This window comes from Coffea arabica, chromosome 1e (genome assembly GCF_036785885.1).
Source record: "Coffea arabica cultivar ET-39 chromosome 1e, Coffea Arabica ET-39 HiFi, whole genome shotgun sequence".
NCBI classification, from domain to species: domain Eukaryota; kingdom Viridiplantae; phylum Streptophyta; class Magnoliopsida; order Gentianales; family Rubiaceae; genus Coffea; species Coffea arabica.
Genome location: NC_092311.1, coordinates 6,131,211 through 6,195,359, shown reverse-complemented (window position 1 = coordinate 6,195,359; position 64,149 = coordinate 6,131,211). Strand labels below are relative to the sequence as shown.

At 34.6% G+C, this 64,149-nt stretch overlaps 3 protein-coding genes and 1 pseudogene across 7 annotated transcripts; 3 read left to right on the top strand and 1 right to left on the bottom strand.

The window, feature by feature from the left end:
- The first annotated feature begins 11,462 nt into the window (after positions 1–11,462).
- LOC113699021 (pentatricopeptide repeat-containing protein At1g33350-like) lies at positions 11,463–14,012 on the top strand. The gene is made up of 2 exons (XM_072052711.1): positions 11,463–13,453; positions 13,602–14,012. Exon 1 carries the CDS (start codon positions 11,839–11,841, stop codon positions 13,411–13,413), a length of 1,575 nt encoding a protein of 524 aa, XP_071908812.1. The 5' UTR covers positions 11,463–11,838; the 3' UTR covers positions 13,414–13,453; positions 13,602–14,012.
- Positions 14,013–20,209: 6,197 nt separating this feature from the next.
- Positions 20,210–20,344, bottom strand: LOC113719501 (U1 spliceosomal RNA; annotated as a pseudogene).
- A 17,437-nt stretch (positions 20,345–37,781) lies between these two features.
- On the top strand, positions 37,782–42,503 carry LOC113699001 (uncharacterized). Of its 5 annotated transcripts, none has more exons than XM_027219029.2 (7): positions 37,782–37,977; positions 39,212–39,292; positions 39,416–39,485; positions 40,827–40,936; positions 41,601–41,715; positions 41,843–41,905; positions 42,108–42,503. In XM_027219029.2, the coding sequence occupies exons 2-7, from the start codon at positions 39,229–39,231 to the stop codon at positions 42,295–42,297; spliced, it is 612 nt and encodes a 203-aa protein (XP_027074830.1). In that variant the 5' UTR covers positions 37,782–37,977; positions 39,212–39,228; the 3' UTR covers positions 42,298–42,503. The 5 variants fall into 5 exon arrangements, with proteins under 5 accessions (XP_027074830.1, XP_027074822.1, XP_027074838.1 ...); XM_027219021.2 differs by having other exon boundaries at positions 37,784–38,001; XM_027219037.2 differs by having other exon boundaries at positions 37,786–38,001; positions 42,143–42,503.
- A 9,059-nt stretch (positions 42,504–51,562) lies between these two features.
- LOC113698994 (protein CDI) lies at positions 51,563–52,958 on the top strand. Its single transcript, XM_027219010.2, has 2 exons — positions 51,563–51,720; positions 51,834–52,958. The coding sequence occupies exon 2, from the start codon at positions 51,857–51,859 to the stop codon at positions 52,703–52,705; it is 849 nt and encodes a 282-aa protein (XP_027074811.1). The 5' UTR covers positions 51,563–51,720; positions 51,834–51,856; the 3' UTR covers positions 52,706–52,958.
- Positions 52,959–64,149: the final 11,191 nt, after the last annotated feature.

The window sequence follows — 64,149 nt, the reverse complement described above, 5'->3', positions numbered from 1 at the left end:
AGATGTCAATTTTGGCCAGCACCAAATCTTCTGTCTAACTTTGCCTCTCTAACCCTCTGTCTAATGTCAAACGGTGCCTTGTGTAGTCCAAGAATTGACGACGTACCTTCTTTCAATACTTGCCCTACATAGGCAGAATCATACCTTCCTCAGCACTATTGTTGCCTTCTACGCCAACCCAGTTTTTGCTATCCAATACTCCAACCAATCCCACTCGACGATTTCCTGCAATTATGCGTTAGATCCTTGATTTAATGTTGGACTTATATATGAATAATTATGTGTTGTAATTTGTCAAATAACGTTAAGTCCAATTAAAGTGATCAATTATTGTTTGGACTTTAATGTGTCTAATAGAATGTAATCTTTAATGTGTAGGGGTTTAAAGATAATTCCTGTATCTATAATAGATTGAAATAGGAATTTAAAAGATAATAGGAAAGATATTTATAAATAGGGTTATGATTTCCAAATCACACATATTCTTATTGTCTATTTTCAGTACCATTCATTCATCATGAATCCAGGTACACGTTTATATTACGGTTGTAATTAAATATCTGATATTGGGACCCTGAAAATTACTGCATTACGTCCTTTCATTCTTCAACTTCATTGACCAAAACTACCAAATAAATTCATCAGTACTGTCAATGGCGGATAATTTGGTCTCCCACTCGACGATTTCCTGCAATTATGTCCTTTCATTCTTCAACTTCGCTGACCAAAACTACCAAATAAATTTAGTACTGTCAATGGTGGATGATTTGGTCTAGTTAATTCTCTTCTATATCCAGCTTTTTCATCTATTCCTTCTTTCTCCTCTATCATTCTTCATCTCCTTCACTTGGAGGACTCACAGACTATATGCAAATAATCGACCAAATATTTTAACTCCTTGACCACCTACAAGCTTCTTGGTGTACTTTACTGCTCCAAACCAAATTGATAATAGTTGCTTTGGAAAACCAATTATATCATATCATTGATTTTATTTTATTTTCTTAGATTCGAAATTGTAATTCAAATTAATACGTATGTTCAAAATCTAGACTTTTTGTGAGGAAAAATTAAATAAATAAACAATGGGCTTCTATAGGATAATATAGGATAAGGAAGGTGAAGGATGAAGTATTAGGCCTCGTGGGTTGCGGTTGAAATGGGGAACCAAGGGCAAGAAATTAAGAAGGGTTGATGGTTGGCACTTGGCACAGTAAAGGGAGGTGCATTGCACAATGTGAAAAAGAACTAAAAACCAGTGCATCATTGAATTTTGGACCCAAACAACATCGTTTGGACTTTGACAGAGAAACTAGACAGACACGTTAGATGGCGGATCCAATGCCTTTTTCGGCCGCTCACGTACTGTAAGAATTTCCCCAAGGGCGAAAATTGGACGCCGCACTTGATTGTTCTCATCTACAACGATAAAATTGCTCGAGATGCTGCAGGTTGGCCAAGGGAAACAATCAAGATCGTTTGAAAAGCCACATATAAACAATCCTTAGTCCTAGAGGCTGATTGGGCAGAAACGGAACAAATCATCTGTATGAAAAATCTGGCAATCCATGATGGATAAGATATTCAGTGATGCAAATGTTTCTAATCCTCCCTGTACAATAGGAAAAATTAGATTATACAAATGTTATCGTTGTCGAAAAAGAAAAGAATGTTTTTAATCCTCTTGGTAAAGCAAATAACTTGTGGGAATGACCAATTTGCTATGACTTCAAATCCTCTGTCCTCAAACTCCTCTTGTCCCTCTGGCCCTTGTCCCACTTCCTGCCATGTGTTTATCACAATAAATGATGTTTTACGGATTCTTCTATCTTTCTCACAGAGTAATAGAAATGAGTAAATCATCATCATCTTCGCAAATTAGGATGGCTTTGTACTGACAGCTGGCCGAATTTCCCCGTCTTTGTTCTTAAAAACATAATTAGATTCGATGTGTACTGTGTACATCATCAATGGATAAGTATACTCAATCAATCGTTTAGACATTTTCTATATTACCATACATATAACTGGGAAATCAAAATTAACACCATATCAGATTTTTTTACGTTTCACATTAAAATTTCTACAGACAAATGCTACGTTTTGTACAAAAACAAAATTCCCATTAGCTCTAAGTTCATTTGAAAATCTAACATAAAAAGACCAAAGAAAAATTCAGAAGAATACTTGCTTGTTGATGGCTATTGATGCTCTCTCCTTAACAAATCTTCTCGCTTCTCCATGCTAGCAAAAGCACATAAGTTTAGACCTACCAACAAAGAGGCTAATATGGAGAAGAATGTACTGGTGGCTGTTTAGAAAATGCAGAAATTAAACCAAGTAATTAAAGGGGGTTTTGCAGTTTAGCATGACAAAAAATGATTTTTGACTCTACAAATTTGGCTCACTTGCTTTCGAAAAGGAAGAATCCACATGGCAGCCAATGGTAACAAGGGGACAGAGGGACAGGAGTAGTTTTGGGGACAGAGGATGGCAAGCCATTTGCTATCCATGTAGACATGTTAGGGCATGTATATCTGGAATCGTGACTAGATTCTGGCAATCGGATATATACAATTCCCGAAGGGACACAGCCATTCACGACAAACTTGTTGGTAATTTGAAAAACTTTGACAAGTTTCATTTGATTTTCCTTGAAAAACTTTTTTTACTATACACCCGGCATTTCTTTCCAAATCCAGCCTTTTCTTTCCTTTTTGGTCATGAAAAAAACTCTCAAATGACTGAAAATTCATCTTTGTATGATTCTCATTTCTTTTCTTTCAAATCTCTATTCAAAACTAGTTATAGACTACATATATTGCTATGCACATAGATCATAACATAGATCATAAATTTTTAAGAACAAGGCTAATGTAATAAACTATGGTGTAGAACTTGTAGAACATAATTATTCTCTGAGAACATTAGTATTTTTCCGTGGCATCACAGGTAATCACAAATATGGGCTCTTTCATCCATTAACATGGCCAATATTGCAGTTGCCACCTATATTAGGAAATGCATTAAATTCAGTCCCTAAATAAGGTTTATTATATCCCAATAAGTGTTTATAGATTTTCATTGGACATATAAACCCTGAATGTTGAGTGCTACCATTGAAATTGGCATTGATTATTTCTTAAGAATAAGAAATTATATTTCTATAGTATAATATTTATTTTGTATGTATAACTATATGTTTATTAACATCTCAAGAGCAAAAAGAATTAAAAATTACAATCAACAAGCAAATATTAAACCTGAAAAGCATGAATACAGAGTACAAAACACAAGAGTAAATTGTCGTGTACAATATTCAATGCTCTTCATTACAGGTAAAACTTAATACACCACGTTTGTGCTGACAATTTCACTTATTTAGTCCAGGAATGCACCTTCTTATAATCACTAGGGTTGGGATTGTAACGTTTGGCAGCATGGAACCCATCTTCCTTTACTAACCAATAGCAGTATAAATTTTTTTCTTAGTGGTCTGTATTCTTCACAGTGACTATGCGTCAAATCGTCACAAAAAACATCAAAACTTATATCTTGTTTTCCCCACCAAAAGTGACAAAAGAACAGTGTAGTTCTGAAAGGATTGGGTACAAAACGCCAATGCATGTCCTCATTTCTGCGAAGGATATGAAATCCTAAATCATCATCGATCTTTTGATTGACAGAGAATGACTAATTCATCGTTTGGGAGGCCACTAATCACATGAATATTTTAATGTTGCAAAGCTTCAACCATAGATGATGTTTGAACTAGGTGAAATGACAAAAGAAGTAAAGGAAACATATACATGTTTCCAATGGTAACCATTTTTGTTGGTAATGTATGTTATTCTTCAATTTTGTCAAATTACCTCTTCATATAGAGACTAAGTAACAGCGGTTATAGTCGGTGCATTAATGAAACAACAGCACTAGATTTAAAAGGTTTGACCTTTTTTTGCCAATAATACAAGATCTTTTGATTATTTAATCAACCATATTTATTCAATTAATGACATCATAACATTAAAATAGAAAGGTTTGACTTTTGTTTTCAAAAGAAATACAAGTAGTTTTTCATCTTTATATGATGATACAATATAACGTTACTCGAGAAAAATGGGAATGAGTTAAATCTACATCCCTTTTTCCTTAATGTACATATTTGATGCATTGATGACTTGTACTATTACTAGTAAATTTTGTACAAGGTGTTGATTAAGATTGAGAGATGTCAATTGTGTCCCTCGCTTTTGCATACATGTCACATTGGAAGGGAAAGGGAATGATATCTATCCAAACTCCTCATAGATATTAAGATAAACTACTTAATAGTATCCACATTATATTTGACAAATAAGTAGAGTTTGTACTACAAAACTAATTTACAATGTGTGTAGTTGCTCAAAATCTTATTGACTCATGTTTTTGACACCGTTCTCATATTATTTTATCAAATATATATACACATACATACATACATATGTAGATACATATACAAAATTTAAGTACAAGGATTCGTATTTTCAATATATGTGTGTTTGTGTGTATATATATATATATATATCGATATATGTGTGTGGTGTATCTATATAAATATATACATATGTATGTATATGTATAAATTCATATATATATATATATACATATATATACACACACACCACAGGATGTTTTTAAAATGTATTTTTTGTTTAAGAGTATCAAATAAAACTTTGTGAAATAATTGTAAAAAGTTATTTCCAAGTAAAATATCAGTACTGGTGTCATAGAAATAAAATGGTAGACATTTTATTAAAAATCCTCCAAATAATATTTGTGGTGAAGAGATTCCCTCCATTGATATATATCTAATTCTATTATTAGATATATCTAATTCAATAATATCATTTAACTTTCCTATATATTGTTCAGGGAAACAAGTTCTTCTACCGAGACAAGACTCTGATCTACTATTTATATCCATTTTTCTTTATACCCTATCTGATCACGCTGGGCTGTGCGAGGTAGAAGCATGGTTGTCAAAATCGCGATCCGGATCGTAAGATCGTACGATTCTATGATCCGGATTAGCAAAATCGATTCGGATCGTGTATAAAATCGAGAATTACCTTAATATTCATAGAATCGTGTGGGATCATAGAATCGTATGTAGGATCGTATGATCCTACGATCCCATTGTGATCCTACGAATTTTTGAAAATTTTATAAATATGAGGCTAAATTTTGAAACTAAATGAAAACATTTTGAGCCGATTTGTCAATAATTTTTGTCTGAAAGACAAAAGGTACAACAAAAAAGGATTTGGGAACAAATGAATGAAACAAGCAGAGACAAAGTCACAATGGACAAAGAGAGAGAAAGCTTCTTTGATTCTTTCCAATTTCCATTCCAAACTTTTTCCCTATCTAGATTCCAATAAAATTTCACAAAATTTTGCAAATCTCCCATCTCTAATTCTCTATTGTCTTTGTATTCTTGTCCAAGCTCAAGGAATGTCTGGCAAAAGAAGTCGCCCAATGAAAATAACCGCGAGTACCCGTAACCCCTAATTTGATTGTTTCTTTTAATTATGTCTATCAGCTGTATGTGTGTACTAAATGGTTTTACTATCAAGTGTTAAGATGAGTTGTATTCTTATTTCTAATTAGACAAGATGCCCGGACCTTTTCTTTTCATTTTGGGGTTCCGTTGCTTTATTTCTTGTCAAACTATGGGAAAAAATACTATATGTTTATAAATAATTTACTTATTTGATATTTTTTAAATTGTATAAACTGTATATGAATTTCAAATTAATTAATTTAGTTAATTTGAGAGTTTTTGGTAGAATCTTACGATCCTACGATCCGATCCTGTGAAACTAAAATCGATCATACGTAGGATTCCGATTTTGTAAACCTTGGGTAGAAGTATAATAGATGTTTTGTATGGACTTTTATCAGGCATTTCAACCCCAACCTTCTTCCTGTTCATGAATCTAAACAGGTGACAAGGTAACTTCCCTTACATTCCTTCAGCTGCTACAGTATAACCTCGTTTCGTTTTATATCTCGCGGTGTAGTCTAATGATCTTAGTAGGAATGAGAAAGGATTGTTATATTATTAAGAAAAAGAATTTAAAAATGAACAAGGATTTTTCTTCTTTAAACGTAAAATTTTATTTCATGGTACGGAGTACAAAGATAAAGAGTTTATATAGTACAAAAACCACTAGGAAGTTTACATAGTATTTGTGGTGAAGAAATTCCTTCCGTTAATCTAATTTTATTATTAGATATATCTAATCCAATAATATCCTTTATCTTTTTCTAATTGTTCAGGGAAACAAGATACCATTATTATCTAAAAAAAGATTTAATTAATAAATTAAACCAAATAGATAAGAAAAATAGAGATAAAATAGGATGGATCCATATCAAGTCAATCCAAATGGTAATAAGATCTACTTTTCAAGAAAGAGTAGATAGTCCAATAAGTCTAGCTGTATAAGATAATAGAATAAAAAATAGAGAAGAAGCCTGTTTAGATATCCTGAGAGGAAATCTAAAATATCAAAATTAATATTCAACATTTATCCTAAGATAGCATATAATTTAATACTGATATACGCACACATGTATATACATGCATACATATATATATGTATAGATACATACATATATGTGTATATGTGTGTGTGTATATCCAATTTGGTAGATAACTAAGTTGGCTACTCTAACTTTTTGCCAAGTGGATTATCTATCTTTTCATCTCTAAATGTGTTTAATGTTTATGTGTTTTGGTGTTTTGTTTATGCTTTCTCTAATTTGTTGGTATCAATTAATCCTCTTCCCTTTTTCACTTCCTTATTTTTAACAACCTTTAATTAAATTATTGGTTTGCACTTTATATTAATTTATTGGTTTCCACTTTATATATGTTTCTATTAATTACACTTTATAGACATTTGTATTTTTTGCTGTTGAGTTCCCGTTTTGTTAGTTGCTCACTTCACTATTCCAATCTTTAGGCCAATTCCAAGTGGATTATATATCTTTTCGCAACGTTGACATATTTAACATTTGTGTTTTCTTTATTTTTTAATTCTTTTTCTATTCTATTGTAACAATTAACCGATTTAATTTCTTTACTTTTTGACTTCTTTATAAACTTTCAATCAATTTGTTATTTTCCACCTTTTATACATTTGTAGTAATTATGCCTTTCTAAATCTTTTTATTAATCAGCTTATAGTTTTTTTTTATATTTCTCGGCAATCATGTTTTGTATTCTTCGTATTTTGTTTGATTATATATTGTAAGTTACTATTAGTCAAATTTGGACAATTTCTATTTTTTCCTATAATTCAGTACTTCCTTACTTATTACTCCTTCCATCCCATTTTGATAGTTTGTTTTCCTTTTTTATCCGTCCTAAATTATAATCTACCTTCCAATTTAAGAATATAGTTAGCTTTTAACTTATTTCAAATACCCTTATTTAATATACTTCATTTGTGAATATAGCCTACCTTATTTAATACAGCCAACTTTTTCTCCGATAATTGCTTTGATGGAGTATATGTTTTGAATGGTGCAATATACCATCGTTATTGTTGTTATAATTAATGTCAAGGTATAGTGATTAGTGATACTGTTAATATTAATGTACGGGTATTTTAGGAAAACATTAGGCTACATTTATTTTTCCAACAAAGTTAACTAATTTTTCTTAAACTGTGCGAGGAAAAAATCAAAATTATCAAAGTGGGAAGGAGGGAGCACAAATTTCAATCAATGTATTAATTTCTTATTTTATATTCTTTTTCTTTACTTTTGGTAACAATTAATTTCTTATTTTATATTCTTTGTTTTTTCTCTTTTTTAGCAATTAATTCCAATCATCTTTCACTTCATTATTTCTAGCAACTTTTCAATCAATTTATTAGTTTCTACCTTATAAACGTTTATATTAATTATACCTTTCTAAATAGTTTTATCAAGCAACTTATAGTTTTCCTTTTTTTAATATTTCTCTCAAATCATGTTTTATATTCTTATTATTTTGCTTGATTATATATTATAAATTACTATTACTAAAATTTGGATAATTTTTATTTTTCTTATAATTCATTACTTCCTTATTTATAACAAATATCAATCAACATGTTAATGTCATACTTTTTAATTCTTTTTCTTTATTTCTAGTAACAACTAATTCCCTTCATTTTCTGCTTCGCCATTGGGATGTATTTAATGTTTATTTTTTTTGGGTTTTTTATTCTTTTTCTATTTTTTTGGTAACAACTAACACGCTTCCTTATTTATAGCAACTTTCAACCAATTTATTAGTTTTTGCCTTATATATGTTTGTGCTAATTATGCCTTACTAAATCCTTTTATCAATCAACTCATAATTTTCCTTTTTAAATATATTTCTCTCCAATCATGTTTCGTATTCATATTATTTAGCTTGGTATATATTATAAGTTACTATTACTAAAATTTGAACATTTTTTAATTTTTCAATCATTCATTATGTGAAAACCCACATCTATTAGTCAAAAATCAATGTTACAAATTGAAAATTTTCTTTGCAAATGCCTCATATCTCACAAAACTAATTTCTACTGCAAAACTAATTTACAATGCTTGTAGTAAAATCTTATTGACTCGTGTCTTTAACTCCCTCCTCCTCTTGTGTTCCACCCTACTCAGGATTATTTTATTTTACTTTATTATTATTATTGTTATTGTTATTGTTATTGTTATTGTTATTGTTATTGTTATTGTTATTGTTATTGTTATTGTTATTGTTATTGTTATTGTTATTATTATTATTATTATTATTATTGAGGAAGGTGAAGACACACTTTTCGTTATGTACTTAGTAAGATGCACTGTGCAATATTTCCCGTGTTAACTGTGTTTTATTGTGTGGTTTTATTAGTATACATCTATGTTATTATCTAATTCATGCGGATCATTAGGGAATTATCATTTTTGTTAAAGGTTAACAATTATGAAATACATAGAATGCATGAGGACAATAATATATAGAATGCATGAGGGTACTTATATAGAATGCATAAGGGTGATGTTATTTTGCATTTGGATCAGGATAATTAGAAAATTATAAAGTGAATGATTCCCAAAAAAGTATTAATCATTGTTGACCCAAAAAAGAAGGGACCCCACAAGTCAATTAAGCACTTAAACCATAGAGCTTGACATTGCTAAAAATTAATCACCACTAATTAAGCACGTAACCAAACAAACCCAAATTAAAAGACGTGTCAATCTGATAAAAGCAATTGATCCCAATCTCTAACAATTTATTTTCACATTCAAATGACAACCCAAAAAAAACTCCATTATAAAAGAAGCGAAATTAAATTACTCTAAACTGAAAAAAAGTCATTATTAATTAGCTGAAAATTAAGAAAGTGAGCAGGCCTACTCGGCTACTTATATGCATAATAGGAAAAGTAAACTTCATTTTATTTATATACAAATATTCTAGAAATTTAAAATAGAAAATGAGGCAGTATTACTCTAGATGACTGGCTAAAATGGAGATTGGAGGGATAAGACGTGCAAGAGTGACAAAGAATAAGAAAGCACGAAGACAGGGGAGCACAGTTTATAGGACAAAATTGAACAAAAATAGGGATTAAAAATTTAGATATATCTTCGAACAAATACATTTGGAAAAAAAATTATTCGTAATTAAACATAAGTTCCATGATTCTAAACATACTGTGTTCAAGCATTAAACAGAACCTAAGCCTCATAACACTTGCTAAAATCTATTCAAAAACGTTGAATGCAAATCCTACATAGCCATTTTTTTGTGGAGAATTGGTGAGTTTTATATAAACAAAATATAAGAATTTACACTGCAACAGTCAACTTTTCCCTCCTATCGTCCTCTACAATTCTAAGAAGATCCCGAAAAGAAGGAGATGACAGGATGAGATAAACAAAAGGGGGATGACTTTCTACTTTATCTATCTTGTTGAGATAAACAAAAGGAGTAGCTCAGATAACAAACAAGATGAGGAAAGAAAGAATTTTGTTTATACTGCAAACAGTCAACTTTTCCCTCCCATCCTTCTCTACAATTCTAAGAAGATCCCAAAAAGGGGGAGAGGACGAGAGTTTGACTCAAAAATAACTTTATCTATCTTGTTGAGATAAATAAAAGGAGTTGCCCAAAAGACAAACAAGATGAGGAAAGAGAGAAGAGAGAAATCGTAATAAATTCATAGTAGAAAACTTGTGGCTGGTTGGTTACACGAAAGAGTTCCAAACCACTAAAAATGGAAAGAGTGGAATGACAAAAAGGGGGCAGAAAGTTGGTTATAATTGCATTATAACTGGCCATTTAGATAATTGTTAAAGCACATAATACCCTAAAATTACAATAAAACCATCAGAAGAGGGTAGAAAAGACAACAGGAGGATAAAAATTGAAGACAACAGGAGGATAAAAATTGAAGGAAACACATCTATCCACAAAGAAGAAGCAGCAGTTGGAACCAAATGAAGCAGCCCAATTGACAAAAAAGGGCCAACCATTTAGCAAGAATTACGGGATAAACAAAAGGGCAACTATTCAAAGGGCAACTCTCTCTTTTATGTTGTTATCCTGTTGAGATAAACAAAAGGAGTAGCTCAGATGACAAACAAGATGAGGAAAGAGTGAAGTCGTAATAAATTCAGAGCAAAAAACTTGTGGCTGGCTAGCTACACGAAAGAGTTCCAAACCACTACAAATGGAAAGAGTGAAATGACAAAAGAGGGCAAAAAGTTGGATATAATTGCATTATAACCGGCCGTTTGGATAATTGTTAAGGCACATAATACCCTAAAATTACAGTAAAACTAGTAGGAGAGGGCAAAAAGGACAACAAGAGGATAAAAATTGAAGAAATCACATCTATCCACAGAAAAGAAGCAGCAGTTGGAACCAAATGAAGCAGCCCAATTGACAAAAAAAGGGCCAACCATTTAGCAAGAATTACGGGATAACCACTTGTCAAAAAGCACTATTCATAGGGCAACTCTCCCTTTTATATTGTTATTCTGTTGAGATAAACAAAAGGAGTAGCCCAGATGACAACCAAGATAAGGAAAGAGAGAAGAGAGAAGTCATAATAAATTCATAGCAGAAAGCTTGTGGGTGGGTGGCTACACGAAGAAGTTTCAAACCACTAAAAATGGAAAAAGTGGAATGACAAAAAGATGGCAGAAAGTTGGTTATAATTGCATTATAACCGACCATTTGGATAATTGTTAAGGCACATAATACCCTCAAATTACAGTAAAACTAGTAGGAGAGGGCAAAAGGACAACAAGAGGATAAAAATTGAAGGAAACATGTCTATCCACGAGAAGAAGTAGCAGTTGGAACCAAATGGAGCAGCCCAATTGATAAAAAGGGCCAACCATTTAGCAAGAATTACCCGATAATCGCTTAACAAAAAAGCACTATTCATAGGGCAACTTTTCTTTTTATATTGTTAGATATTTTAGTGAGTGGAGGTAGCGGGGACACTTTAAACGGTTATCACGCCTTTGCGGGTGTTGGATTGGAAAAGGCAAGCCCCTTGGTTAAGTATCACGCCTTTGTGGGTGTTGGGAGCCTGCGCTGGTACATAGAAATTATGATAGCCCCTATACAATGTTAGAAGCGTAATTGTTTTGCAGCTTATAAACCACGCCCATGGAAGGATGCCTGCTGCATTGCTTAATTAAGGCGTGAAGTAACTATGCAGAATATTCCACGCCTTTAAAGCAGGGTCATTGTTATATGCCCCCCTTGCCAGTTGATTTAGCTTCCGTTAACAGACGATGCTGTCCAACCTTAACAACCATGTCTTAGCAATCTTAGACAAATGCAAACACCTCAACCACCTTAAACAACTTCAAGCTTTTCTCATAACCTTAGGCCACTCCAAAACTCAATTCTTCGTCTTCAAGCTGGTCCGTTTCTGCACTGTGAAGCTCTCAAACATCACTTACGCACGCTTGATTTTTGATCACCTTGATTCACCCAATTCACATCTCTATACAGCCATGATCACAGCTTATACTTCCCTACAAGACCACCATACTTCCCTGTTTTTGTACCGTGAAATGGTCCGAAATAGCCAGGAAAGGCCTAACCATTTTATATTTCCTATAGTTTTGAAGTCGAGCCCAGTAGTTGTTAGGCCTTATGGGACAGAAATGGTGCATTCCCAGATAGAAAGTTCTGGTTTCGGGAAATACCCAGTTGTGGAAACTGCTCTTTTGGACGCATACTCAAGGTTTTCAGCGGATATTCAGATTGCCCGGAAGCTGTTTGATGGAATGTCTGAAAGAACTGTTGTCACGTGGACTGCTATGATCTCGGGCTATACTAGAGTTGGACAGATTGGGAATGCGATTTTGTTGTTTGAAGAAATGTCTGAGTGTGAAAGAGATCCGCCATTTTGGAATTCTATTATTGCAGGGTGCACGCAGAATGGGTTGTTTTCAGAGGCTATTTCATTCTTTAGGAGGATGGTTCTGGAGGAAAACATGAGTAGAAGGAATAGGCCTGATCAGGTTACAGTTTTGTGTGCACTTTCGGCATGTGGGCATAGTGGATTGCTACAGCTTGGGAAATCTATTCATGGTTATGTGTATAGGAATAGTCTAAGTTTGAATAAGTTCGTTTCCAATGCCTTGGTTGATGTGTATGGGAAATGTGGGAGCTTGAAAGAGGCAAGGAGAGTTTTTGATCAGACTCAGAATCCAACTTTAACATCTTGGAATTCTATGATAAATTGTTATGCTCTGCATGGTAAAAGTGAGAGTGCTATTAGTGTTTTTGAGGAGATGTTGGAGTGTGCGGATCAAGTAGAACCAGATGGAGTGACTTTTGTTGGGCTATTAAATGCTTGTACTCATGTAGGATTGGTTGAACAAGGGCGTCATTATTATGACATGATGGTTCAAAGGTATGGAATTGAACCTAAAATTGAGCACTATGGTTGTTTAATTGATCTTCTTGGACGAGCTGGTCAATTTGATGAAGCTTTCAAAGTTATATCTGGAATGAAGATTGTGCCTGATGAGGTTGTCTGGGGTTCTTTGCTCAATGGATGTAAGATTCATGGGCGACCTGATTTGGCTGAATTTGCTGTGAAGAAGTTGATTGAGATTGATCCCAATAATGGTGGTTATGTCGCAATGTTGGCAACCTTATATGGGGCAATGGGCAAGTGGGATGAGGCCCGAGAGTTGAGGAAGATGCTTATGGAGCAAAATGCCTATAAGACACCTGGTTGCAGTTGGATTGAGCTTGATAATCAAGTTCACCAATTCTATAGTGTTGATAAATCACATCCTAGAACAGAGGAGATTTATGCAGTTTTGCAATGTCTGGCGGATTCATACTGACAATGAACATTCAGGCCTTCTGCTGATGTAGTTTAGACGGGTAATGTGTGTAATCTTATAGCTGCTGCTCTTGGATTGCCTTTTCGTTATTTTAGATAGCTCATTCAGTTAGAGAGAGCACAGATATCTGAAGTTAGTGTTCTAACATAGATATAATGATAAGTTTAATTACTGCTTCTAATTTTCAGGGGTTGTTTGCTGCTCCTAATTTCCATTCTTTCATCTCTGCACAATAATACACTGCCAGTCAATCTTTCACGATGTAGCAGGCCGCAGGCCTTGCTGCACTTAGCCGTTGCAACTATTTCTTTGACAGTTCTCTGATGTTGGAATTAATCTGTCTGATGTAGCATTTGAATTTGTAACATTTGAATTTGTAACTGATGTAACATTGGAATTAATCTGTCTGGACAATAATACAACCTCAATTTACATGAAATTTGTAACTAGTATGAAGGAAAACATATATCTCTCCCTGCAATGACTATATCACTGTCAAAAAAATATCATCTGAGCATTCGATGATTCGGGTTCTTTTGCCTATGCAATGATTCAGGTTCTTTTGCCTATGCAACAGAGTGAGAATTTGTTGCAATGGACTCCTTTGTATTGTGATTAGATTGTTTATGTGGTAATAGTCCATTGGTTAATTCCAAATTCCTAAAATGTACTGAATCCAAAGGCATATGTTGAATTGGAAAAAAGCTTTGGCAAATCAAGCATATCTATTACAAATGGCTTCATATGAACATTGTTTGCTTCTGAATTGGGCAGTTTGTATGCTTCGAATGCTTTGTTGCACTTACATGCAAAATCTACTTGGACGCTTCCACTGATGTTTTGACAATTTCACGTGAGAATGAAGCGTCATATTTTTTATGTCTCTACCATGACAGAATGCATACAATGACATTCTACTTGATTCTACTGTTGATAATTATGTTGTCTTGTTGCTCTATTATCTTTTTGTCTTAAATCTGTGAGAAGTTCGCAGGATACAACTATGGCTGCAGGACTGTAGGAAGAACTGCTTTTGTTCTTCCTCCAGTTGCTAGCCTTAGGGACAGTTTCATTATTGAGATTGTGCTCTAGTAAAGTGAGAATGGCTGTTTTTACTACTCTTGCTACAGCACATCTCATGTGGTGAGTAACGAATCCTTTTCTGCTGTATTTTGAAGTTCATTGGAAGCCATTTCATAACTTGTTCTGATCAATTTCCTGGTTCTATACCATTAGCCAGTTGGAACAAATTTACATTTATGCTTAACTAGCTGAAGGTAAGGTCGAAGAACATCAGGATGATATTACTGAAAAAGGTAAATATGTTTACAAGTTTATATTGAAGTCAGGTAGGCTTGGCTAGGCATTGCAATATGTTGAAGACATCTAATATTTAAGCCACATGGTTGACTTGATGAAAGATCTTGGAAACAGATGAGGTCCTCTCGTTGGGTTTTTGAAGGACTTTAAGTTGTCTAATTTCATAGGAGATTCACGTGTAACATTTCAAATAAGTAGAGCAACTGTAATAGACTGTGATCTACTTTTCTGAATTCTAAGGAACGGAAAACTGGAGAAGAAAAAATTCATTAATGAGCGAATAAAAATTTATATGCAAGTAATAATATAGTGCTATTCCTTATTTAGTTGGATGCAGTTTACTGATCGTTACTTTATGTCGCCTGTATTAAATATTCTTTTAAGTACGTGTTGCAAGTCTAGCCTTCTTTCATTGGTCAGCACTTGAATCTTTCCCCAGCCTCTTGAAAGGGAAATGGTAATATGGGTTTGAGGTGATGTTGGGGACCAGAACAGTGGTGAGGCATTATTGGCGAAAGGATTGATAGAGAATGGTTCCTTGCACAGGGATGGTGGAGTTTGCCATGATAGTCGCGTTTACCCTACAATTTCTTTTGTTATTTTGGTGGTTGTGGAAAGTTGACTGAGCTGGTACTTTCACAATTTCAGTGTTGGATGGTGTAGAGAATTTTGCATTTTGCATTTTGTCTGGAAGGGCAGTGACGGAGTCAGGATTTTTTTTTCTAGGGGGCCAACATTTTCTTAATATGCTATGTTCTAAATAATTTCCATTCATTTAAATATATGACATCTAAAAAAAATCAAATATTAACTTTAATTATAAATAAATAAAAATATATATATATAAACTCTTATAATAAAAATTAAAATTGTAAAAAATTAGGGGGGGTCAACTTTGTTTTACACATATTTACACACTATAAATTAAAATTTTCAAAATTTAGGGGGCTATGGCCCCCATCAACCCCCCCTTACTCCACCATTGTGGAAGAGCCTCATTGTGAGATATCATGGCAGGCAGGAAGTGATTATCGTCTACTTGTAGCTCTTGCAAAAAAGGTTTTCCAATAAGGCAAATTGTTAATGGTAGGTTCACTGCCAAATTGTTGTTTGATTTTATCCCTTAGTTAGCGCATTCCTATCATGTAATCAGGGTGTGCTCGAGAGATTTTAGTTCAAACTCTTAGGTGCGTAACAAAGTAACTTCTTACATTCAAATGACAGTCACTGGGAATGCCATCCTCTCCTTTGTCAAATATTATGCCATACTGTGTAAGATGACAACCTGTTGAGGATTAGTTCTTTGTTTGAATTAACAGAAGAGATGATACTTGGTGATATCTTTACCTCTTAAAATGGAAGAAATGAGGAGAATTCAAGGGCGGCAGATGTTACCCCTATTTTATGGCAGTGAAATTTATGACTCGTGGTTGAGTTTTTAACCTTACAGCTGAAGTAAGCCTAGCTCCATGTCAAGTTCATATAATATTGTTTTTGCTATGCTCGAGTTCTCCAAAAGTTACCTTAATGCGAAGCCAAGGTCATTTTCAAGATTACGTGTTAGTATTGACAATTAGTAGCATAAACTTGAAATATATACATGATGACTTCCCGCTATTCTTGAAAGGATTTTTCTAACAGGTACTCATTGGACACTCGTTAATACACCTAACATTCATCTAACCTACTATATAGATGCATATACTAACAATTATTACCGTCCCTTGCATTTACATACTTTCCCTATTTAATCTTATCCATCTTTTCTTATATTTATTTACTTTCTCTAATTAATCTTATATTTTAAAAAATATGACACTTGAAATACATTTTAACAAGTGCCCTAAACGGACCCTTCTTAAAATATTGTAAAATTTGGTCTAGGCATCTATTGGAATCCTACAAGATCATGCCTTCCACAATCGAATTGCTTCAAGACTCTTTTCCTATGGGTCAAACGAAGTATTTATATCTAAACAATCATTGCAGCTTCAATGACTGAAACACTTGCCAGCTTTATTCTCATCTAATCCAAATGCAAGAGTGTAATGTTATTTTATGTGGTGATTGAGGCATGCATGGATGCTGCTTTTTGTTCAATTATGCCTAACATGTTTACTATAATTAAGCTTAATTTCTATGTCAGTAATACGGGTACTAGTTAATTACTTGGTATCCGTGGATTTTTTAAGAAAAAAGTAACTCTTGTTGTTTGTAATCCATATACTTTTTTAACCGGGGGACAAAGGTAACTTGACCTTTTGTATAATGGAGGGGCGTTTGTACCATTCTAAGGCAACTAATACTAATTTCTAAGATAATTAATTGTGTTTTAAGGAAGAGATAAAGGAACATTCTTGATTCTAATTTTTTTTTTTTAAGAAATAGCAAAAGTGGTCACTAGATAATGTTTTCAGTTTTGCCAAATGACTGCCAATAAAATATTAAGACAATATGAATTGTAATAAGATTAATACCCAAAAAAAGGAAGAAAAAAAGAAAGATCTCAAAGACTATGTATTAATAGCCAAAAAGAACAGGGATAGAATTCTATAGTTTATATATACAGAGACAAGAAATCATTACTTTGGATGCTCCTTTGACAAGTACACATAAAAGATTATATTACTGAATAATGTTTGTTGCCAATTACCATAACCAATGGATTACATAGGAATTATGGACCAACAAATTCAGGGTTATCTACTTAATCTTCGGCTGAGCTGCTCTTCTCTTTCTGCTTGATCTTACCAAAGAAATAGGAAGCAATGCCCCAAAGAGAGAGGGCAAGAGTTAAAATCTTTTCTGCCTTGAAACTTTCGTGGTAGAAAAGAATAGCCAAGACTTCTGTCACAGGGAGCATCACAGCAATTCTAATACCGGATAGCACAGACAATCCGCAGAAGGTGGCTGCATGACTCTCAGGTAAAATCATTGCCAACTTATGGCAGTGCAAACTAGCACCACATAGAATTTTAGTTCTCCCGGTTCATAGGATTTTGCTTCCCTTGAAATTGCCTACAAAGAAAAAACACAAGTTTTAATTGAGTTTTAATTTCCGTACAAGTATTTATACCCAAAGGGTTGCTTGTCAAATTGTATTTAAAGTACAAATATTTACTAGGGGAAGGGATGTGTTGGCCGGTACTGAGGGAAGGAGTGTAAATGAGACGTCTCGGATTCAAGACATTCACCTATACTTTAAAAAAAAAACGGTTCAAGTATTTACTTAGTTATCTAATAAAGAATTTTCTTTCTTGTTTTGAAAAGTGGGAGGTCATGAATCCAGGTGAGTGTCAAATCCAACAAAAATAAAATTACCTACTCAAAAAAAATAGAAATTTGTGCACAGCAGTGAGTAGAATTGTATGTACAAAGACTAGTGAATTTATTTTCTTCACAATTTCAAGAATTAAAATAGGGGGTTGAGAGAAATTAAATAACGGAATAAAAATAAAAGACATTACTAATGAAAAATAAATTAAAACTACATCAATGAAAACAAACCTTCTCATCAAAAGAATAATCTCGGCATTTGGTTCAATTAATTGATCATCGGTGCAAAAATAAATTTATATATTCATGAATAAACTTGTTATGGTCAATTAAGATTTTAAAACAAGCTTTTTAATTACTAGTTAAAACAAGCTTTTTAATTACTTCTCTAATCAATAGACAACTCTAAATAAGCTCTTAGGATTTAATCTGTCAATAGTATTAAGATTTAGAAAAGTTATCAATTCTAACCAATAAACACGCAAGTTTGGTTCATTTAAATTAAATCATTTATTTCCTTGACACAAATTCAATTATGCTAGTCGCCATAATTATTAAAATTATCAAACAATTATGAATTTGATACTTTAATTGGCAGTAGATTATTCAGATAATTAAATAATGGCCAGTTATCAAATCAATTCGTTGTTTGGCCGACTTTTTGCTACATTTTGAAATAAATAAGAAACGAATAAGTGGTACCTTAATTTTAAGACTCTAAGGTACAAATTTAAGTTAGGAATTAGGATAATCTCATGCATCACAATTTTGTAAACACAGCTATTTTGCTCATTTAGGATAATTTGCTCATTTGTTTGGTCACTCGCTTCGCTTCTGTTTTATGGAACACAAATTTATTGAATTTTGACAGAAAACATCTCCAAAATGTTCTAATTTTATAATGTAGAGGTTATGAATTCTAATATCCTGCCTCCTCTCCACTTTTTAAATCCCACCCTTGTGCTATTACAAAAAATAATAATAATAATAATAAGAAAAAATCCTCTAGAATATTCTCATCAAACAAACACAAATGAAAATGGTGTTATAATGAACTTTACCTCTTTTTTTTTTTTATTTTTTTGGAAAGCAGACTTTACCTAATTTTCTGATCATCTGAATTTCCCAAATAATACTTCAACTAAAGCACATAGTTACAGAAGACAATCACGAATAGGCACTTGTGGTCTCAGCCCATTGGGCTTGGCATATGGGGAAGAGATTTCAAAATAATGATCTTCTTGACTTGTCTGAGTCTAAGAGCTGCTTGCTCCAAAGTCTATCCACGATCCATGATCATTTGTCATGGTCATGAGTTGCGTATTGTGGCAAAATCAATTTAACTCTGGGACGTGTTGAATTAGTTGGTTATAGGATCCAATGAACAATTTTGTAGTAAAAGGGTTCTTCAAAAAAAAAAAAAAAAAATTGTAGTAAAAGGTACACGTTTTTCTTTCCCCCATAAAAAAGACGTACACGTTTCTATTATTCAGTCTGAAATTATTTCTCACATTTTGGGATTCCAACTCCTCCTAGGAATAGTTGTTTTGCATTTCAACTCTTTTTAAGAATAGTTGCTTAATGATGATGTTAGTGAATTATTTTCAAAATTATCCTAAAAATTTCAAATTTCAAATTTAAATTTAGCATGAAATATAAAGTGCATTTGAATAGTAGATTATTTGAAATAATTTTTTTAAAAAATATTATAAAGCTTTTTTATGTAATATATATGAAATAAAAAAATATTAAAAAATATGTTGATAATGCAAATAAATAAAAATTAATAAACTACAATCCAAACAACCATAAATAAAAGTTAGATAACATTTGAAATAATTTTTTTTAAAAAAATATTATATAATTTTTTTATATAATATATATGAAATAAAAAATTATTAAAAAAATGTTCATAATACAAATAAATAAACTACAATCCAAACAACCATAAATAAAAGTCAGATAACATTAGAGAAAGAGATCAAAAGTTAATAACAAATTTTTGAACATTAAAAGTGATATAACACTAGAGAAAGAGATAAAAAACTTATAACAAATATTTTGAACACATTTTTAATCATGATACTTAGTACAGAAAAAGTATTCTACTTTAATTTTTTATAACCCCTTGTATAGCCTTAACCCAGAGCCTTTAATTGGATGGACACGGGAGGAAAGCCAAGTCTTGGACTAAATTTGGGCAGGGGCCGCGCGAACGCAGGCCCCCGCTGCCACAAATTATGACGTAGGCTCCACCACTTGGGTAGACCTTAGGCGGGCACCCCTCCGAAGTGCAATGTTCTTGATCACCCATTGACCCCGTCCAGGTAAGTATGTATCCAATTCCTCCTCCGACCTTTTTTATGCTTCTCCTCTTGCCTCCTCTGCTGTGTCTCAAGTCGATGTGGGACGCAGAATCAGTGAATGTAGCACAACTGCACCGCCTCATCTTGTTGACCATGCACGTTCCCTTAAATTTTCCTACGGCATTTTTTTTATGATTTTCTTTGCCTACTACTCAAATTGATTACCAACGGTTCAATACTTGCTCTCAATTATTTTATAAGGGTTCTCCACATTATAACCAAGGCTATATACGACCTTTTCAGTTTCTTATTTTTGTTGTGAGTAAGGCCGCAAACAAATAAAATCGAATCGAAATTTGGCCTAATCGATCTGAGTTTCGATTCAATTTTATCAAGTTCAAACTCGAACTCGAATTCAATAAGCTTTCAATGTAAAATTCGAGTTCGAACACTATCTCAAATTGGATCTTAGTCGAGTTCAGAATCGAGTCTACTTGAGTTCTAAAAAAATAAATAAAATAATTATTTTATATTTTTAAAAATGAATAAGATAATCATTTTTCTTTAATAAATATTAAAATTATGAGGGATATATATATAAGTTTACTATTAAAATAATATATATATATTATTCGACTTGCGAGATAACGAGTTGAGTTTCTCTATACTAAACTCAAGTTCGATAGTTCAACTTGGTTAGATCGAGCCGTTCGCGAGCAGTTTGATTTGTTTGCGGCTTTAGTTGTGACTTGCTTATTCTTTCTTTCCATATTCTGAAAAACAAAAGGTGCTTGATAAGGTGCTTGATCTTGCTGACTTCATCCTTGGAAGTAGAAGTAGATATCAGTCTGATCCTCCTTAAACTGATACAGCTTGGCGATGAATAACATGTACTCACTGATATGCATATCCAGTATTTGATTGGAGGTTCTTCATCATATCTCTACAACAAGATTAGAAGAGCTTCTGGGGAGGCAAATTAATGTGCAGATACTCTTGTTCTGCTTCATAAATTGAGAAAGGATTATGCATGCTCATCCTCCAACAAAGAATCAGCATTGAAGAGTTTTTTCTTTCTTTCTTTTTTTTTTTTTTTGGCAGCTTTATTGATATTAGGCCTGTTAAAGGAAATGCAAGAGGTGCGAAAATGTAAACTCATCCTCTACAAGGTGCATTGATGCAGCAACTCAGCATATATAGAATGCAAGCCAGGAAATTAAATTTGCATTGCCCTGTTTCTAATTTCCTGCATTCCTTAACCTAAAAGATACATTTCCACAAATGTTCATAAATTAATCCAAATAATTGAGGTGGAGGAGCTAAAACTAAAAAATATGCTAAATACAGTGTACCAGTGAAATGACAGCTACATTTGCTAAATTATCAAAGTTCAAGTTGATCATAATGCAAAATAGAATAGACTTTATGTTGTTGATCGAATTAGCTATCTATTCTCAACATAAATATAAACCCTTTTTTCTTATGTGTCAATAACAAGAATTATCATCATAATACTTCCAATCCGAGTTTGGCATGTTGATAATCTGTCTTTGTGAATTTGTGACGTGAAATCAAAACAATTCATTTACAGGTACGTTAGTGCCATTTTGGGGGCAAAAAATGAACTATTTTGCAAGGCCATAAATTTTTCAGATCTCAGTCCAACCAAAATCCACCATACAAGGAGAAGGAAGGTTCTTTAAGTCAGTTTCTTGGAAGTCTCTATCAAAATTGGCAGCTCAAAAATCCAACATAATCAGATAAACTGAAACACAACATTCATTGTACAATCCAGACCCATTGAATCACGTCATCCTACTAATGTTTAATTAGCCAGTATTTACATAAGTTAAATTATTTACGATTTCTCACTTACCATTCAAACGCATTTATACCTTTTCACAATTTAGTCTTACATTTTTTTTCTCAAAAAAAAAAAAAATCTAAACGTGTGAGTGACCACCATAAATGAGCGCTCAGTGAACATCTATCGTACAAATTCATCGTTTATTTTTCAGTCGGTATTATTTATTCAAAATTGACGTTTCAATGTTTGAAGGCTAAACCCAAAATTTTCACGAAAAGCTACTGATCATTAGAGGTGATTTTATAACCTAATACTTGCTAATTATATGTAATAAAGATTAGCTAAAGTGTGGATATGTAAGGTACGAGATATGATGCTTGGTGTTGCAATAAATAGAAGTCCCCTCAAAAGAAAAAAAAATTTAAAAGTTGAAAATAGAGAAGAGGTTAATTACATTGAACCTAACTCGTGGCATGTGAAAAGGACAGGCTAATGAGTAAGATTCCTAAATTAAAACGAAAACTACTAGTACTATATTTAGCACTAGTTACTAAACTAAGATTTTAAAATTGCGTTTCAAACATCGTCATGTTAACATCCCAAAACCAACGTCTCCTTAGGCTACAATTAGTCGGATAGACTGTGCCTAAAGAACAAATAATTTACTAACTAAATGCTAACTCGTGTAATTAAAAGCTGATTTTATAGGTTTGATTCTTGAACATCAACAACCTTTTCATAAAAACACATGCCCTCTTTTGGTGTTAAAAATGCCGATTAGATGAATGCATAGATGTTCTCAAAAGAATTTGGTCATTTAATGACTAAATTGCCGTTATATGCTTGTAAGTTGTAGGTTTATACTTCAGGTAATTTAGTAATTATTTCAAAATTTTAATCGTATTTTTCTTTTGCGTGCATGAAGAACAGTCCGCAATCCAAATCCAAAAGCAACATATGATCTAAAAACTAAAATCAGCTCTCTATAATGAGAACCTAATTCCTTCTGGCATCAATAAACTAACCAGAAAAGCTTAATTAGAAGACACAAAAAATTCGTGGGGAACAGAAAATAAAACAACATTCTATGGATTAAACATCCCAATTTCCAATTTTTGGAGTCTAATTTTGTGCTTGTGAATGAGAGAGCAAGAAGTAAGAAATTACCTGGAAATCTTTATTTATGAGCATCCCAACAACGCAGTAGCAGCAGAGAACCACATGACCGAGGGTCTTTTTGGGGTTGTGGTAGCTTATTAAAAAAAACTTTCCTAATAGAATTTTTAATAAAAATACTTATTAACTGTTTTAATGCTTTTAAATATATTGTTTGGAGGCATAATTCAATAAGTACTTATTGTATTGGATAATATGTAATTTGAAAATTTTTAAAAAGTATATATCTCTTTATTTGATTTATAATATAGGATACCATGATTAAATTTGATATTTTATTTTTTAAATCACAAAATCTAATCTAAAAGTACTAAATTTGAACTTTTGTTAAAAATACTTTTAACCCAAAAAATTTTACTTCTAATTTTATGAAATGATATTCATCAAACACTATAAAAACACACTTTTAGCACCTAAAAGTGCTTTTTTAATCAAAAGTACCGTAACCCATACGCAGCCTAAATCTCTAGAACAAGCGTGAAACTAATAGCCTTCTTGGCCATCAATCATATGAGCCAACTCTATCAAGGGCAAAACAAATCCACACAAAGCCGAGGACGCAAGAGTCTTAAAAACCCCCCACATAATAACCACTTTTCGTCACGCCCTTTGGCCGAACACTGCTACTATGAAATGCCAACTGCCGAGACAGCTGCTCCAATCGTCAACAGAGCAAATGCGTTTATCGAATAACGCATAATTTCTGCCTGCTCAGAATAAAAGCAAGTAATGCTGTGAAGGCCAGCTGAGTAGCAATAACAAGAGCAGAAGTAGACACAGGCGCAGCTTTGCATTGCCCTGGGCGTAGAAGAAATCGTCCAGGCCAGTCAGCCGCCATTAATGCAAAGGCAATGAATATTCTCGGCGTAATGTGGAACAGTTTTGCATTGGACCCTTGAGTTTTGCAACGACAAAGGTAATCAATGAGTAGGGAGGGGGACACGGGGTTTCCATCCAGGCCGATAGCCATATTCTTTTGCCTCCATGGAGGAAATAAAGGCACCTGATTAAAGGGCTGCATGTGATTCCATAGGCTAGTAAAAAGCAGTTTAGGATAGGGAGGAATTTGTTCTTGGCCTGATTGCTGCTTGCTGCTTGCTGCTTGTGCTTCTTGCCTGCGGCTCCATAATCAGGAAGAAGAGTAGATTCTTGAAGGACTTTTTTTTTTTTTTTCCTAATCTTCCTTGTTGGTGGGAACCTCGAGGACTTTTGTACTTTTATCTAAATGGCAAATTATCTATTTGACCCTTGAACTTTTAGTTTAGATAAAATTAAGCCCTTTAACTATTTTTAATTAACTTTTAGCCCTCAAACTTGTAAAATTGGGCACCCGTGACCCTTTTGGCCAGTTTATCCGGTTTTGCAACCGGAAAGCCAAATCACACTAATGACAGTATGCTTTGAAGAAGTGCATTTTTGTCCGCATCTTCTAAGTAAAAAGGGAACAACTCCTCTTTCTTCCCTTTTCCTAGCCCAACCGCTAACTTATTCAACAAACGAATTGGAGAGGGAAGATAGAGAAATCTGCAAAGAAATAAGCAAAAATGCGCAAATATTGCAGCCCTCTGCTTCCTATTTGTCCTTGCGGTAAAGTCACGAAGATTATTACTTCTTGGACTGATAGAAATCCAGGGAGAAGGTACATCGTTTGCTCAGAAGAAGTTGGTGGCCATGGGTATTGGAATTGGATTGACGATGAGATGTGCCGTTGTTCTATTGAGTTGATACCAAGCCTTCTAAGGAGGATCAATGCAACAGAAAAACAAAAAGAGGAATTTGAAACTGTAGCATCAAGATTCGAGGCAAAAGCTACCAAGTTGAAGGCAAAATTAAGAGAAACAGAGGAGCAGCTACAGTGGCAGAAATAGTTGAATAAATTCCTTGTAAGGGTTCTTGTGGTAAGTTGGTTGGTTACTGCAATAATGATGCTTACAGAGAAAAAAAAAAGATGGAGTCTCTCCTGGGATGCTGCAAATTGGGGATACATATAATGAGATTATGCAAATTGAAGGTGATACATGAAGGGCAGTGTGTAACTGTGACATATAGCCATCAGTACTACTAGTTTTGAGGAAAATGGATGGAGCAAATAGATGTATGGTGTATGGTGCAGAGGGTTAGGGAGAAGTGTATTGTATTTTTTTGCTTTACAAGTCTTTGTTGTATGTTGGATTAGTGTAAAAGTGTGGTTGAACCTAGTCAGTGATAACTGTAATTTTCGGCAAGTAATGTGATGAGAATTATTTATCCCAATTCCCATGTCATGGGCTTTGTTGGATGTATTTGATTGTATTAGTCGACAAAAACTACTATACCATACCATACAAATATAAGATAGCAACTGCATAACATTAGAATATAATTAGCAAAAGGAAATTACAATGATCTTTATCTGTAAATACATAGAATAATCACTTTCATAGGAAACAGACAAATGCCCAAAAAGCAGTGACCTTTGTCTGTATTGTTAGATACCAAGCACAGGCACATGTTTTGCTTCCCCACAAAAGACTATTCAAAAAAATCCATTTATAGTCTGGACATTCTAGTTACATCCATTTACAGTCAACAAAATCATCACAAAAATATTTGCAGGTCTTTCTTTTTGTCAGGCTTGGTGACAAAAGATGGTGCAATATTTCAAGAACTTGTTCCAAATCCAGCAGATCTTCCCTTTTCTCTTCCCCTTCCCCTTCCTCTTCCTCTTCTTCCACTTCTTCCCTGCCAGTTTCCAACATTGAAAGGTGGATCTTTACACAAGTAAGTATAGTTGAGATTAATAAAACCGTTGTCTGCATCTGTCAATGGCCTTTTTGATGTACTTTTCTTGTGCATATGAACTGGTGGCCTTGCGGTGGATTGCCGGGACTGAGGTTGATGTGTTGGCTGCTGCTGAGTTTTTTGCTGATTTCTTTGTCCCTGATTGTTGCTTACCTACATATTAAAGAAAGCATTTCAGATCACAAAAAAAAAAAAAAAAATTCAAAGAAAAGGAAGTTATAATGAAATCCAAACTCACACGTTGTCTTTTTGTTAGAGCTTCCTGCTGCTGCTGATTACATGGTTGTTCAGTAGGTACTGGTTGTTGAGAAGGTTGCTATACACTAGATGACTTAGGAGGATTCTTGCAAGTCGCAGCATTATGTCCAATCCCTCCACACTTTCTACAATGGATTACAACCCTCCTTCACAACCTTTTGCCATGATCTTTTCCTTCTGTAACATCTCTCTTTCTAGCTTTCTTTGGCCTGCCAGGTTGAGTAACACTTGCTGGTGGGTCCAACTCCAGTATATCTGACTGTGGCCATTGAATGTCTTCATTAATAGGCTGCAACACATTATCATAGATGGTAAAGAATAGCTCCCTGTGATAGCAGTTAGCCAACATCTTGTGTGGATCCTTATTAGCTCTATGTAGAGCAGCAATTGCATGGGAACATGGAATGTCACTCAAGACCCACAAATTGCATGTGCACTCATTTTTCTCAAGGTCAACAGCAAATTGGGCTCCTCGTGGCCCCTTTGCCTGATAACCTGTTTTTGAATTCCATGTTATTTCCCATTGTGCTACACGTTTGACCCTTTCTTCCACAATTTCTCTAATGAGTGGTCCACCATCTAACTTGTATTTTTTCATTGCTATCCTTCTCTTTTGGATCTTTTCCATCAAGTATTCTCTAATGGCCTCTATCATAGAAATAATAGGCTGGTCCCTACTCTCTAAAATACTGCCATTAAATGATTCACACAAGTTATTAACCAGCATATCACACTGTGTATGTTTGGAAAAAAAAGGCCTTACACCAATGTCTAGGGTGTGGCCCTTTCTTCACCCATGCATGTGCTTCTTTGTCATATTCTTCAAACTCATCCATGACTTTGTTGAAATGTTCAACTGTTGTGCAGCTTGCTATACTCCACAATCTATCCTTTAAACCTAAACCTAGATATTTCTTCTTGAAATTTTTTACATGTTTTGAACACAGTATCTGTGCTCAGAATTTGGGAGAACCTTTACAAGTGCTCTATCCAGTCCCCACACAAAATATCAAAACAGGTGTAAGTTAGATATCCAAGAAATTTCATAACATTTTAGAAGTTTGAGGGCTAAAAGTTGACTACAAATAATTAAAGGGCTTAATTTTACCTAAACTAAAAGTTCAAGGGTCAAATAGATAATTTGCCCTTTTAGTAATTTTATACATTTACCTTCTGCTGGTCACACATGAAAGTATAATGTCCCTCATTTTGTATTTCCAAGTCGCCACTCAAGAGGGTTAAGAACCATCTCCATTGCTCCGTAGCCTTCCTTTCAACAGCTGCCCATGCAATTGGTCAATAGCCATTGTTGAGGTCCACTGCAATAGCTATCAATAGTTGGCCTGGATATCTACCTTTAATATGACATCCATCCAAACACAAAATAGGTCTGCATCCATCTTTAAAGCCTTTCTTCAGTGGGCCAAGGCAGCAGTACATCTTCATGAACCTTGGATTACATCCAGGTTCTCTAAATGAAGTGAACATAACCTCCATTGTACTGCCAGGATGAATCCTTTTAATCTCTTCACAATTGAGAATAGGTATTTTGGGAGGAAACTATCTAGTTCCCATATTATAAGTGATTAACTAGTATTTATAGGAGTACAGATCTAACAAACTATTTACAAGAATACCTTTGCTAATTTATTATCTACAAAAATACTTATATTCTCTTAACACTCCCTCTCAAGTTGGAGCATATATATCATAAGCACCTAACTTGTTTCAAATGTATTTCACCCTAAAATTCCCTAAATTCTTGGTAAACAAATCAGCCAATTGATCTACAGACGGTACATGAGATGTCTTGATGACTTCATCAAGCAATTTCTCTCGAATGAAATGACAATCAACTTCAATATGTTTTATTTTTTCATGAAACACTGGATTAGATGCAATATGAACAGTCGTCTGATTATCACACACTAAATTCATAGGCTGTTTATGCTCAAACCCAATTTCAAGTAACACGTTCTTCAACCAAACCAACTCACACACAGTGTGAGCCATAGCGCGGTATTCAGATTCTACACTTGATCTGGAGACAACTGTTTGCTTCTTACTCCTCCACGATACTAAATTACCACCAACAAACACACAATATCCTGTGGTCAATTTTTGATCTGAGGCAAAACCAACCCAATCTGCATCACTATATCCTTCAATATCAGTGTGTTCACGATTTTGATACAGTAGCTCTTTTTCAGGAGCACTCTTAAGATACTTGAGAATCCGTATAACAGCATCCCAATGACTAGTACGAGGGGTATCAAAAAATTGACTCACAACACTCACTGCAAGCGAAATGTCAGGTCTCATTACAGTGAGATAATTTAATTTACCTACAAGTCTTCGATATTGTCTAGAATCATTTAGTAATGCACCTTGATCTGCTACTAATTTCACATTAGGATCCATAGGAGTATCTACAAGTCGGTAACCTAACATCCCAACTTCACTCAGCATATCGAGAACATATTTCCTGTGACATAAATAAATTTCATATTTAGACCGATCTACCTCAATACCCAAAAAATACTGTAGATGATTTAAATTCTTTGTCTGAAAGTTTACCTGCAGATTGGATTTAAGTTTCTGGATCTCCACAATATCAACACCTGTAATCACAATATCATCCACATAAATAACTAATAAAATTTTATCAGCATTAGAATGCCGATAAAATACAGAGTGATATACTCCATATCTTGTCAAACCGAATTCCATGATAACACTACTAAACCGGCCAAACCAAGCCTTCGGAAATTGTTTCAATCCATATAAGAATTTTTTTAAATGACAAACCAACTGCGAAATCTCTCACTGAACAACAAATCCAGAAGGTTGTTCCATATATAGCTCTTCTTTTAAATCTCTATGTAGAAACACATTTTTCACATCCAACTGATGCAATGGCCAATTATAAGTTGCTGCCAAAGAGATATGAAGACGAATAGAGATAATCTTTGCAATAGGAAAAAATATTTTTAAATAGTCGATTCCATACACCTGAGTAAATCGCTTAACTACCAGACGAGCCTTCAATCTATCAATAGAACCATTAGTCTGCACTTTCATAGTGTACACCCATTTACAACCAATAACCTTCTTACCAGAAAGAAGAGGGACAAGATCCCAAGTACCATTTTTCTCCAAAGCAAACATCTCTTATTGCATAGTTAATCTCCAACCAGGATGATTGAGAGCATAAATAATAGACTTAGGGATAGATACAGAATCAATGAAAGCAACAAAAGAAGATTATGACAGAGAGAGACGAAAATAAAAAGCAAAATTAGAAATAGGATGAGAAATACAATGTCTCTTACCTTTGCGTAAAACAATAGAAAAATTTGACTCACAGGAAGGCGTCATACCTGGATTTGAAGATTGAGAGTTAATTGGTGAAGTGCGTGGCATATCAGGAGCTTTCTCAACCACGGAACAACGAGAATAAGTTTAGAAATTAGGATGAGATAATTGAGTTATGAAATCTGGTGGACTAGATAACTCAGATAATAAACATGAAGGGACTGGTGAAACAGGATAAGAAAAAGAAGAACACTGGTCTAACTCATAAGACATACCTTGTTTCATAAAATAAGGAGTGGATTCAAAGAAAGTAACATCAATACAAGTAAAAAAATGATTTAAAATTTAACTGTAACATCTATACTCTGTTTGCGCTCGTGCGTATCCTAAAAAAATACATTTAATAGTACGAGAATCTAATTTATCCACCCCAAGAGCAAGTTGATGAACAAAACACACACACCCAAAAATACGATGAGGTAATTTAAATATAGGTTCATGAGAAAAAAAAATGGAGTGAGGTAATTGGCCTCCAAGAATATTAGATGGCATGCGATTAATTAAATAACATGCAGTTAAAACTGTATCTCTCCAAAATTGTTTGGACACATTCATGTGTAACAAAAGTGTTAGAGTAATTTCGATTAAATGTCCAATTTTTCTTTCAACAACTCCATTATGTTGTAGAGTATGGGGATAAGAGAATTGACGAAAAATACCGGACTTAGTCATAAAGGTATCAAACGAAGTGAAAAAATATTCTTTCGTATTATCACTGCGAATTATACGTATAGGCACACCAAATTGATTATTTATTTCTGTAACAAATGCACAAAAAATGGAATATAGTTCTGAATGATCTTTCATTAAATAAAGCCATATAACTCTGAAAAAATCATTAACAAAGATTACAAAATATTTAAAACTTAACTTTGAAGTGCCTCGACTAGAACCCCAAACATCAGAATGAACTAATAAAAAGGGTTCCGAAACCCGTTTATTGACTCTAGGGGCAAAAGAAACACGATGATACTTTCCTAATTGACAAGACTCGCATTCTAATAAAGACAACTGACTCAAGGTAGGAACCAACTTCTTCAAATTTTATAGAGACGGATGACCCAAATGACAGTGAATTTCAAGAGGAGAAACAGTAGCAGGACACACAATCAGACCATTGGAGTTGAGAAAATAAAGACCATTATGCTCATGCCCTCTACCAATCGTCCTCTTTGTCTTCAAATCCTCTCTACACCATTATGCTCGGATACCAAAATCCTGAATGACAACAAGATCAGGAGAAAAAGTAACTGAACACTGTAGAAATTTAGTAAACTTACTAACGAACATTAGATTAAAAGGCAAATTGGGTACGTAAAGAACAAAAGACAGCGGAAGAGATTGGTTAATTTCTACAGTGCCTAATCCTTTAATTTTAGTGGTAGATCTATCAGCTAAAGTAACATGAGGGAAGGAAGTAGACTCTTGAAAATTAGAAAAATTTCTAGAGGTACCTGACATATGATCAGTAGCTCCAGAATCAATGATCCATGAGTCAAAATTAGAGAATGTGGAGAGACAAACCATAGCATTACCTTTTTATGCTAAAGAAGCAGAGAGAAGAGATATGTAATTTGCAGTTTGATACTGCAGAAATTTAACATAATTTTTCTCGGATATGGTAAAAATCTTCTGGGACCCTTGTGCTGAAGAACTTGATTCAGTTTGGTCAGTGGTAACCACATTAGCAAACTGATGAGGTTTTCCAACTAAATCCCAACAAGTATTATGAATGTGATTCTTCAAACCACAATAAGTGCACTCACGGGTGCCTCAACCTCCACGACCCCCACGACCTCCTCTACTTCTTCCTTCACGAGAGTCACGTGCAAAATTAAGTTTCTCTATCTGATTGTTGTTAACAACTAAAGCATATTTGTCATTAATTAGAGCACCATCACCCTGTACATTGTCCTTAGATGTAAAACGTAAGACCCGAACATACGCCTCTGCAAAGGATGGTAATTGTTAACCTGCTAAAATTTGAGATTTGATTGTTTCAAATTCTGGCTCGAGGCCAGCCAAGAATTTGAGCACAAGCATTTATTCTCTTTGCCTCTGCATAACTATAATATCACTTGAGAGAGCCATTACAACATTTAATTCTTCTGAAACTCGCTTAAGATCAACAAAGTATTCAGTTACTATCTTGTCATTTTGTTGCAACTGAAAATACTCCAAAGAAATATCATACATCCGTGAAAGATTACTCAGTATAATAACCGGATATAATCCCAAATTTCTTTTGTTGTCTCACAATGAGAACATATGTAAGTAATTCGTGGCTCCATAGAATTCCATATTACTCCAAGAATTTGGCATCCTCTTGAATCCACATGAGTCTCTTGTATCCTCCATAGGAGAGTCATCTGTGAGATATCGTTACTTTCCTAAGCCTATCAGATAAATCTTAATGACTTTTAACCACTGTTGATAATTAGTGTCATTCAACTTCCAATTTGTGATTTGAGCCATTACCATTGGCATAATATTAGTGGACGTCACGATACCTTTTGATAAACTTTCAGCCATAGCAAATAGCACTTCAAACCAAAAAAAGTTCAAAACTCGAGATGAACAGTACGCATGAACAGTGTCGCGTGAACAGTGCGCGATGAACAGTATCGCGTAAACAGTGTGCGATAAACAGCGTCGCGTGAACAAGACTTTTACTAGATGTTTAACCATAACTCTAAGACTTTAACTCTGGTACCATGAGAATAGGTATTTTGGGAGGAAACCATCTAACCCCCGTATTATGAGTGACCAACTAGTATTTATAGGAGTACAAACCTAACAAACAATTTACAAGAATATCTTTACTAATTTATTATCTACAAGAATACTTATATTTTCTTAACAATAATATTGCCATATTTTCTTGTATTGTGACTCAGCTGACCCCTTAATCTTCTCAATAGCTAGTGATTTTGCCTTAGCTGCAACATGCTTAGAGATTTTTACCTGGTAGTCTTCGTGGACTATTTGCCTAAATTCTCTCGTTGGTAGATTGTTGTTTGATCTTATCCTCTCTGCATACCTGTTAGACAGCCACTTGGCAGTAATATTCTTATTTTTTCATGTATGGTTGCATGTTTTATGGACATCATGCATAGTCTTTACTATCAAATCCTTTGTACCAAGAGTCTTTTCTATTGAAGCAAATACAAACCATTTACATGGCTCCCTACACTTGGCCTTCACCCTGGTGGGTTCATTTTTACAGGTCCAAATAGGTTTACCCATCTTAATCCCATACTCAGTCACGGTAGTTTTAATTGTGCTCTTGATTCAAATTTCATCCCAATCTCGAATTTGGGATCCTTGAGGAATTTCTCTAGGACAAAGTCCTTGTATCTCCCTTTGAATTCATCATCTGATGAGCCATTATCACTACTTAGGTGATCAGGGATGTAATCTTGTTGGAGTGAATCTGTATCCTTTAGTCCCTGGCTGGATTGGTTTGCTAGTCTAGGTCCTAACATGAGTATCAATGGGCAATTCTCTCAAACCAGTCCCCATGTCTGCAATTGGTTCAAGGTAATAGTACAAAATAGCTGCATTAGGATGACTAACTTTTTCAACCATTTTATTCAACTCATGGATTGACATACGTTCATCATCACACATATCTACGTAGTCCACTTCTCCATTCTCATAGCTGACATAATTTTTTCAATTTATTCTTCCCCCGTGGTGTAACCTTATGCTAAATATTTCAGATTCTGGAGCTGCATACCAATATGAATTTTTCGTTTCAATACAAGTTTGGGCTTACAAGAAGTACATATAAATATACTATTTAAAATTCAACTATAATTAATTAAACTTCAAATTCTGCTTCATATGCTTTTTCAAAAAGTAACCCTAATGTTCAAGGGTCAAATCCAAGTTAAACAATAAAAAAATTCGAACTTTTAATCAAATGCTGATTATTCGTAAACCCCTACACTTTTTGAACAACTAAACAACAAAATTAAGTGCCCACCACCATACCCCCACTTCTAGGACCACTACCACGTCACTTTCAGTAACCCCCACCACCAAAATATTGTTGCCCATCCAACAATTGAATATACTAGCTATTTCACATTTAAAGGTTCCAACAAAGTTACATACCATAAACGAGGACCGGATCAAAGTATTCATTTTCCGGCCTGATTTGCCACTCCATTGTTGCTTCAATGTCGATGATACCCAACTATTGTTGAACCCGATAGTGCTGATTCTCTCTTGCTCTTCTCCCTCCACAAAGATCCTCGAGGGAAGATGAAAAGGGGTAAGGAAAATGCGGTGTGATTCGACTTGTTTGGTTGGGTTAGGAAAAGGGGGGGAAGAAGGAGGAGTTGTTTCCTTTTTGCTTAGAAAATGCGAACAAAAATACCTTTCTACAAAGCATACTGCCATTCGTGTGATTTAGTTTTCCGGTTGCAAAACCGGATAAACTGGCCAAAAGGTCACAAGTGCCCAATTTTACAAGTTTGAGGGCTAAAAGTTGACTAAAAATAGTCAAGAGACTTAATTTTACCTAAACTAAAAGTTCAAGGGTCAAATGGACAATTTACCCTTATCTAAATGTTTGACTTTGGGGTTTGAGGTAAGAAAGCTTGTAACTTGTAACAATGTCCATAACAAAATTAGAGAATATTTAATATGGAATCTAAGAAAGCATTTTCAATCTTTACAACGAAGTAAAAGAATGTTTAATACGGAATGTAACAGAACTTTTCGATCTCTATAACAAACTCAAAATATTGTTCGAACTTTATTCATTAATTTATATACATGTTTAAATCTGAATTCAAGTTGAATTTGTTAAATCTAAAGAGCATGAATAATAGATGCACTGCTACACCATTTCTTAATTTTTTTTATATTAATTGTTGGACTTAACAGACGATTGGCCTACTTATGTTTCGTTTTAATTTCCAAGTTTTTGCTAATTAAGTAAGAGCTCAAAGCCCTTTTTTTTTTTTTTTAACTTGCCCTAAAAGGATTTAAATCCCCAACCAACCTTTCAATCTCTTTACTCTAGTTAACTCAAACGAGATGACACAGTAGATGGTCACACACACAAAGTCGTAGTTCAATCACAATTAGTAGGGTGTAGTGCTATAATCACACTATTTAATTAACGACTAGGATTGAACATATTGAAATGAATGACTCAAATTGAGTTGGCATAATTTGGTTCGACTTCAGCTATTAATTGCATTGTTCAGTTGCAAGAGCAAACGTAAAGCAACCACATCTTGCGGTTGATAGCCATAAGCTGATCACCAGTTTAAAATCCATCTAAAGTATGTTTTCACAGTCAAAGGATAGGTATGGAAAACTGACAAACGGTGTATAGATATTGTAAAGCAAATGTTTTTTTTTTTTTTTGGCAGTGAAGTTAGAAGGACTAAATATAAAAGTATGAAGGTAGGTAACAATATTTGCAAAAAATTTAGGGGACACAATAGACAAACAGATTCAAAATTAGGGGTGGAAATGAAATAACCGAATCAAAGGAGAAGGGAAAAATCATCTACATCCACAAGTAATGAGGCGTTGAGCGACGTTATGCATATGAATCTTTGGCTGCTTACAGGAGCGATTTACATGATAGGTATACATCAATTTATGTGCATAGTAGGTATCATCACGCACGCCTTAGGTTGTTCTTAGGGTAAATCACGGTTTGCCTTCATGAGCTTTGGGAATAGTTACACTTTGCCACCCTCAATCCTAAAAGTATGCACTTTGCCCCATGAAAACTAATTCACTTTAGAAAACTTAACTTCGATCAAGAAAAATGAATTTAATGATATTATTAGCCTTGTCTTGTTGAAATTATCTATAGTTTACTATTATGGCCCTATTATTTCTTAAAAAAATTGTGTTTGATTTAATGTCTATTCTAAGTTAAAAAGTAAGGCATATTTATACTTCCTCACAATTTTATTTAAGAATTTAGTAGTTGACTAATTTGATAAACAAAAAATGATAATGATATTCTTCTAACAATTTATGTGAACTAAAATAGTAAAAAAAAATATATTTAACAAATAACAAGCTTAATATTACTTTATGTTTTCAAAATTCTACTTACTCAATTTATTGTTATTGTTGTGTAATTTATCACTATTTATCCAATTTAAAGTCCAATAAATTAAAAAATATATAAATAAAAACAAAATTAATTCAACATTCATAAAAAAAGATTAGAAGCATCCTTTTCTGGTTTTATCAATTTAATATTTGCATATAGTGCATAGTGTTGAGAAGATATATATATATATATATATATATATATGTGTGTGTGTGTGTACGTACGTATACATGCATGTATGTAAGCAATACTAGTTAACTATAGATGATTTCAACACTAATAAGACAATGATATCATTACACTCACACGTTTTTTCAAAGAGTTAATATTTCTAATGTAAACGGCTTTTAATTGGGGACAAAGTCTATATTTTTAAGTTTCAAGGTGGTGCAGTGTGAGCAATTAACCCCTTTTTCCTTTTGGATGTATAACTTTATCAGAAATTTTTACAATTCACTCCTTACCCCTCTTCCAACTAGCACACGGAAATACTCTAGATGCTTTGTTTGGATTGCCGGTTTCCATCGAAAAATTACGTCGTTTTCCGTGATCACATTTCCCTATTACCTTTTTTCCTCACATACATCAAATCGCTACAGTATTTTTTCCATGAAAAATCACGGAAAATGCAATCCAAACACAACCTTAGCAATGCTACGACCTGTGACTAAGGGCGTAATAGAGTCGAATAGAGTTTAAACTTTGTTCATGATAGTCTATCCTAAGTCGAGTTGAAACTTATTGAATCTTAAATTTTATAGCTCAAGCTTGATTTCAATAGCTATGCTCAAACCCGAGTTTGAGCTCGTCTAGTTTTAAATTTCATAACTCGAGCTCTTCTCAGGACTTACTCGAGGAATTCAAATTGAGTAAGTCACAAATCCAAATTGTTCCCAGTCTAGAAAAACAAAAATACTCCGAAGCCAAAAAGCAATAAATTCCGAAGACAAAAAAAAAAAGCAAGCTAGGAAACCAAAAAAAAAAAAATTAGCTAACATGCCATAATTTGAATCAAATCTCAAAACAAAATCTGAAAAATTAAACACTTTAAAATTGGTGAAACCTGAAAAATTCTCCGCAAGGCAGGTCATGACCAGTTGCCAAAGCTCCAAAGTGATCCAAATTATCTAATGATTAGACGAGTGGAAGACACTTTGGAAACTCAAAAACTTTATCCTCATAAAATTTTTGAAAATAGAAATATTGATTAAGAAAATCTATAATACCCATCGATGGTAGTAAAATGGATTAATGAAATTAACACCAAGGTCTTCTAAAAAATTTTGATATATGCCTTTATATAAAAAAGCTCGCTACCACTACAGTTAGCCTAAGGGTCTGTTTGATAATATAAAAAGTGCTGAATCTGAATTTGTTCAGATATTCAGATGTTTTGAGTGTTTGATAAATGAAAATCTATTTGCTGAACTTGTTAAGCAGTGCTGAACCTATGTGTATTTTTTTCAGCACAAGAATCCTATTCTGATAAGAATCAATAGAATTATTTCAACTACCTTATCCTATCTACCAAATCTACCATTGTTTGTTAATTATGTTCAAAATTCTTATCTAATTAAACAACTTAATATTCTCTATCTAACGAATTTTAGTTTCTCTTTTCTCCTTTTTTAATGACTTTCACATCTTCTCCATACTTCTCATATAATATATTTCATCTTTTATATTAATTTGATTTAAAAATAAATATTGTCATTTTCATACATAACAATTTTAAACTAATTAAATCATAGATTCTATTTCTTTTTTGAATGAAAGGATATAAGGGCAAAATTGTCAAATTAAACTTATTAAACATTCAGTTATAAATATTTATCAAACAGTATAAATAGGTTTAGCATTAAAATTCAGACATTCATATATTTTTTTCGGTACTTAAAATTCAGCAAATTAATGATTTCAGTATTCAAATTTCAGATTTCAGAATTCAGACTTCAGAATTCATATTCAGTTTTATCAAACGGAACCTAAGCCTATAATTTAAAACTCGACTCAATTTTTTCGTAATCGAAACCCATCATTTATCACAACTTCGACAAAAACGAGCCCTTAAACCCTCTTGAATTTTGAGCAGATTTCGAAGGAGAAGAAGAGTTCACTGTTGCCATTACGCCAGAACTACCTTGCACCAAAATCATAACCGACAAAGCATTGTAACAGTTCTCTTCTTTCTCTGGGTTAGTTTCATTTTGATTATATCCGAAAATGTGGGAATTAGTTGTTCGCTTGGATTTTTTGTTTCCTTTTGTTTACTCATGGCCACCTATTTTGAATTCTTGACGGATTTCTCTATGAGTGTTCTTATGTGGTAGGATGAAAGTAGAATGAATGGAATTGGCTGATATCTATCGTTGCTGGAAAATCTTGGACCACTCGTAGTCAAATTTGGATAAAAGAGCATGTTTTGGCTTTTGCCATTTAACCGTTCGATAAAATGACCCACCGATTTTTTTTTTCCCTGGAAGAGTTTTGCTTTAGTTCGATGTCAGTTTAGTTACCATTATGATCAACATTGCATTTAGTGAGAGTTCTTGTGAGTGATTAGCAAAATAGGTTGGTTGGAGGAGATTAGGACAGCTGTTCTTATTAGTGATTATCAAATAGGTTGGTGGGAGGAAATTAGGAAAATTTCATTTTGATGGAGGGTTGAATGTGGATGATTTTTATAACATTTTTGCAAAGGCGAAGTAATGACATGCTAGGTGTGAGGTGGAGCAAAATTGCCTTTCTGGCGTTGGTTGAATGCCCCTGTTATGTAGCAATGTCTAGGGCATAAGGTTGTATACCCAGAGGCAAGATGATAGATGCTAGTGAAGAAGTAGAGTGTGTTGTAGCTGGTAATCATTCTTTACTGCAGAAAAAAGGAAAGGATGGCAGAAGTTTGGCAATTAGGGAGCTAAACTATATACTTTTTGGCTAGTAAATCCTGGAAGATCCAAAATCTCCCAAGTAGACAATTTGGTAATTTACATAGTTACTTTCTTTATGATTCTAATCAATACATGAAAGGAAACAATATTGGATTATATTAAGCAGTTTATATACCTGATCAACATTGCCATTTTTTTATATCAATTATTTCGAAGGGAACTTAGGTTATGTTAAGACTCTATATAACATAGACCTAAACCCAAAACACTAAGCAAACAATACCTGGGGATGACATGTATTAGATTTGAGCCCTAGCACGCCAAAGGGATTTCAGATTTAATCTCCTTGCTAATTGTATAAAAACAATAACATGAAAGACACCAACATTCACATTCTTGTGGACCAAAAGGCCTTTTAAGCGAGGTGATCTTAGTCTTTGGATTTGAAAGTAGTTGAGAACTTTCTTACTAGTCATTGGTGAATACTGGATGTTAATCCAATCTCCCACCATTGCAGCTTCCAGCCAACAATATATGGACTGGGCTTTCGTGCACAGAATCTGGGAAAAATGGGCATCCAACAGTGTTGGTTCTCCAGGCAAGAAAACTGACGATCGTGTTTCTTTGCACTCTCCATCTCTCTACCTACCATTCTATGTCTATTTAATATTCTTTAAGCATATATGCATATTGATTGAGGTTTTACTGATTCAATTATTAGGGCTTCCTCTAAAGGCTGCTCTGTTGATTAATTATGACCCAACTGGACCTTCTCGCCTCCTATCTACAATGTAAGCAAAACTAAGTAACTGTTTGGCACGTCAAATTTTGGTATGACTTGAGTTCTGTTATGTTCTTTTTTCGGCATAGAAAAGGCCTAATGAAAAAGGCTCTGTACAGGATTTCTATAAGAAAAAGATGGCTGTTTCTGCAAGTTTTAATATAGTTTGAATTTAAGATAAATTGTGAATAAGCTGTTTATGGTGGATTTTGATCTTTTGGGTTTCAATCTATATATTTGGTTTGCATAAGATGTCTGATATTTTCTCCTGACAGCATCCCCGTGATATTTGCAACAACATTTTACTGAACATGTGTATGCATGCATCTTTTTGTAAATTATCTACTGTGTATCATGGAGAGAAATGTATTTGAAGAAAAATAGTTACATATTTGGAATGTCTTAACTTTTTATTAGTTAATGCATTTTGGCAAATATGTTATGCTTCTATTGAATATGTATGACTTAATTACTCATACATCAAAAAAGATGGGCATTTAAAGTTTTTCTATATTGATCTCGATTATTGTGATTGAGTTTTACAACATATTTACTCTTATTGATATAAGTCCCATCTTTTGACAGACTTTTTTCCTGCTATTGAAAATATTCAAGTTGATAACACTATCCTAAGCTATTAACTTTGACTAATTGATGACAAACACTGATTTCTGCTTTAAGTGTCCAATTTTGGTTAATCCATGTACAGAGCTGAAGTTCAACAAGTATTTCTCAGCTGGTGATTTGCGAGTCCTTATTTTTCCTATCAGACAAAAGCTACTGAGGAGATTAACAATGCATTCCTATACGCCCATGTGAAGTAGAACTGTTGGCCAATGTTTGTGTGACATGAACTCTTGGTTGCTGTTGACTGATGATTTGCTTCTACACAATTAGGAAATACAAACATTTCTCCACAAAATTTCAGTGTCAGAGTCAGAATTTGATTGCTTTTTTCAGCACTTGGACTGTTGTTGATTTAAATTCCTAGTTGGAAGCACAATAGTTTCTAGGAGGAGAGATATTGATTGAGTTAAGGTTTTCTTAAGACTTTCTGATCAAGAAAATGTAACATCCTGGTCAGGAATATTGGAGTCTTAGTGCTTGCGGTTGTTCTCACAAATTCTTGGGGCTTGTTTGCTTGGTTTACTTTGTATGCAGCTCCTTGGTATTCTGCATATACATTGTTTTTTCTTTTTGTTTAATCTGAGTAAGAAAACAATCAAATGCTGGTATTTGTCTCTGTTGAGGGCAAAACGTTATGGTTTCTATCATGTCTTGACTCTATGCTTGTGCATTATTAGTGGATTATACTAAGGATAGGATTCAAGCTTGGTTGCATTATTTACAGTGTAGAGCAAGAAGCTGTAAAAGCAGATCCAATGGAATTGAGTCAATTTGTTAGTTTCGTCAAAAGAAACAAACTTCAGGCTGAGAGCTTCTTTATCGGACAGAATCAATGTGAGTATTCTGCTTTTACAAATTTATTCCAAGTATAACCATTATCTATTATATTTCTTGTCTGCTGGTTTTAGTTTGGTCTCTTGGATCCTCTGTTAACTTGAACTGTATTGATGTTTTACTCCTCATATCAGCATATGTGGTTTATTGCATTCCTTCTCTAGATTGGCCAAGTTTCTTCCTACTTTGTTGTTATTTTCTGCTCTTCTATCAGAGTGCACTTTATAGTTCATTCCCACGTTTATCTAAATATTGAAGTTGCATATGTATGGTTTGCTTTAAAGGTGCAATTCCTGAATGCATGAAATTCTTCTAAAGTGTGTCCACTTAAAAGGGAAAAACTGAAAGATATGATTCCACCACTGAGAACTGGGTAAAGCCATATTTGTTTTGACTGTGAACTATTTGTAAAATATTACCTTTTATGGAAGAAAGTACTATTTGGAACATATGAGAAACTGTTCTTGTTCCTAGAGCTGTATTATCTACTGCTTCCAAAATTATCTTCGAGGAACTTATCGTTAAAATTGGTAACTTGGGGGATTCATTTGAACGTGGTAACCCTTTGAGGAATTATTACATAACAAGAATAAGTTACGGGGTCTTTATTTAGTTGTTTCTAGATAAGTTTTTGAAATATAGTTGATGAAGTTTTTGGTGATAGATCTTGTCACATCCATTCATGAGAGCTGGTTCAGTGCAAGATGCATGAACACCTCGAAAGCTGCTGGGGAAGGTGCTATTGTGATGCAGACTGCGGCATTTCTCTTGGTTGGACTGTAAGCATATTGGATCATTCTGTGCACATGCTCATCTTGCTTTCTGGGCATTCTTTTGCTGGTTCTGAATAGTCTTATTATCTGTTTCACCAATTGACTTGATATCATTTCTTGGGAGTTTCCATAGATACGACGGTTCCATTGGCTCAGCATCTCGGGCTATGGTGGCTGTTGATCAGTTTGCATTGCAGTTAAGTCGAAGAAACCTTTGAGCTTAATGTGTAATGGTAAGCTTAAATGGAGCACTACATTTGCAGACTGCTTTTGAATACACATACAGACGCGTAAATATAGGGGTTAAATCACACATATATTGGATTAAAATATGCTATCTGCTCTTTTCTTTTGCCGGTGCATGTGCTTTGTATCTGAAGTGCTTAGCTTGCTTGCAGCTGGAACTTATCTGGATTCATTTATTGGTGTTCAGCATTGAAGGTGCTTATCCTTTCGAAGCAGGTCCTGGAGATGCTGGGGTATTGGCAGGTGCTGTGGATGTTGGGTATTAGTTGGTACTGGAAGGTAAGTCATGAAGTTGTACCCACGGTACTGATTCAGATCTGCCAGGAGTCTTCTTTCACCTAGTCAATTACTTGACCACCGACTGGGTGTAATTTTACTTGAATTGTAACTGACTACGCTACTGAGGTTCTGATGCTATCTGTAGCTGGATGCATTAGGTCCTTTTTGGAGGCAAATACTTGTGTTGTCAAGTGATCTCCCAACAGCTCATTTGCACCTTGCTCGAATGCAGGTTTGCATTACCAGATTTGTGGTAGTGTTCAAGTCCATGGATGTTCTGTTATGCCTATAATTTAGATTTGAAATTACTTTTATATTAGATGACATTTTCTACCAATCAATTTGCCACGTTAAATTATGGTTTGGAAGAACTAGAGGTGCTTCTGGGTTGATGAATTGGTTGCACCTAAAATTATCACGGATATTAATGTTCTGTTGACTTGCTTGCACATATGGATATCTTCGTAAGTACTGGGTGTTTGAAAAGAAAAAGAAAACAGTGCAGCAAAGACAGTGAAGAGGACACCGGGAGTTGAGCTACAGTTTTTGTTTTCTGATTTGCCGCTGAAATCAATGTCTGAGAGATTGATGTTTTTGGACTGCTATTTTCTGGAGGAAAATAAATTGCAGTGATTTGATGTATATGAGATAAAACAAATGATTGAAAAAATGTGTTTACAAAAAACATAAAAAAATTTTACAGACTCCAAACAAGGTCAAGTTTGCGTGAAAGTTAATGAATGGTCAATGTTAAAGTTAATCATGCTACCCTTGACTGGTTTATGAAACAAAATGTTATATGAACTGATGCTGATCCGAGTATCGGATAACTGAATTCAGCTATCATTAATATCTCCATGTATTGGATATGGGGTACAAATGGTCATCATATGGACTGTTTAGGAGCGGTCCTCTCACATGCTCCAATAAGAGGCTTAGCAAGTCCTCTCACATGCTCCTTTAGGAGCGGTCCTCTCACATGCTCCAATAAGAGGCTTAGCAAAAGCCATGTCGCAAGGGAATAAGTAGGAGACAAAACGATCTTGTTTAAATTAGTAAGGCTAAAAAAAAAAAAGATGTCTTACTTCAACAGATTCCGACACAAAGCGTCAGAACTCTGTTCCATAGAATCCCGCCCAAATGAACAGGAAGCAATCATTGAAACAAAAAAGTCCCTTGCATTCCCTCCAAAATAATTGCCAATATTCATTCATCCACAACTCTAGAAAATAGGGCAAGACAACATATGGCAAAATAACATTGCAGAATAGGAAAGTGGCAGACCAAGGGCAAAAAAGAAAAATGGTGGAAATGCATTGTCACCTAACAGAAATTACAATGAGGAGAAGGAAGAAATAATGGCAAAGAGAGATAGTCTTGGAAGTGTGAAATCTAAAAAAGCTAAGGAAAGATGAACCCGAATTGTAAAGTGGGAGATGGGGGATTTGGGGCAAAAACTAAGCAGAGACATACCTAGGTAATAATACTGCAAGCTTATCACATAATTTGTATATTTTGACAATGGTGTGGAACAATTTGACTTGTATTTGTTTTAAGCACACAACTTCATTGAAACACTATAAAAAAAAATAAAATAGAAAGTTTGTTCGGGAAAACTATATGAATACTAGGAGTTAAATATGTTGATGGACCATATGAAGGAGGAAAGTGGAAGAAAATTTTGCACAACACGTGTTTGTGAAAAAGTAAAGGACAACTGTCCAACCAATTATTGGTAGGAATTTCTAGTAGAGGATAAACAGGAGTCATGAGTTTCCACAATAATAAGAATGGTGTATTCATAATACGAACTATATGAGAAACTTTCCACAATAAGTGAGGAGGTTTTGGGCAAGTAAAAGAATAGGAAAATTTAAAAGGTTGTATTTTTTTAGGTAAGCAAGCAAACCTTATGGTGTATATACTATTACTAGGTGTTTATGGGTGATCACTTTGAGATAAACTGAGACACATAGGAAGAGAAAAGGTAAGCAAAATGGCTCGTCAAAAGTAGATATATATACGCGAAGATGTTTAGATGAATAGGTCCTAATATCATGTTGAATAGCAAATATTTTTTTAGATGAACTAATGATGGTGGAGAAATAGCGGGATGCAATGTAAATCAATAATTAGAACTAATTGCTTTACAATTGATTAGCATTACTGTTGATTGGGATTTGTATGTGTTATGCTAAATTTACACAGTGTTCAATGTGCCTCACCTACTGTTAAAAATTGGTTACAAGGTTATTACGCGTGCCTATGCATTTTGTCGGTTACGTATTACGTCATGTGACTAATTAGTGTCGTTGGAGCAATACTTTGATGCAATTGAAAATCAATAATCCATTAACATAACAATATTAAAACAAGGTATGGAAGATTGACAACAAGAGGAAAATTTAAAAAGAAAGGGGGAAGGAGATAGGAAAGTGCACACAATATACTAGCATTAACTATTGTTACCTCATGTTCATGAGTCGGTACCTATTCGTATAGTAGCAATCTAGTTGAAATGGATTGCTTCAAAATTGATTGCAATGAGTGTAGATTCTAGGTTATGTGTATTAGTCTAAATATACATATTGTTCAGTATACCTGACATAGTGAAAAAGAATGGTTACAATATATTTTAGTAGCGTGCCTTTATATCATGTTGAATACCTGTTGTTTTATATGAACAAAGAGTGACAATGTAGCAATACTCTCATACAATTGTAAATTAGTAATCCATTAGCATAATTATATTTAAACAAAATGAAGGAGATTGGCAATAGAAGAGAATAAATAAAAGCAAGGAGAGGGAAGGGAAGTGCAACACTATGAATCATTAATAGTTGTTACTTAATATTTGTCACTTGATACCTATTTGTATAGTAGCAACCCAGTATTTGAATTTCATGAAGTTAAATTTGATTGGTATGAGTGTGGGTTATAGTATGTATGTGTATTAGACTGAATATTCTTGATGTTGAGTGGGCTGAATATGCTATATCATACTTAGTAGTGCATTTAGAATGTATTTGACTATATCAACATAAGCAGCAGCATCCCATAGCAACTGAGGGAGATGTGGCTGGTGAAGCACCCCTAACAAAGTCCACCATAGGTGATTTTGATTCACAATTAACCTTAGCAATCTACTCTGATCAAGTAATTACTATTGATAGCAATGTGATAGATATTTTTGTAGCTGAATTAAAGGCTCCAAAAAGCATTTCAGAGATCCGACTACCATTATAACTAGCCTTACATTCTGGTAGTCATGCTTATAGTGGTCAGATGACACAAACACTAGCACGGTTGGCTTTGGGAAGCATAAAAAGGAAAGGTTAGTGTAAGTTGGGAATTTAAATATTCTATGTGATAATTAATTGCAATTACTTTCTGTTTTCCATTTGTAATCAATCTGGCTTAAACTATCGCTCACTAGATTAAGTACTGGCATTTACTGCTATGGTTTGGCTGTCATCTCCTAAACAATTCAATATTTTGTCTGTTTTACTTACCAATATGATAAATAGAACTCTGCACTTGGGTTGGTAATGGCGACAAAGTTTCGAAGGGAAATTGACTTTAGTAGTTTCACCTTCAATGTTGTCAATATTTCTCACCTATCACCCGATAACGTGTAATTTTTTGGTGACTTTAATATTCATGATGAAGTACCAAGATCACTGGAGCAAAAGGTTGGCTGCGCATCATTTAGATTTATTGAAATTGCTCATATCCCATAACCTGCAAAGCTAGTTGTTTATATATTGAATACCTTATGTGGAAAAATGAATGACTAGACTTAAAAAAATTTGTAGGAAAACGATACCGAGTATTGGTTGCTATACACAGCTTAGCTATGTACTTCAGAGCACAATGCTAACTTCAAGGAAATCATAATGACCTTGCAGATTCCAAATAGAACGAGGCTAACTCTTACCAATGCTTGAAGTCGGATGTACACTGAAATGACCACTTGCAAGTTAATAAACAAATGACTATATTCAAATAGTTTTTTGTTTTTGCTAAGGTCAATAGATGGAAAAAGTTCATCCATATTAGAAAAATAATAGTATTTTTTGTAAATTTGTGAATCCAATGAAAATGGATAGTGTTATAGTTGTGAACCTCTTTGTGGCAATTATTAGAGTTATTATCTGTGACGCCCGAAGGAAGAAAAGGGAAATTTTCCTTATTTATTTTATTTTCCGCGTGCATTTCTCTTACTTTATTTTATTATCAAAATTTTCCAGAGATTTTATAAATGAATATAGTTTTCCAACCATTTTTCTAGTATAAGTTAGTTCGGGTCATTTTGAAGCGTATTATGGATGTAGGCCCCGCTAGTGCGTTAAGTGCGATAAATTTTTGCCGATTAATTGAAGTTTTGTATCAAGAAATATTATTTTACAAGGTGCTAGGAAATAATTAGAGGTTACCTAGAGGGATTAACCATTGGAAGACAACAAGATGATGATTAACCCTTGGATGCCATTTGTCCTTGAAACATTGGATCTTGACTTTGACTTGGACTTGTCTTAACCTTTACTAAACAAAATTTTGACCCAATTTCTTTCCATTTTCATTGTCTTGGCCGAAATTTATGGAGAGGAAAGAACAAGAGAGAGTTTCTTCAACTTCAACTTCAATTCTTGCTCAAATCTTGAGTTTCAACCGTTGAATTATCAAATTACTCTATCAAAGTTATTTATTAAGGAGGATTAAATCTTCTAGTGGAGGGATTTGTGAAAGGAAAACCCTAAGTTATCATCTTTCTTGAGGTGTTAAGGTACTTTGCTTACAAACTTTCTCTTTGTTCCTGCTAATGTCAAATTAGTGGCTTTAGTGGCTAAATATGTTGATTTGTGGTAGGTTTTATGGTTGAAAGTGGAGTTTTGATTTATTAGTGATTTTTCTGTTTTTATATCGTAATTATTGTTTAGTCATGGATTGATGGCCTGTTATAGTGTAAAATGGAGATTGGTATATGTTGGATATGATTGGTTGCGAAAAATTTCAGAGTTTATGCGGAATTTCCAGTTTAGGGTTTCATCCTACCCTGTTCTGTCCGAACCTGTTAGGCCATGATTGAGGCCGAATCAGACTTTTCCCAAAGCATGAAAGTTTTTGGTAATTGAGTTAGCTACCTACCTGTAAAATTTCAGCTCAATCGAAGCACTGTATCATGTGAAATGACCGAAATACCCTTGACTGCCCATGAGCCCTGTTTCGCGCCCAGATTTCTGTTTTCGTGGAGTTTTCCATTTTTGACTCTGAAAATGCATGATTTGGCTTTGGAGGTCTTCATAAGAAATGTAGGGTTATGTCTTGGCTTCGAAATTCCATAAGATTCATTTCAATCCGATAAGTGTAACTTCAGTTATGGATATTGTGCCGAAAGGTGTATTTGATAGTCTATGATGTGTATGTGGTTGATTTGAGATGAATTGGTGTTGCTTGTAGGATGGAAAAGTAAGGAAATTAAGGGGATATGCTGTCCGATCTTTGAAAGCATTTGATTGCTTTGAGTTTGAGTTGAAGGGCTTGGACTTGAGTAAGGCAACGACATATGATGGATGGTTCCTGAGCCGTGGTTGGTGAGTGACCCCAAACTGTTTCCAAAGCTACTTATGAACTGTTTCTTGCATTACTTACTCGATTGCATATCATGTGTGTTTGCATGTGAGTTCATGACATGATTTGGCTTAAATGAGTTCTTGAGAAGTCTTGGGCTTAGAACCAACGTCTCCACCACGGTTTACTGCTCATCTGGAGCACCAAAGGGCTCCCTATTACTGTTTCACTGTTACTGGATCTATTTGAGTGTTGGACGTCTGAGTACCATGATCTCCCTGGCTCACAAGAGCAATAAAAGTATATTTGATTACTGAATCATGACATTATTGAAATGAACTATTGAGAAACTGATTTGATTACTGATTTTACTGGTTACTCGCTGAGCTTCTAGCTCACCCCAAAACTATTTTATTCCCCTCCACAGGGCTCGAGGTGAAGGAAGCATTTGTATTAAAGTTCTCCGTATGAATAGTTGGAGGATCTACTGTACCGTTGGAGCTCTAGTTTTAATTTGCGTAATATTTGAGATGGTACTTGTACTTGTACTTATGTGAGAACTGAGGACCTTTGTCTTATTCGGGAAATTAGTATGGCATGTATTTCTTGAGGTTTTAGTTTATAGTGCAATTAAATTTGTGGAATAATTGATGTACATTTGGAATTTATATTGTAATTTATTTGAGAGCTGTAGTGAGTGAGTGAGTCCCGGCGAGAGTTGGGCAGGCGGTCCGTCGAACCCTTTGGTTCGCCTTAGGGGGAGGTGGGGCTGTCACAGTTGGTATCAGAGCTTAGGTTTCAGATCTCTGTAGTGTATCATAGGTTTAAAGTTTAGGATGCCGGAGTTCTAGCAATTTAGGATTCGTAACATAACATGAAAATAAACCGTTTCTAATTGGTGTAACATCTTCTGCAAAAATTGTAACTCCTTATTAATTGCTTGTGCAATCTCACAACATAAGTGTGATAAATTTAGGACGACCTAAGTTCTAGCAATTTAGGATTCTTAATGTAGCATGAAATAATTTGTTCTTGATCAATATAACACTGTTTACACAAGTTTTACCTCCTTAATAATTGCTTGTACAACCTCAAAATACAAGTGTGATAAATTTAGCAGCTGTTCAGGTAGGCTCTAATCATAATAATTGCGTTTCTATTATGAAGTTATACAAATAGTGGAAACTATTTTACAAGCCATTTCAAGAACATTACATCCATTCTTCGCCCTCTGCAAACAATTTGCAAATCTGATTAATATGAATATAAATAATTTCATGTTTTGTAATTTATTTTAAACTCTAAAATTTACACAATTGATTTGTCGGTGCCACAAACAAAGATACATAAAAATTTATTGGTCGATGTTACGATGTTAACATTGTTCTTATTGTTGGCTAGATGCGATTTCCATGTCTCCTGGCTGTGGTGACAGTAATAAACCAGCCTACACATTAAACGGATCACTGTCAATTAAACATGCCAAAGGAAGAGGGTTGTACAAGCACAACAATGGTACTCAAATCTTCTTCAACAAATACAATTATAGGTTACCTAGACTAATAATAGGATTGCATAGCTTGCTTTTTTGTGTAAGTTTGGTGAAATTGTCAAAGAGGTCAAAGCTTTTCACAAAATGCAACAAAAATATTGTGAGTGAAAATGGTTCATTTACAACAACTTATCAGCTATAACAAGTACCTTGAAGAATGCAAAGAATGCTATATAGTACCCTTGACAAAACTATATTTGTTGTAAAATTTAGGGAAAATCGTCCAAAACGTCCCTCACATTTTGTAAAATGACTTTTTTCGTCCCTCACTTTTAAAAGTGTAATTTTATGTCCCTTACATATTCACATCGGTCAAATTTAGTCCCTAACTTGGTTTCCGATCATTTTTTGGCCGGAATCCATCACGTGCAAGGCACGTGATCATTTTTGAAAGGGTAAATTTGTCAAATTATATTTTACATAATCTAATCTATAGTCCTCCATATTTTATAAAACAAATTTTTTCATCCCTCACATTTTATAAAATGATTTTTTCATCCCTCACACTTCACAAAATGAATTTCTCCATCCCTCACATTTCAAAAAATGAATATTTCCATCCCTCACTATTTCCATGAGCTTTCTTGAAGCCAATATTAGTAATGCATAATTGAATCTCTAACTTTTCTTAGTAGTTGAGTAAATTTTTGTATTGGCATAATATTGATTGATTTCTTTTTGATCTACAAACACAAATCATCAAGCATGTTTGGATTCAAATCACAAGATTATAAAAAAAAAGTTTCAACTTTTAAAGATGTATTGGCTTATGATCGTGTGTTTTATTACTATTTTTCATGTATATTGAACGAATTAAATATAAATATTGTTGAAAATTTTTTGGTTTATATACTTTTTAAGAACTATTATTTGTTCATGTTTAGTTTTAATATTATAGTCTTGTAAATGTTAAATTAGTTTTACAACTTAATAGTTATAATAATTATATTTAAAAAATTAAGGAGTAATAAGTGAGGTTGGGCTAAACCCGATTAAGGCTCACAACCTGAATATTATGTGAGTTGAGTATGAGCTTCACATTTATGAATCCGAAACTCATAACCCGAAACCCGAAAATATTCCAAATTAAATGAGTTGAGCTTGAACTTATAAAAGCCCGACTCATTAGGTCCGATTGACAGGCCTAACCACCATGTTATATATCGTTTGCTTCAAATCGCTGTGCACTTTACCGAATTTGCCGGATATAGCTGTATTTGGTCTCTTCCTTATTTCATATCACCCTCATTATGCTTGGTGGTCGGAATATTGTGTAGTACAAAGTTACTCTAGCTTTCTTCTCGATGATTCTATAGCTGAAATCCACCACTAACATAAGAAAGACAAAGTGCACCTTCTTTCTTCAGTTCAAATTACCCCACACATCTCCTTCCAATAGATTCTGCTCTCCTTCCCAAACTTAATGTATGCAAGTTTATCTCTCTAGTGATTTTTTCTTTTCCTAGCTAGACAGAGAATGGTGTTTTGTTCAATATTGTGGTAGGTGATTTTTCCCGGATTTCATTTCAAAGTCACTAACCAAATCACAAATTCATTTCAAATTTTGAAATTTTGAAAAGCCCATTTGGCTCTAACGGAGTCTGTTAGGGTAAGCAATCCATTTTATTTTTTTTTATCGGCCTAACTAACTGAAACGAGGTCGTTGTGGCTTTGCTTATTCCTTGGCGACGTGGCTATTGCTGGACCTCTTGTTTCGTAATGTGAGAGGACTGCTCCTAAACTGTTCTTCTGATGTCCGTTTGTGCCCCATATCCCCATGTATTAGAATATATGCCTATTAATTCAATATTGGACCCTTTAACTCGAGGAAAAAAAAATGGAGCTTTCATTTCTCCTTGAAAAATAGGGATGAAATTGACTTTGCAGTCGATTGATGACAACGTTAGATTTATAATTTCTATCGTACATGATATGATGTATTTAATAACTGAACAGAATTTGGTGATTCGTGTAATGGCATTAATGTTGAGTGAATTATGAGGTAGAAAATGTGATGGCGGACCACACGAATTTACTTATGAATTTAGCTTTCTAAATTATGTCCAATCTTCTCTGTCCACATAGAATCAACTAACAAATTAGCAGTTAAAATTGGCGCCAAACTAAATCCCCCCTGCCGACACCTATTTCACAGCTACAAATACCCTCTCCCCTTCCGTTAGTTCCATCACAGACAAATGTACAATCGATCCAAAATATGAATTTCACCCTGAATTTTAGTCCTTCCTCTTGGACTTCCTAAAGACCCTTTCTCACAACAAATCCAACAACCCTTTTCCCTCCTTTTTCCCTTTTCAAGTCCACCCCAGATCTACAAAAAATTCCCAACTCCTCCAAGAAAGGTATCCCATTTGTTTAATGCTATATTTTCTGTGCATAATTTATGGAATTTAATTTCTGGGTTTTGCTAAAGATTTGAATTTTTTTTTTTTTTGGGCTTTTGTGGGTTTTGCAGGGTTGAATTCTTGGAGGAAAAAAATGTCAACACTGGTGGCAAATTTTAACTTAGGTGGTGAAGAGGTAAAGAAACCTTTGGACTCTAAAGTAGAATCTGATATGGTTTCCAAGAACTTGAGCAATGGCAATCTTGATAGCTCCCAGAATAGTCTGCAATCAAAGCCATTCAGGATCTTCATCGGGTATGATCCCCGTGAGGATATTGCTTATGAAGTTTGTAAGTACTCATTGCTGAAGAGATCTTCAATTCCTATTGAGATCACCCCAATTAAGCAATCTGAAATAAGGGAAAAGGGTCTTTATTGGCGTGAACGAGGAAAATTAGAGAGCACTGAATTTTCATTTTCGCGTTTTTTGACTCCTCTTTTGGCTAATTATGAAGGTTGGGCCATGTTTGTTGATTGCGATTTTCTGTATCTTGGTGATATAAAGGAGTTAACTGATTTGGTTGATGATAAGTATGCAATAATGTGTGTGCAACATGATTACACCCCTAAAGAAACAATAAAAATGGATGGTTCTGTGCAGACGGTTTATCCGAGGAAGAATTGGTCTTCCATGGTTTTGTACAATTGTGGGCATCCTAAAAACAAGGTCTTGACTCCTGAGGTTGTGAATTCTGAGTCAGGGGCGTTTCTGCATAGGTTTCAGTGGTTGGAGGATGATGACATTGGGGAGATTCCCTTTGTGTGGAATTTTCTAGTGGGCCATAACAGGGTTGTTGAGGGTGATCCGAGCACATTCCCTAGGGCAATACACTATACATCAGGAGGACCATGGTTTGAGGCATGGAAGGATTGTGAGTTTGGAGACCTGTGGTTGAAAGAGCTTGAGGAGTACAAAGAAGCGAAAGACAAAAGTTTAGTTTAGCTTATTCTTTGCCAAGGAAGTAGCTTAAATTGTACTGGATGCCATAGTTGATTGAACTGTTTTTTTTTTTGTGGCATTTATTTTATCGATTCTTATATGATTGTTGTTCTGCCTATTGATGGGCACTAGTTACATAGATTACTGGCTTCTGCCAGTTGGATGTACCATATGTATCGCCCTGCTTGTAGCAGTGTTCTAAAGCAGTGTAATGTAACTTTTCTCATAATGATTAGATGTGGTGGAATATGCACAAGTTTGATGTCTTTGCAATTGGTTCTGCTTAGGTAGAGTTATCATGAACCTGTGGCTTAATTGTCTCGGGAATGTGGTTTAAACAACGTTCCAAGATCTTGTAGGTGGCGTGTAAATGAAATTGGCTACTAAGGATGGGTTGGTTTGAGGGGAGCTCTGATTAATGGTGTCTGTTCTGGTTTGTAGAAAAATCAAATACCACCCTGCTTCTTCGACGTTGTTTCCTTGGCATCTATGGTAACACAATTGTAATCCTTTGTATGATACATGGAAGTGTATATCCTTTGACAAGCAGGGACGGAGCCAGAAATTTATTTTTGGGGGGGCTAAAGTGTATTAAAAAATTTTTTTTTGACGAAATAAATATATTTAATAAGTAAAATTTAGAATCAATAATTATAAAAATAATAAAAACATATAATTATACATACCCAAAAATTTGTTCTGAATTTTTGGGTATGTAACTTACCCAAATCTACAAATCTACAAAAGAAACAACGAAAACAGAAGGCCTATCAAGATATGTATAGTACTCGGAGGCATAAACCGCTCAAAAAAATAGTTTAAGAATTGCCCATCGCATACTAAAATAGTTTAAAAATTGCCCCTTTCATATGAATTTGATAAGTTCTTGGAAATCTCAAAATGCTCCAAAAAAATACTCTAAACTATCAATAATCTATCACTCACCCTGCTTATTGATTTCATGATCAGAATTCGAAATAAAATAAAAAACTAAGGCGGTCAAAAAGCGAAATAGCAGGAAAACTTTGATAGTAATTGCAAATTTAATTCTTCTTGAAGTGCAAGGGATGTCATAAGCGTTAAATCAAGAACTTTTCTAAATTCCAGGAAATACATTTACAGCATTCTTTGTTCCAGAACATACATTTATAACAGCACCAACAACTATTGTTGGCAAGCTTCTTGATCAACAAAAGAAAGCCCACTCCACCATATAGTTCATGACAGCGATGCACAAAAAATACTTTGCCAACAACCAAACATCTGAAATAAAAAAAAAAGGCTATGTTTCCCAGGCTCTATGTTTCCGAGTCTCACAGGCTCTAACAAAGTCCAGAATATATGATGAATAACTACAGAGTTCAGACCTGCTCAAAACATTTTAGGAAAATCCAAGTTATTACATCACCAGCAGGTGAAAACATAAATAACTATTGAAAATTTCAGACAATAATACCAGTATCCTAAGAGACACATAGGAAGAGAAAGGTAGTACCTACCTACCTACCTAGTTACCTACTGCATTTTAGAAGCAAACATTTGGAATCCCCTATATATAGGGGGTTTTCCGGAGGCTTGGGGGGGGCTTAAGCCCCCACCAGCCCCCCCTTAAATCCGTGCCTGTTGACAAGTCAATTGAAGCTGTCATGGCAGCTTCAGCACCCTACAGTTGGGGATTTGGTCAGGAAACTGTCACTTCTGTGTAACCATCAAGCAATAACTCTGAGAAATTGGTGAAAGGTGTCTTAGATGATTCCTTTTCAGATGGAGAAACGTAATGATACGATTTGGATTTGTGAGTTGAGTATTCAATTAACGTGTGATCAATAGATTGTTTGCAAAACTAGTATAGATCTAGTTTAAAGGGAATGCCCTGTTTACCTGGTTGTATATGTGCAACTCAAAATGCTTGTATATATTATATAGTTATGCGTAAAGAGTGAAAGATAGATTAAATTCTATACCAAATTTTTTTTTTACCAACATTGACCAGCAAGAGTAAAGTGAAAAATGGGATTCAAATATGTATGTGAATTACAGATCTTTACTTTTATTGATATCTGCTACTCCGACGCTCTCTGTAAAAGGATGACTATGGATTGCTTCTGTTGTATCTTGACTTGTACATTGCCATTTGTGGCATATTTGTCTAATGCTTTTATTAAAATGTCTATTTTAATTAAGTTCCCAGTCGAATAACTTGTGCTAAGGATGCGAACGAGTTGAACTTAATTGAGGAGTTCGCGAGTTTGCTTAGTCAAAACTTGAATTTGAACTTGCATTGACCGTGGTCAAACTTAAATTTAAGTCGCTTGAACTATTTGATGAGTCAAGTTCAAACTTAATATGTGAAACTCAAAAACTCATCGTACTTTACATATACATGTTTTTTAATTTTTTATTTATTAGAATAAAATGTTTGTTTTGTTCCTTGTTTAAAATTACATATATATATAAATTTATATTTCCTAAGTTCGATTAATCTTGATTGAGCTCGAGTTGACCTCCATAGGGCTCGATGAGTAAAAGATCGAGTCTGAGTTTTTAATTTGCGTCGAGGTGCTTGACTCAACTCGGTCACATTCCTTTTGCAATGAGATATTTGTGATTCCTAAAACGTATATTACTGTGTAGTTTCTTGAGGACAATATTTTGGAAGAAAGGATGAGTGAAGTTACTTCCTGGTATATACGGTGCCGTCTGATCTTCACCTGATTTCATTATCTGTTTTATCCAAAAGAAAAAAAGGCCGGAGTGTATAAATGGATTTGATTTTCTTTAGTTTTCAATCTGATGAGTATCACTACCAGGGGACCAATTTTGCTTTTGATTTTGATGCTGACCAAGCACCAACCTTTTCTTGTTTTATCTAGGCACAAGTTAGCATTGTTTGCCATCGCGGGTTGTGGTTGTTTCGCGGTTTCGCATCCATTGCGGCATATCGGTTAACGCACATTATAACACATAAAAATTTTCAAAAAAATTTGAAAAAATTACTAAAGTTAGAAAATATTCAAAAAGGTATAATCTGAAAAAATATCCTAGACAGCTCCGATTGACTAGGATATATCGAGTGATACCATACATCACGAATTCGAATCGGTCAATCTCGGCTGAATCAAAGCGAGTTACCACGGATATGGTAATATCTGTGATTCATGGATCGATATCACTTCGGTCCCTTCCGTTTCAGTTACAACTCGGCCGATTCATATTGAAATCGGTTGATATTGCTAACCATGCAAGTTTGTATGATCTCAGTTAAACCCTGTTCCTTATTTTTTATCATTATTAATTTTTTGGTGTTCTAATCTGGCAACTTTGTCTACTGGGTGGGAGCAGTTGATTCAAATATTTTGGGGTACCTAAGAAATGAGAGAAGATGAAACCCAACTCCTTTAGCTCCACTGAGGGCCTGAGAAAATAATTAATATGCGAGGAAATACAATTGTGGGAGCTAAAGTGAAATTCTTTCCTTCAATTGCTTGAAGGAATTATTATCTTTTAGAAGTTTTACCATCTTCTCAGATATTCCACATGATCTCTTGGGCATGTGCTTTTCTTCCATGCTGTAGTTTCATCCACATGGCAGCAAGCTGACCCTCAATCTCTAGGTGATGGGGCATTTACCCTGGGTTGTTTGAGTATTGTGACCTTCGAAAAGGGTACGAGTAGATTCTTTCTTGAAACTAGTCTGTCAAAAGGACTTGCAAGCCAGTGGAGATGATCAGGGTTTATGATAGCTTTATCTTTTACCTCTATTGACCCAACTCTATTCACCCCTTGCTATCAGCATGTGCAAAATAGTCTCCTGCAATAATTCATGATTCCAGGCTTGCTAGGACCATTTGTCCTTACGAATTATTAAAGCACTATAAAACGTAGTTGGTCCTGTTCTCGTGGGACATGGCACACGGTAAGGCCTACATTTCTTGCTTGCTAGCGGGGTGGCATTCTGCAACCTCGTCCTTGTAACATAGGACAGCTTGATAACTGATAGCAAAGTAACGTAATTCTTGAATGTGTTAAATTGTTTCCTAGGTTCTTGTCATGGTTTCAATAGTGTTTATCTTCATTCAGAAAAATAGGATGCCACGTGGAAGAAATAATAATAGACTAATCTTCTCATAGCAATCACATATTCATTTAACCCTGATTCTTCTAATGAACAGATGACACAGTTAGGTTACAAGTCTCCATCTGTAAATATTGTAAATCCTGACATCCATTTCATTTAAGGGAGCGGGGCATCATCCATCCCTAAACAGTATAACATTTTTTGAACGTTCTGTAACTCTATGTAAACTTCTTGTACATTCTTATAACAAAGGTGTGATATTCTATTCCTGTTCATGTGGATCCTATATGTAATAATTGTATCTCCGTTGTTAAGTTTTACAAATAGTTCATTTAAAGTTATATCTTGTTCAAAAAATGTTAGATCATTTAGAATAGTTGTCACTGACAACTGTTAGTGCCTTTAGCCCTTCATTTGAAGTGCCTTTAGCCCTTCATTTGAACTAGGACTGTCAATGGGACTGGGCCAGCCCGATCTCGGTTCATTTGGCCCGACAAAAAACTCGATGAGCCCGACCTTTTAGTGAGCCGGTCTGAGTTTGAACCTAAAAATTAGGCTCGAATTGAATATGAACCGAATTTGGGCCTTATTGGGCTCAAACTCGAAATAAGCTCGGCCCTTTAATTACCTATATATATAATATTTATATTTTGATATTATGTATAATTATATATCCAAATATATTATTACTAAATACTAAATATATATAAATTACAAAACACAAAAAGACATCTAAAGACTCTTCCATGAGCTTTCTTGAAACCAATATTAATAATGCATAACTGAATTTCTAATTTTTCTTATTAGTTGAGTGAATTTTTGTGTTGGCATAATATTGGTTGATTTCTTTTTGGTCTACAAACACAAATCATCAAGTATGTTTGGATTCAAATCACAAGATTATAAAAAAAGTTTCAACTTTTGAAGATGTATTGACTTATGATCGCATGCTTTATTACTATTTTTCCATGCATTTTGAACGAATTAAATATTAATATTGTTGAAAAAATTTTGGTTTATATACTTTTTAAGAACTATTATTTGTTCGTGTTTAGTTTTAATATTATAGTCTTGTAAATGTTAAATTAGTTTTACAACTTAATAGTTATAGTAATTATATTAAGAAAATTAAGGAGTAATAAGTGAGATTTGACTAAACCCGATCAAGGCTCACAACTCGAATATTATGTGAGTTGAGTATGAGTTTCATATTTATGAATCCGAAACTCATAACCCGAAGCTCGAAAATGTTCCAAATTAAATGAGTTGAATTTGATCTTATGAAAGCCCGGCTCATTAGACCCGATTGACAGGCCTAATTTGAACCACATCTTTGCATATAGCTCCTTTTTGAAGCAAGTTAAAGGGCCTTCCTCTGCAGTAGGCTCAGCATACTTACTTTGTCCTCTTGAATTTCAGGCCATCACATTTAATTCTCGAGTAAATTACATTTTAGCCCCTGTGATTTTTGCGAAAATCACATAACCCTTCCATGATTCAAAAAGCTATACATAAACCCCCTATGGTTTGGGTTGAACTGTCAAATAGACGGAAAGCACCCATCGTGACGATTCGTGGGCAAAACGCGCTTGTACTACTAGTATCAGTAAGAAACATTCCCATATTACCCCTGACCACTTTAACACACCCAATAAAGCCTAACTCTGTGCTCCTCATCTCTTTCCAGCTTCCGAAAGTACTTTGTTGGTGAAGGCAATACATTTACTCTTTCTAGCACTCCACTGAAGGCAATCTCTTTCCGGCGCTCCACTGAATGTTGATGAAGGCAATACATTTAGTGAAGAAACCAAACCAAGATAGAGAACGAAAGAAATCTGAAGGCGAGTTATAATATCAAGGAACAGCTGATCTAGTAACAATCCCTGCATCTGGCCCGTGGCCAAGAAAGGGGATCTAAGACATCCACAGGCTTTAATGCCCGAACAAGAAGTTCAAGCTCACTTGCCCTCGAGTCATCCTCCCTTTGGATTGCAAGCCTACTTTCTTTGGTACATGAAATGTGGCACTTCCCCACATCCATGCTGCTTCAGATGTCACATTACCAAAAAGATGGATCGAAAGGCTGGACAGCAAGGAATGAGTTCTGCGTACTTGGGAAGGACAAAAAGCTGCAAGTCCAGCTGGCAGTTTAATCAGGGATTGATATGGCATGTGGCAAGGAGGGCTCTGTGCAAAAGTGGGTATTGACGGGTATTTTACATACGTGCAAGCTAAAAAATACCGAATTACACCCGTTCACTGCAAGTATACAGATCAACTAGTAGTTTAGGGTATATATCGGGTCGATCCCACAAGGAAGAGTGAACAATTACCGGTATTACTAAAGCTTCTCTATTATTTAGACTATCAATGAATGATAAGAAATTTATCCTACTGAAATTATACCAAATAACAAATAAATGCTCCTTAGGTTGTGGTATCCCTAGCTACTCATGCAAGTGTTATATTTGGATCATTAATTACTACATCTAGGCTAATTATGGTGTAATTTCCTTATGCATTTAAATCCTACTTTCGTAGTGAATCAATTATACTTATAACTAATCCATACCTATTCTCATGGTTATGAAATTAGTTACAAGTTCATTTCTTCAGTGAAATTACATGAAATGAATCACTAAAAACCACATAGGTGCACCTTTACTTTCGTGAGTGTACTCCCTATGTTTAGCACTTATTGAACTAATGTTAAATCTCAATTTTCATTGCAGAAATAACACCTTAGATAATCACAATTAATGGTACCAGATTAATCATGATTTAAAAAGCCAAAGTGCTAAATAACTTGCTCAAATCATAGCAAACAAATAACCAAATAATAAATACTAACAATTATAGAAAGTTCAACCAAACCCAAGGCTTAAACTTTAGATACACATATTTAACATAAAATCCAGAAATTGCATATTAACTAAATTTGGAATCAAGTACAAAAGATAAAGAATTGGAGAAGAGATAACCCTTGTCACATGAGCTTCAACTCCTCCTTCTTCATCTCAATCTTCATCCTAATCTAGCAATATACAAGAGTGGATGAACTAACTAGCTAAACTATACTACACTAATCTAATACTAAGAGAATGGAAAAACTACATTTCTGCACTTCCAAGCTTCTCCCGTATCATTCTGCATCCTCCAATGTCTCTGCATATAAGCTGATGAAAAGTCCTTCCCTTACCAGTCAAAAAATTCTGCTATGACTCTCCACTTTGATTCTCCAAATCTGAATTTGTTAAGGGAGTCAAAAATAATGGCTTTTGACTTGGAACCTTGGCTATATCTCTTCCTTATGTCTTCTGAAGCATGTGCAGCCTACGTTTTCTCTCCAACTCTAGCTGGAAAGTAGTGTGAAGATGAGAAAAATGGCTGAGCAAATTACAGAAATTCGGCTGCCATACACGTTTTTACTTTTGACCTCACTTCAACTGCATTTTTCTCCATGATGAAGGCCGAACTGGCTTTTGTGCAAAACACAAAAGTTGTAGCCCTTTGAATTAGAGTTCTAATGCTTCAAGAATCATCTAATTTGGAGATCGGTGGACGGAGATATGGTCAAAATACCATAGACTGGTCAATTCTGGGCTTCAGCTTTCGACCATCCAGATAAGTTTCTGTGTTTCGACCTTTTGACCAAGAAAACGGCTGAATTGGACTTTGATGTCTTCATACCAAATGTAGATATATCTCTTAGCTTCAAAATGGTACCAAGATCACCTTGATCCGATCATTGTAGCTCCTGATATAGTCAAAATACGAAAATGTGTTTGAGTTGTCAAAGCTGACTTTTCTTGATTTTTGTCCTCAAATTGCATTTCTTCCTTTTACACTTCATATTTTAATTTCACAACTTTAATCCATTTTCAATCATCCAAATATCTTCTCAATGCACTTCATTTGATGATTGAATCATTAAACCTACAAAATATGAAGTTTTTCCCATAAAAATCCATAAAATGCAATGTTTAGCCATTTTAACATAAAATGTAGTTTTTTACCAAAATCTTAGTTATTTTAGTTATAATACTAAATAATCAAACCAAAATTAACTAATAAAACACACTAAAAATACGTAAAATAAACTCTTATCAGGTATAGCAACCAATGTTACGGCTGAGCTCTGGGCTATGTTCCATGGGTTGAAGATTGCTTACGAATGACTATTTACGGCTGAGCTCTGGGCTCTGGGCTATGCTCCTCCTCTGCAGTTGCTAAGTAAAGTAACCCAATTTCTTTACAGGGGGAAAAAATATTTGAAAAAAATAGAAGACACAGAAGAAGAAGAAGAAGAAGAAGAAGCTGCTAAGTCCTCCGGCTGCGTCCTACCATATCTCCTCGGTGGCTGACAGATTCTTTTCACAACACAATTCTTCACGCTACCCATAAATAACAAACCCTTTCACAAAACTCAAAAGGAGGGAATAAAAAATAAAATCGAAATAATACAAAAATAAGGAAAGAGCTGTAAAAAGAAATCCCCCAAGCAGCCAAATTCCACAAGGCAAGATCCCCACCACCCTTATCACTGCCCACCAGTCACCGAACCCTCTCCAAACTCCGAAGGTAAAAGCCAATAACCCTCTCTTTCTCACGACAAAGACCAGAGCAAAGGAGAATCTGACTTCATAAAATATTTGAAAAAAATAGAAGACATAGAAGAATAAGAAGAAGAGGAAGAAGAAGCTGCTAAGTCCTCCGGCTGCGTCCTACCATATCTCCCCGGTGGTTGACAGATTCTTTTCACAACACAATTCTTCACGCTACCCATAAATAACAAACCCTTTCACAAAACTCAAAAGGAGGGAATAAAAAATAAAAGCGAAATAATACAAAAATAAGGAAAGGAGCTGTAAAAAGAAATCCCCCAAGCAGCCAAATTCCGCAAGGCAAGATCCCTACCACCCTTATCACTGCCCACCAGTCACCGAACCCTCTCCAAACTCTGAAGGTAAAAGCCGATAACCCTCTCTTTCTCACGACAAAGACCAGAGCAAAGGAGAATCTGACTTCAGCTGCTTCTTTTTTGTATTTATATTAGGGTAATTTGGACATTTTGCCCAGGAATCGTCACGATGGGTGCTTTCCGTCTATTTAACAGTTCAACCCAAACTACAGGGAGTTTATGTATAGCTTTTTGAATTATGGGGGGTTATGTGGTTTTTGTGAAAACCACAGGGGACTAAAATGTAATTTGCCCTTAATTCTTTCCAACTAGCCGAGGAGCTCAAATAGTTAAATTTACATAATTTTAGTTGATTAAAGAATACTCTGGTATCTGAAGATGCATTATATTACTCTATGGATTGATTCTTAATTGAAGAGAACTCTTTGTAGCTTAGAACAGGACATGCTTTTATCTTTTGCATATCTTCTACATAACTTGCTAGCTGCTGGTGAGATCTCTGTCTACATTAGATAAGTGGAGATCATAAGTAGGCATAGCATAATTCTTCAATGTAGAAAAGATGCCCCTTCACAGAACAATCAATGATCTAATAGAAGGATATTTGGAAAATTCTCAGAGCTCTGAGGGTATAGCACTGCTTGAGCATAGAGGTTCTGGGTAGTCCTGCCAACATGCATCATTATATAATCCAAGGATGACGCAACACGAGGTTAGGTAGCAGAAATCTGAGTCCTAAATTTGTTGGGGTTAGATCAGCAGAAAATAGACAACGATGTCATTCACAGAATTATTATGTTCATTCCATTTAGTGTTGTAAGGGAAAAGTGGAGTTTTTAAGTATGATAAGTTTGATAACTGTTTCTCTTGCATAATTTCCTGCCCTAACAAAACGAAATGGTTTTTGAGCAAATGTGGGTAGAAATGGTTCCTCAAAGCATAAGTTACATGACCAGGAAGACCATCAGTTATTCAAATTGTAGATGTAAGATTTCCAGAATAAATAGATTCTTCCAAATTGCAAAATGTAAAACTCCACACCCTTCCATTGACTGAAAAAGGGAAATGTGTCAGTCCCCATCAACCAATAACTTCTGTTGCAGAACAATTGTAAGTTATTTTTAAGTGTATGGTAAATCATTCGTAATTTAAAGTAATTTAACACTTTTGGCCTGAACGAATGACACAAAAACTATTAAAGAGTTTTCCATTCTTGTTATCAACTTTTAAACTTTCATTAAAGACTACATCAATCAATTTACAAAAAATTAAGAGATAAATTTGGTGTGATATAAAAATTAAGAAATAAGAAGAAAAGGGTAAATTCGGAATGAAATTGTATTCTTTTTTTTTCGAAACGATAGGATCACTTCATTCATTATAAAGGGAAATTACATGTGCGAGCAAAGGCTCGAATAACTATCCAACTAGTGCTCAATAGCACTGAGGAAAATACCATTCCTCATCCAAGAGAATGCCTAAGGCATAAGAACTTAATCTTTTACAATTTTTCATATTGTCTTCACTAACCAATTCAAAAGAGCACATGCGAAACATCTTCTGCACGTCAGCAATGTCATCAATCAGTGTTGCTATTCGACTCTCTGAGGGGCTCTGAAGCCTTAACTGTCTCAGTAATTCCTTGTTGTTAGAAAGGATTTTATAGCACTGAGGAAAATACCATTCCTCATCCAAGAGAATGCCTAAGGCATAAGAACTTAATCTTTTACAGTTTTTCATATTGTCTTCACTAGCCAATTCAAAAGAGCACATGCGAAACATCTTCTGCATGTCAGCAATGTCATCAACCAGTGTTGCTATTCGACTCTCTGAGGGGCTCTGAAGCCTTAACTGTCTCAGTAATTCCTTGTTGTGGGAAATGATTTTAATCCTGTTCCACTGCTGTTCAATAGCTTTACTTAAGACAAGTTTAAGTGCTACCGCATCATCTAGGACTTTGTTTCCTAGTGTTCTCTCCTTGAGTGCCCATTCTGCAATCCTTGTGTGTGGATATATTGTAGCTAAAGCTCCAATTCCAAGTGAAAACTGTCTTTGCTGGCTTGTTGAAGCCACTTCTAGTACTATGGTCCCCTCAGCTTCGAGATCCTGATATTGTTCTGCATGATTGAAAACAGTTTCTCCTGTGCTCCTTCTGTCCTTTGTTTTCTCTAGCTCCTCATGTTCCAATCACTCTTTATGAGCTTTGTCAATTGTCTTCACTGGTGGACATCTACTTTGGTTTTCAAATTCCTTTCTGTTTCTTTCTTTCCACACTTGCCACAAAATGTTAGCAGTCAGTCGAATATGTTGTGTCCCTTCTGGTCTTGTCCTGCCTCTGATATTTTGCTCCACCATCGTGCAAAGTCTCCTTGTTGATCTTTAGCTCCATCCCATTGTATAGGGGCCACCTTCCAAATTTCTAAAGTTTGCGGGCAGCTCAAAAGAAGA

Bases quoted from the DNA above. Each gene is read 5' to 3' on its own strand.
- LOC113699021 (XM_072052711.1), top strand. From the start codon at position 11,839: ATGCTGTCCAACCTTAACAACCATGTCTTAGCAATCTTAGACAAATGC.
- LOC113699001 (XM_027219029.2), top strand. From the start codon at position 39,229: ATGGACTGGGCTTTCGTGCACAGAATCTGGGAAAAATGGGCATCCAAC. The intron at 40,937-41,600 runs GTGAGTATTCTG...TTTTGGTGATAG, and splicing joins CTTTATCGGACAGAATCAAT to ATCTTGTCACATCCATTCAT. The intron at 41,716-41,842 runs GTAAGCATATTG...GAGTTTCCATAG, and splicing joins GCATTTCTCTTGGTTGGACT to ATACGACGGTTCCATTGGCT.
- LOC113698994 (XM_027219010.2), top strand. From the start codon at position 51,857: ATGTCAACACTGGTGGCAAATTTTAACTTAGGTGGTGAAGAGGTAAAG.